At 41.3% G+C, this 72,089-nt stretch overlaps 2 protein-coding genes across 3 annotated transcripts; one reads left to right on the top strand and one right to left on the bottom strand.

Moving 5' to 3' along the window:
* Positions 1-23,284: 23,284 nt before the first annotated feature.
* On the top strand, positions 23,285-38,322 carry cracr2aa (calcium release activated channel regulator 2Aa). 2 transcript variants are annotated; one of them, XM_061676864.1, is made up of 18 exons: positions 23,285-23,397; positions 25,613-26,000; positions 28,540-28,651; positions 28,728-28,914; positions 30,344-30,490; positions 30,797-30,887; positions 32,656-32,751; positions 33,915-34,102; positions 34,216-34,287; positions 34,658-34,703; positions 34,827-34,906; positions 35,199-35,526; positions 35,623-35,755; positions 36,309-36,390; positions 36,626-36,740; positions 36,850-36,951; positions 37,082-37,158; positions 37,429-38,322. In XM_061676864.1, exons 2-18 carry the CDS (start codon positions 25,797-25,799, stop codon positions 37,514-37,516), a joined length of 2,148 nt encoding a protein of 715 aa, XP_061532848.1. In that variant the 5' UTR covers positions 23,285-23,397; positions 25,613-25,796; the 3' UTR covers positions 37,517-38,322. The 2 variants fall into 2 exon arrangements, with proteins under 2 accessions (XP_061532848.1, XP_061532849.1); XM_061676865.1 differs by lacking the exon at positions 30,344-30,490.
* Positions 38,323-38,381: 59 nt separating this feature from the next.
* On the bottom strand, positions 38,382-63,372 carry LOC133402761 (protein arginine N-methyltransferase 8-B). The gene is made up of 10 exons (XM_061676867.1): positions 63,030-63,372; positions 57,570-57,800; positions 52,828-52,983; positions 50,280-50,343; positions 48,281-48,423; positions 47,481-47,568; positions 44,941-45,056; positions 41,953-42,103; positions 40,327-40,448; positions 38,382-40,102 (listed from the first exon to the last, which is right to left on the bottom strand). The coding sequence occupies exons 1-10, from the start codon at positions 63,096-63,098 to the stop codon at positions 40,019-40,021; spliced, it is 1,224 nt and encodes a 407-aa protein (XP_061532851.1). The 5' UTR covers positions 63,099-63,372; the 3' UTR covers positions 38,382-40,018.
* Positions 63,373-72,089: the final 8,717 nt, after the last annotated feature.

Below are 72,089 nucleotides of genomic sequence, written 5' to 3'. Positions count from 1 at the left end.
CTGTGAGAGCGAATGGTTGTTTGTTTGTATGTGCCCTGCGATTGGCTGGCAACCAGTTCAGGGTGTACCCTGCCTCTTGCCCGATGATAGCTGGGTTAGGCTAGTGAGGAGAAGCGGCTCAGAGAATGGATGGATGGATGGGTTCAGATTGTGACAGAAACAGTGCCCCCCACAGGAGAGATTGAGTACACTCAACTTGTTGTGCTACAATGTGTTGTCATTGGTCAATACCACTTTTTTATCCTTGACACTTGACCTTTAAAGCTTACGAAAACACTGTAAACCAACATACCTTTATGGCCATGGATAATGTAGAGTAGGTCGAACACAATACATTCCAGGACACTGGTTTCTAATTTCAAAACTATTGATTTATGAAATCATGGAAACTGTGATCTACAACTGTTTGCTATTATAAAACCTTTAAGAAATGTTTGGTAGGTAATGTTTTAAATTAACATTTTAACACTATTAACGGCTATACAGGTGTTAACCACTGTTAATACAGTAACAAACAAAAACATAAAACAGATGACAGTTAACTTTCATAACTATTGACAAAGTGTGTAGTAAAGAGGAATACTTGTTGTTCTGAAAGGGAGTCTTCATAATTTGTCCAAGTCTCTGTTTTGTTAAGAATGGATCAGATAAATTTTCTTTTCATATGTCTCTTCTCATAGTAACAGATTGTTGAGGAGGTCAATCTTTCTTTTGGAATAAGTGTTGCAAAATATATCCAAAGATTAACTCTATGTAAGTGGGTTTCGTTAGTATAGAGATTCTATCTTAATTGAGGGACAAAAATGGAACCCTTCCGTACCCTTACTGTTCTTTTCGGAAGAACACATCACGTCTTGCACTTGAAGCACTAGTTCCCAGTGACAGTAAAATTTGCATGCAAAGGCTATAGAACACAAGGATTTACTTTTTAGCAGAATCGTAACCATGGCTAGAAGTGTTTCTTTTCCTCTTCCCAGCAAACCAGAAAAAGAGTTTAAGGATATCAAAAGGCCTCCCAGGCAGATCATATGTGGAGAAGGTCTCATCGCAGTGTAGAATCTGCACTGAGGTTCCAGCAACCCATCCCACACGTTCCCATTACAAAGACACTGTTCATCCATAAATTCCACCATGCAGCCATCTGGAGCCCATCTTTACAATCTCACACCCATAGCTTGAAGGAGTTCACAGGGCCAATGCACAGAAGGTATTGGGCCAATTTGAGCATACAGTACTCACATGTCTGTTTATATTTAATTTTTTCCTCAAAAAACAAATGCTATGGTCACCTCTGTTTCTGTAAATCAAAATCCTGCCCATGCCCTCAAGAAGAGTTTAGTCAACGAGTTCAATCCAATTTTAACTGATGGCTTTGGTTAAAGTCAATTTCAACATTCACTATCTCAAAGCAGCAGTCGTGGCTGGTCACTGTGCACCTTAAAATGAATATACTTCCAACCTGCACGTGAACTTGCTGTAAGCCTCGAGTGTCTGTGTTTCCTGACAGCTGCTTTGACCTTTCACAGCTGTGTCTCTTTTTGCTGATTTGTTCTGTTTATCTGTTTAGTTCATCTGTGTCTGTTTAGCCTTTGTCTCCTTTGTCATCTACGTTTGGTCTTTCTTCTGCTCCCGGTTCCATGTTCGGGGCTGCTGCATTCTGCTTTATTTTTGTATTTGATTTGGATAAGTAATGATATGCATTAATAATTTAATAAAAGACCAGTTACAAATATACAATTTGGTCTACATTGTTGAATTTGTGGCGGTGGTGTGCATAACCAATATTATGTTAAACCAAAAACCAAAAGATAAACATGCCACAGATCATGATATCTTTCGCATATGAGTGTTTTTTGTCGATAATGGACATACAGAACACTATTATAAGAGCTGAGTCAAAAGATAGACTCAGATAGATAGATTAGTACACAGCCAACAAATGTACCACATAACAGTCACTCGCAACATTTATCTTTCAGTAGTGTAACTTACTCATAAGTCTTCATATCATGAACTTTTGTCCACAAATAGCATAAAGCGTGAATTAACTTTCCACATGGCTCTGAATTAAAGTGTGGCAGATCAAATACATTTAAAATAATACATTGTCTTGTGTTTTTGTCTCTCATGAAATATTTAATTGGCATGATTAACAAGAACATAAAGAAAAAGTAACTAAAAACGCTAATCAATTAAAGAACCTTGCTGTCCGGATGCGATAAATCAACCAAAAACATGTTTTGATCTTGGATTGTATCTTCCTCAAACATCTCTGCTCAAACTAAATACATGGGATTGGTTCACTGACACTGAAATGATCCCTGCTATTCCAAAGATCAGATGGTAATTGTAACTTGGTTGTTGGAGCTCTGCATTCCAGAGAAGCCGCTTTTCCAAAATGCTTTGCATTTGGTTGCCTTCAACAAAGGTGAAATTACGGTCAATTGCTAATTTGATATGTTGAAAATTCGCTAATTTATTAGCGTGTCATCTATTAAAATATAAACACAGCGGACGAGTGCCACATCCTTGCATCCCTCATGAACCCAAGCAATCATACACGTTGCATAATGTCCCAAAACTGGCACCAATCATCACCAAAAATTATGTGGATATCTCCACTCATGGCAGCTTAAACTTCTGAAAATATTACAACGTTCAACCTTGTAGTTTGGATTTTAAGGACGTTCCGTGCGTTCCTTTTTCTCTAATGCTCATCTATAGAGAGGAAATCTCTTAGGTCCATAAAATAGAGGCCTAAATAGAGATGTCCACATACATTTTGGTGGTGATAGGTCACAGTTTTGCAACAAATAGCGACGTAATGCTTTTGTCCGGGAAACCCTTGTCATCCGACATACAGTAAAGACAGCCAGACAAAGTCTGCATGTCACATAATGCCACCTACAGAAACCCCTTTGTCAACCGTAGGAATTCTCTTCAACGTCTTAGTTTTGGTGGAATCACTACAAAAGTGAGCTGACAAAACCCGTTTATATATGTGGAAATGAATTTGCAATAATTACCGTACATCATGTGGGATGACGTGGCTGTCTTCATTCCTCAAGGAGGCATTTCAACCATAGATAGATAGATACCCAACTAGCAATTATATTCGTATTGAGAAGGTATAGCCGATCTGTCTGTTTTCGCTGCAGTAGCATTGCCGGCTATCCAATATTGAATCCAAATTTAGAAGAGCCCTGATTCGGATCTGAAGATGATGATTTATGCTGCCATGACACAAATCCAAATTATGCCACATGAAAGCAAAAAATGGAATTGTGTGAAATGAACCCTGTAGTGTATATCCGATCTTAGATTGTCTTGCCTACCAGATGTTTTAAGGAAATAATTACTCGCCTTGACGTGTTTTACATGTTATTGTTCTTTGAGAACAGCATCCCATATGGACATCACATTTTCCGGAAAAAAAAGCCATCCAGAGGCAACAGGGAGCCTGGAACAAATCATATGTGATAATTTGTGTGCAGCAGAACAAACTGGGAACGTGCCTTTAAATACTGATCCAAGCATTGGAGAATTTTCGTATGCTATAATTTCATTCTACTGCAGCATCTTCTTGACCTCTTCAATAGAGAATGAGACATTGCACGTAGAAAGCATAGAATTTTATAACTCAGGTACCGGTACAATCTAAAAAAATTTATGGACCATGTGGGTTGCACATTCATGTATATTTCATCACACACTGGAAGAGAGGACTTCTGATTGATGGTTTCATGCTCAACCCGATTCTTCTTATCTTCTTTTGACAATGGTCTCTGCATTTCAAAACCAAAACAGCAAAAACCTGAAACATATGTCAAGATGGAACCAAAAACACTTGCTGCACTTTCCTCTCACAGTTACAAAAGTGGGTTTGTTTTCAGATGCCTGAATTTGTTTCTTCAACAACTTCATCCGAGAGTGTATCGAGTGAGCTACTCGTCTACGCATCAGAATCAGATTCAGAATCATCTTTATTTGACGTGTCAAAAACACACAAGGAATTTGTCTCCGGTAGTTGGAGCCGCGCTAGTACGACCACAGATATTTAATCGACAGAGAATACTTTCGAGACATATAGACATAAAAAAAAAAACACAGTCATTGAGCAATAAAAGGTTACCAGTAATGTGGTATTGCCGGTATTTAAAATTTTTTTTTTTTATTTGGCAATTGTGCAAAATGATGCAGAACCCTCTAGCCATCAGAGCATTTTGAAATGACTCATAGAAAAGTAGTCCAGTGCAGTGACCATTGTGCAAAGGGCGCAGAGTTCAAGAAATTGATGCAGTTTAAAGTGACTAGCAGTGCGATAATCTGGGACAATACCAATTGTGCAAATGGTGCAGATGCCACCCAAGCACATGAGTGGCCAGTATTGGTCAACAACAGATATGCAAATAGTGCAGAGTGGCGAGACTACTACAGTGAGTGCGCGAGTAATGTATAATTGGCCCGACAGAGATGTGACAACAATCTCAAGACAAAATTGGCAGCATGTTACAATGGAATTGTAAGTTAACTGTTTAAAAAGTTAATGGCAAGAGAGAAGAAGCTCGTGGAATGTCTGCTTGTTTTTGTTTGCATTGTTCGATTAGCGCCTATCTGAGGGAAGGAGCTGGAAGAGGTGGTGACCAGGATGTGGAGGGTCCAAGAGGGTTTTGCATGCTCTTGTCTTAGTTCTGGCAGCGTGCAGGTCCTCAAGAGTGGGTAGGGGGGTACCGACAATTTGTTTCAGCAGTTTTGATTGTTGCAGTTGGAGTTTGTCCTTTTTTGTAGCAGCACCAAACCAGACTATGATGGAAGAACACAGGACTGATTTGCTTACTGCTGTGTAGATCTGCCTCAACAGCTCTGGTGGCAGCTCATGCCGCAGGAAGTAAATTCTCCGGTGGGCCTTTTTGAGGATGGAGTTGATGTTGATCTCCCTCTTCAGGTCCTGAGATACTGTAATTCCTAGGAACTTGAAGATCTCGACGGTTGACACAGGGCAGTTGGACAGCGTGAGGGGCAGCTGTGGCGAAGGATGCCTCCTAAAGTCCACGATCATCTCTACAGTCTTGAGCGTGTTCGGCCACAACAGCTCCAGCCGCTACACTGCCTGTCGATACGTAGACGCGTCACCGTCTTTGATGAGGCGGATGACTGTGGTGTCATATGCAAACTTCAGGAGTTTGACAGCCGGGTGTGTTGAGGTGCAGTCTTTCATGGAGAGAGAGAAGAGCAGCGGAGAGAGGACACAACCTTGGGGTGCCCCAGTGCTGGTGGTGCATGTAAATGAGGTGGTGTCCCCCAGCCTCACCTGCTGTGTCCTGCCCGTCAGGCAGCTGTAAATGGCAGATGGCAGGCGAGACGCTGAGCTGGAGAAGATTTGAGGGGAGCAGTTCGGGGATGATGGTGTTGAACGCAGAGCTGAAGTCCACGAACAGGATCCTCGTGTCGAGGTGTTCTAGGATGAAGTGCAGTCCCGTGTTGACTGTGTCATCCGCAGACCTGTTTGCTCGGCAGACCTGCTTTTCTACCTTTACTGCATAATTTCTCTTTGCAAGGTTAATTTCCTCAGTCAGCTCGTTTCTAGCGCAATTATACAGGGCTCTATCCCCACTTCCATAGGTGTCCTCTTTAGCCTGGCGAAGTTGCTTAAGTTTGGCAGTGAACCACGGTTTGTTGTTATTGAACATGCGAAATGACTTTGTTGGCACACACATCTTCACAGAAGCTGATATAGGATGACACAGTGTCCGTACATTCATCCAGGCTGCCAGGCGAATTTTCAAAGACACTCCAGTCTGTGCCGCCTAAACAGCTTTGCTTCGTTGGTGAACTTCTTCACTGTTTTCACCGTAGGCTTTGCACATTTAAGTTTTTCCTGTATGTTGCTATTAAGTGAACTAAGCAGTGATCAGACGAGCCAAGAGCTGCACGAGGTATGGCACAGTATGCGTTATTTAGCGTAGTATAGCGGTGGTCTAAAATGTTATTTTCCATGGTAGGACAGTCGATGTGCTGCTTGTATTTAGGGAGTTTGTGGTTGAGTTTAGCTTTGTTAAAGTCCCCAACAAGAATGAGGGGTGAGTCTGGGTGCTTTTTCCAAAATCACTTTGTGTGCTTTTTGTATGCGGTGTACTCGAGATGACCAATGTCACAATCACAGAGTCTGTGGCTCGGCTGAACTCAAGTGTTGACCACACACATATGCATTTGCGATCAGTAACATTTAACAGGTTTAACATTTAATGGCATAAGCTCGAACATTTTCTGAGCAGATAAGGCAGGAAAAAGTATTATTGCAAACTCTGTACCACAGGATAATTGCTGAGGATAATCTGATATCCGAGATTCGACCCTTCGCTGACTTTGATCGCAAGGGAGGGATACTCAAATTTGCTCCCATCGTCAGTATGTGTGTAAGGAAAACATTACATGAACTTCTATACTAAAGTGTTTTTTTGTGAAGAATTACCTCACTATAACAAAATCACAATACCACCATCTATCCCTTTTTTTGTACTGCTTGTCCCTCACTTGTCATGGGTGGCGACTCCTGGCTCCAGCAGGGTACATGTGAGTCATTTTCATATAAATTGATCAATAATGGTATAGACACTTGAAAAAAACAAAATCTTCTAATTTAGCAATTTTTTTATGTTGCCTTGATTTTATATGGATCAATGTCTCCCATACTGCAAGTCCTAAGTTATTGATGATTTAAAATTTTAGGCAGCCGTGAATGCAAAATGGCTGCCTCATTCTGGCACTTCAGCTCACAAATCCCTCTAATGTCGTGCAATTATATAATGAATCTCTCGCTAGTGGCATTAACGGTAAAGATAGCGTGAGTAAAAAAGAAGGACTGTTTGTAAAAAATAAATAAAAAGGAACTCTGAAGACACTTAGATGCATTTGTGTTTATTTTCATGGAAAATGAATACTGGTAATAAGCAGTAAGACAACAATCCTATATATCCATCCATCCATCCATCCATTTTCTGAGCCGCTTCTCCTCACTAGGGTCGCGGGCGTGCTGGAGCCTATCCCAGCTGTCATCGGGCACGAGGCGGGGTACACCCTGAACTGGTCGCCAGCCGATCGCAGTGCACATACAGACAAACAGCCATTCGTACTCACATTCACGCCTACGGGTAATTTAGAGTCTCCAATTTATGCATGTTTTTTGGGATGTGGGAGGAAACCGGAGTGCCCGGAGAAAACCCACGCAGGCACGGGGAGAACATGCAAGCTCCACACAGTCGGTGCCGGGGATTGAACCCGGGTCCTCAGAACTGTGAGGCTGACGCTCTAACCAGTCGTTCACCGTGCCGCCAATCCTATATATATATTTAAATTTAAATAGCAGCTTTAGAAAACATGTTGCAAATCATGAAACTTCATTTCGGGCACCTACCAGTACAAACATTTTGGCATTAAAAGTTTGAAAAGTACTACGTGAGAATATTTTTTTCTTACAAACAATTATGACCTTTTGATGGATAACAATTGCCAGTCATCCAAATTTTCATATTAGTAAAATTAATTTTTGGCCAATGTTTTTACCAATATAGATAAAATCAAAATCATGCCAACAATCATTCACACTCACATTCACTTATGGACAAGAGTTTTCCCCCAAAAACTTGCATCTTTTGAGAATGTGGGAGATTTGAACGACAAACCTCACGACTGTGAGGCAGATGTGCTAACCACTAACTCCTCCATGTTGCCTCACAGTAACACAAAAGAAATCATCACATCCCGTATGCTATTATTATGACGTCACAAATATGACTTCAATTCAACAGTGTTCTTCCACATGACTTCTCTTACCAAAATCCACAGCAGCATGAATGAATGTCTTTTGTACTGTCTTTAATGCTGAAGGTTTTGAATAGTTTTGAACGCATTTGTTCCACTGTGTGACTGAGAAGCAGGGGTTCTTACCTGGATTTCACTCCATCAAATCAAGTAAAACAAAAGGGATCATTTAGAACATTTTCAAAAAATGTACTCGACCTCATCTTTCAGATAACCCTTTTTTAACCTAATTAGCGACATCCAAACCAAGCGAAACCCTCGCTTTTAATTACATTTGCGGTTCCATTTTTGCCAGATGTCTTTGTCCCTTATTGCACTGCAAATCGTTCGAGTCAAGTCTTACATAAAAAAGCGTGCCTTACCTCGATATTATGATGCAATAGTCTTGCGAGCTGCACTTATGGCACAGCCCAGCAAGTTGATCAACTACATACTAAACCAGACACAGCTGTTCATCTGGACTGGGACAGGATCAAGGTGGATCCTCAGGCACTGCCAGATTCCACTGAAACAGATGATTTCTTCAGATTTAAGTCATAACAGACTTCTGGGCAGCCGTTGGATAGTAATTCCATTTCAGTTGATCTCCTCACACACTTGGCGTTGCCCTCTGCCAAACCAGATTTGGTCTGAAGCCAGTTCCAAAGTGTTCCCTGGACTACAACTCTCCAAAAGGATTAAGTGTAGTGGGGCCAGCACAACAGCACTATGAACAAAACCTCAGCAGAATCTAAGGTCAAGAACATCCTGTTCATTGGAATGAAATATACTAAAAGTATATTTAGTGATTATTTCAAAGTGTGTTACGCATAGGCTTGTCCGCTGTACAGTGTGTTTAGACTGTAATTTGAAATGATGTTCCACAACGAAACACACACTGTTGCACATTTCCCATGACAATAAAATGCCCTGCATGGAAAATTGTGAAAGTCGAATAAGCGAGCAGTTGATTTCTGAAAGGAGACTTGCCAAAGTAACTACAGGGCGAAATTGTTCTGAATGGGATTAGTGGTTTTGTTATCAGGACGCAAAGTACAGTCCAATATGAGCTACTAAAACAACTGTATCATCTTGGGATGTGCTGACTGCGCCTTTTAGTAACAATCACGGATTGTAACATCCAAGATACGGCCCAGTTGCTGACCTACAAAGCTTCTCATCTTCAATCTGTTCTCACAACATTGAAAGAACTACATTTAAGTCCTCGTGCCTGCAAATAAATACTACACCAATATGGCTCTTTCAAATAATCATTCAAATGAAACCATCTGAGGCAGGGGGGTCAGACGTACGGCTCACGGGCCAGAACCAGCCCGTCAGGGGGTCCAATACAGCCCGCGGGCATTGTTCTGCCCGCTACGCAAGTTTTAGTTCAATAAACATATGGACTCTTATTTTGAAATTCATCTTTATATTTTGAGATAAGCACTGTAGCACCGGAAGTGCTGTGAGTGCGTGTCGTGATATGCACGAAGCTGAGAGAGAGAGAGAAAAGATCGGCGCGGCAGAGCACTCCTCTACGGTGTAACACTTTTTTTTTCCTGAAGCCATACCTATATGCGTATCATATCATGTATTGTTTGTTCAATAATTTCATGTGCAAATGTGCACGTGCAGTTAAAAACGAGTTTGTGAAGTACATTGGGACATGGGTTTATTAAAACCCGGATAAAAACGTCAGACAAATAAATCATGCGAGTGACTCGCTGTGGCGGTGACCCCTGACGAAAAAGATGAACGTCACTTATTGAGGGTCGCGCGCGTGCTGGAGCCTACCCCAGCTGACACTGGGCGAGAGGCGGGGTACACCCTGAACTGGTCGCCAGCCAATCGCAGGTCACATATAAACAAACAACAATTCGCACTCACATTCACACCTACGGGCAATTTGGAGTCTTCAATTAACCTATCATGCATGTTTTTGGGATGTGGGAGGAAACCGGAGTACCCGGGGAAAACCCACACAGGCGAGGCCGGGATTTGAACACCGGTCCTCGGAAATCTGAGGCAGATGTGTTAACCATTGCCGCTGTCAATTTAAAAAGATTTTTAAATTAGTTGCTTTATAAAAGTATACTTATACAGTTTATAGAAGTATATAAGTTGCATGTGTAAATGAAAACACTGATTATGAATATTGCTGAAATTGCACAATTTGTATGACATTTTGAGATCACTCAGATGATTTGAAACAATATTTGCAACAAGATGATAATCAAAAAAAGTGAATATTTTCTCAAATGTACTGTAGTTGTCATTATGTGCTCCCAAGAAATGGTAACAAAAAATGAAATTGTCTTTATTTATAGCGTCTAAGGCCACTGATGTACTGGTTGAGATCAAATTGGGGTGAATGAGTCTGACAATCCCGATCTAAGGAGTTATTCAATGTCATGGAGTTCTCTCTGGGCAAATCTTTACTGCATACCTACTTTTTAAAAGTAACACTGTATCCCTTATACAGTTCTTCTAAATTCTATTAGGGGGACACACACAAAATAAACCGAAATTTCCCCACAAAATAAAACCAATAAGTGAAATTACTCAAAAACCAGGACGACTGTGAACAGCTATTTTGCACTTGTCTGTATTACTGTAAATATGAAATGAATCGGGAATCAAAATGCAGATTGGAAACATTGACTTGCTCTTACAAATAGAGCATATTTGTATACATTCCATTTTTTGGTGGTATAATGTAGTCTTTTGGTACATATGCATTATTTGTGGAATACAGTACAGTTAGTTGTACCAAGACTTGACTTAGTCCAGTTCAGACATTATGTACTGTTGTACTTGCTGGGTCATCGGGGGCTGGATCTTAATTTCCATCTGATTTACGGGGAGAGGTTGAGCACACCCTGGACAGATTACCGAGTTATTATTATTTCTATGTAATTTCCTACTGCAGTCAAGTTACTTCATTGACACCGTTGCTTTTCTACCTTTGTGAGAATTTCTCTATAATTGTGCGCAGAACACTTTGAGTAAAAATACCTAGACGGACAATTGCGTAAACAATTCCAGCCGCACTACACCATTGCCTTCCCATGAGGGAAACGCAAGTAGCGAGAGCCACTATGAATCTGTGTGGACATGGCAATCTGCTCAAACAATCCAAAACAACTACCAGAGTTCCATAAGCATGCAGGAACAGTATGCATATCTATTCATATGAACATCTGTAACAACTCCAGGATGCGGGTTCAAGAAAGGCACTACAGTTCGATTTATTTCAAATCCGACCACGATTACTTTGAAGTGACTTTTCTTTTGAGATAGTTATGCTTCATCCTACTTCATGTGTTGTTTGGAAAGAACTGCAGGTTAATGTCTAAAATACATTATTCACTCTGAATATGATACGCATGGAGTCTATAGTAAACTGACTGAGTGATGCTTGCAGGGAGAGCTTTCCCTCTTCAAGCATAGGGAGGGAGGTTTTCAGGGAGGTCTTGTAGTAGGTTTGTAGATTTCAAAATGTTTTAGGATGGCGCATTAAACGACATCCTGAATCATGAGCTATGACAAGCATCTGGCCTGTTTGTACCCCTCCCATTAGACTAAAGGCTAAATAACACTCTGTCAGTTTGAAACCACCAGACTCAAAAAGAGGAATAAACTTGACACCATGCAGTCTTACTGACCTATGACTAGTGATCACTAAATACTGTATTTAACTAATTATCACCTTGAATTGCTGCTCCTGCTAGTGTTTACCGACTGGACGACACCTTGCAAGGCGGATGCACATTTTTTCTCTCTTTTATTATGATTTAATTTGCAACGGACGTTTTTTTGGCGTGCGACAAATAGAACACAGATAGATAGAAAGACAGACAGACAGACATCAAAATAAAGAGGCACCACAATCACTGAAACTAAAAGCTCCTTGGTAAAACCTGGAATTGACAAAAAAAAAAATATAACATTTAAAGAAATTATATATATATATATATATATATATATATATGATAAGGAGAGCATGGAAAACAAGAATATACTTTGACCAGGATGAAAAGCAGCGCTCCTTTACCTATAAAATATAGTTGTCAGTGCTCAGCTTATCCAACTTATGTCGATCAATGAGTCTTGACAAACTGATTGAGTTTTAGAACAATCATCTTGAGCTACATTGTATATCAAATAGTTTCACATATGTTTGGGTCTACCTTGAACCAAATGGCATTGTAAAACATGACTTGTGATCATAATAGTTACTTTTGGTTGTAATATAAAAAGCTTAAAAAGTTAACCAATTTTGTTACCTGATTCATATTAAATTAAGAAGAAAAATTGCTTTTAGTTTTAAAATAGTATTGATAATGATGATACTGTAAGTCATCCAGTGAAATAGTGGAAACTATTCCGGGAAAGTGAAACCTCAAAGATCGTTGTAGTATGCTGGTTGTTGCTGTGATACTAAAACTTAGAAATATGTTAACCACTATTGACTAAATATGTAAAAACAACAAAACACACAGTTATAACCAAGTGCCTCAGTTATAACCAAGTGCCTCTCTCTCAGCGTAGTATAAAAAGAAGGTACAGCGGCGTGCAAAGAGCCCTCGATGCCTGGGGCTCAGTGAAAGGGTATATGCCCCCAAAACTAAATCGGCAACGGGGGGGGGGATCCGATCGATCCTCAGCCGATTTAGGATGCCCCCAAAGCCGTTCGTTATGCCCCCAAGGCCGTCACCGATGCCCCCTACAGCCGATCGTCAGCGGTGCAATCGATGCTCCTCCGACTTGGATACCCCCTAAAACCGATCAAGGATGCCCGCAAGGCCGATCGCCACTGAGATGGTAACCAACAAAAATAAAAGCCAAAGAAAAAGCAATAGGAAAAGGAAAAGAAGAGTTGAAACGTGAAAGTAAAAAATAACAAGTCACCCATACCTATAAGTATATCACAACACTGTTTTGATGATTTTCCTTATTTTTTTTTATTTTTATTTTTTTTAAATTTAAATTGCTAGCTATTTCCAAATCTACACACATTCAAAGCTTCCGTCACTGGCTTGGAATCAATCTGATGCTAGCTGCGCAAAAGCAATCCGTTTGTGCCACCATTCTATCAGTGACCCCAAACATTATGTATAAGGTACCCATCCTGATAACGAATGACTTCTGACGAACCAGGGAAAATCATCTTGTCCGAAGCGATGACTAAAAAAATAACTTGCTGTACAGTAAGCATTCCGCTCGTCCTTGGGTGAGGTTATGAAACTTTGGCTCTCTTGCTTCCCACACAGTTTGACTCATACTTTGGTCTTCTTCAGGACTGGCTCAACTCTTGGCTGGTACCACTGTGGTGTCTGGATTCTGGTCAGAGTTAGACGTTTGCATCAGTGCCACCCATTGAGAAAGCGGTCATTCCAGCACATTGAGGTATCAGCTTTCCTTTTTTCTTTCTCCTTCAGTGGATGGCTTATCCTCATACATTCAGTCTGGTCTTTTTGTGAAAAGACACAAGATGACACCATTCATCCAATATCCAGAATAACCCATTCCCACCTTTTGAAGTCATTCCTATCTCGCCCCCTGCGGTCAAATCCCTCTCTGAATCTGCTGAGCTGTGTGTGTGCTTGTCACACACATTTACACACTCTCACAATGTGAAATCACTTTTTGGAAGAGGTCTGGGATGGAAAGTATCACAAATAGACTGGGCAGGGAATGAAGTTATACCTCTAATCCCAAGATCCTTGATCCCTTAAAGAAGATCCACTTCTCACCGCAGTCTAACGCTGGTGGGCACAACTGTTGCGAGAGCAAAACTAGTTACCATCCGACATTCCTCATAGGAGAAAACACAGCATGTCGAGTTTTGTTTTTTTTTGCAACTGGAAAAGGTAATTCTTCACATTTTCCAGTTGCAAAAAAAAAATTCTGAGAATTCACTCAATTGTCTAATTTGAATTTGTATATGCAAATGGGAAGGAACAATTAAAAACTCATTTTCAGGAAATAAACAAAAAAATGACTGAGTAATCAACATTTAAAAGTGACAGCTCACAGCTTGATACCATCTGATTGAAAGATCACGTGTCTCTGCACATCTGACAAAGGCCAACTGCTGACTGTACTGGAACTCAAAACCATTTCAAGATGGGCAAGGCAGGATATCAACATTGCTATATTGGCACAGCCTTTACTTTAAATCGAGATTTTGACCATTTTATCCTAAAGCCCAAATCAAACAAAGTCAACATTTGCTCTCCATTGACACTACCTTTCAGTCTATTAAAATATGATTGTTCTTCAGTCTATAGACCACATTGAGCTTGAATATGGTAACAGATGTTTGATCTATATTGCTATTACATTCTTAACGTGTCATAACATTCATTCATTCGTTTTCCATACTGTTTATCCTCACCAGTGTCGCGGGCGTGCTGGAGCCTATCCCAGGTAACCCTGAGCGAGAGGCGGAGTACACCCGAACTGGTCGCCAGCCAATCGCAGGGCGCATATAAACAAACAACCATTCGCACTCACGTTCACAAGAGAGAGCTCTACCATCCCAGAAAAATACTATTAAAAGTAATAAACTATTATAATAAATTGATCATTAATATCCCCCATATTTTAAACATCAATGGGGTATGCTGTTCTGATGAGAAAAACACCTGCACCATAGTTCTCCAAGCTGTATTTATGTTGAAGCTGTGTAAGCCAAGTAATTGCCTTTTTAGCCTCCTTTGAATTCCAACTTCAGCCCTTGGGTGCTGTTAAAGAGGAAGGTAACATAAAAGATCAAAGTAATTGAAAATAAAGCATAAATTAAGGCTGTAACACACATTTCTCAAGTGCATAAGGTTAGAATCAATGTTGTCTATTTCGCTTAAAGGACAGAAAGAATACGCTGATAAAATAGTTTTGTCATAATCCTCTTCTGTTCCTGACACTGCATTTTTCCACGTTAAGGCCTGCCGACACTCAGTATTTTTCCATTCCCCGCCCATGGTGGATGGGCGGACACTCCGGCACACACCTGCCTGGCATCATGATTAGTTAGGTTCTTAAGCGCCGGAAAGATAGGAGCTAGTTGCCGGAATATTGTTGATCCTAGTCGTTGCCTCGTCGATCGTGTGTTTTACGTCCACGTTTTGTTTCGCACTTGGTTTCTCTCGTAATTATTTCCAGTTTTCCTTAGTCCTTGTGTCATCTTTTCTTGTGTAGAATAGCCTTTGCTATCTTGTTTGTGCCCAGTTCTCTGTATTTGTGTGGACCGGGAACTGCACCCTAAGTTGTTTTGTGACTCCTTTGTTTTAGCAGCGCCGAACCTCCGTCGCCTCCCGCCTATCCACCAATTTTGTTATTGTAGTTTGCGTCAGCCTTTTGCTACATGGTTTTCATTTCTTTATTATTCTCGGTCACGTTGTTTGTGCACCCTTGGTTACAGTAAATAAAGGAATTATTTGCTCTTATTACTATGTTGGCTCTGCTTTGGTGTTCAAAATACTGTACACGCGGTCGTGACAAGTTTGGCATCACACACATTTCATAGTAAAACTTGTTGTTTACATACCTGCCGACCTATTTATATTCCTCATACATGCCTGTTATGTTTCGTTAGTTTTCAGTTTTAAATCTTAAATACTGAAGTGTCTCTGACAGAAGAAGGTTTCAATTGTATTTGCAAAAAGAAGTACCTGAAATATTTTCAACCCTTTGGGAACAAAATACATCTTATTGGCTTTCAACACCCAAGATTCACATATTGAGGGACATGCTGTTTTTTTTTTCTTCTTCATATTTCAATTTTGTCATTTGACATTGGGTGATTACCCTTTGCTTCGTCACTGCATCATCTTCAGGTTATATGATCAAGAGGGATGTCAGCACACAGACAGAAGACTGTTTGAGCTCAATTCGACATGGGAAAGTCCGTGTGGCCAGTGTGTCCATAAGTAGAAACTAAGGGCCAATGAGAAACACATGTTCCCATATTCCTGTGAGGTTAAGGCATATACGGCAAGTGGAACTGTAATCACGTCTACTGGCATGAATGCAGTTTTTTAAAAAAGGAATGACATTTCTGATGCATACACGCGCTAATATTGAGTGCGTACAGGTCAACTATCCCATTCAGGTTGCCAGGAGCGCTCCAGTAATCTAATGAAGTTTACTAGTGTGTTCATAGAAGGAATTCGGGTGGGCTGTGAAGCAACAATTCAAAGTAGATTTCCGTGATGTCACACACGAGACTAAACCGTGGTTAACGCTGGTTAGAACTGTAACCCTCCTGTTAAATGAACTTATAAGTACTTTCCTTGTGCTATAATACAGTCTGTCACCATGCTTGCTTTGCATGAAATCTGGGAATGAGATTTAGAAACCATACGGAGCCAGGCTAATGCATGACTTCAGAACCATACCACTTCCTTTTATAGTATTCAAATTGAGCAGTTCGTCCATCAAAGTAATGCAAAATACTTCTGGAGAGGGATCGCATAAAGGATGGAGAAATCTATGACTCACCAAGTCGGCCACCAACATGGTTAGGCGTTGAGGCTTTTTCGTTGAATTTCGGTTAAGATGTTGCATGAATGATATCGGGACAGCTGCCAATGCTGATTTACCATTCAATACTGATGGCCCATGTCATTTATAAGTGGAAAAATGGTGAGGCGCCAGGCCTACCTTAGACTAATAAGATATTTGAACAGCTCATGATGTTGGTAAATCAATGTTCCCAGTCCTGATTGTAAGATTGTGAGGCCATGCATTTACAGCCCACTTCAAGTCACCTTAGAGACAAGCACAGCTTAAGTAGACAATTTTCTCCTTCAATTCCTATTTTAAAAAGGCATGTTTGTTTTATTCCCATTGTATTCACCACACAATGGCCGGGTGGGATCCAGACATCTACTAAGTGTCTAAAAAAGAGAAATGTTGAAATTTCTATACTGTACATTTTTAGATGCTATTCAGACAGCTATCCAAAGTGGGATGTAAAATGACTCACAAAAAAAAAAAAGAGGATGCATTCAAGCCTAAGAACACCATCCACACTGTCAACCATGGTAGTGGGAACCTAATGCTTTGGGGGTGTTTTTTCAGCCAATGGACCAGAAAACCTAATCACAGAAAAAAGAGCAAGACATTAAGATTGTCAACAACAACATCGGGCAGTCTGCAGAGAAACTTGGTCTTGTGCACCAGTGGACATTTCGGCAAAACAACAACCCAAAACACTGCAAAAGGGATGAAGAAATGGGTAGCGGGCAAAAACATTGTTTTGCAGTGGCCCAAGCAGAGTTCTGACTTGAGACCAATTGAGAATCTGTGGAGGGAGCTACAGATCACGGTGATGTCTAGGAGACCCTCCAATCTGAAAGTGTTGGAGCTCATTGCTAAAGATGAATGGGCAAAAATATCAGAAAAATACTCAGAAATATCGGAAGCGTTTGATTGCTGTAAGAGCCGATAAATTATTTTCTATTGATTTTTTGAGAAGGGTATGAATAATTTTGGACATGCTACTTTTTGTTCGAATGTATATTAAAGTTGATTTATATTTTTGTTCCACAGAGACTTGTGCATTGTCTTATTATCTTCTGGGAGACGCCTGAGTTATTTGCAAGCTAGCCAAAACTTTCTGGTTGAATAAAAGTAACTTGAATTCAAACTTTGCCAGGGGTGTGAATAATTTCAGGCTTGACTGAAAGTGTTCAGCCCAATGAAATGACAACAAACACCTTCCATTGTCAAAAAGTTGAAAGTTGCAGGAAATACTTTTTTTTTTTTTTTTTTATGTCATCATGAAACATTCCCAAGGTCTCTGAATTGGCACAACCCAGAGACGTTGAGGGTGCTTCATAATGACCAATATGTCTTATCATGAAAAACACAATCAATCAAAAACACAATCTTCTTTTTGAAGAGAAAAACTGTGCACTACTGTGACATTGTTTGAAAAGGACAACTTCAAATGTTTCTTGTTTTCCCTATCTGCAAACACTGAAAACAGAGTTTTTGACAGCCTTCACCCCGACGAGAGTTTTCTTAAAGCTTTGGTTTCACCTGCTAAAAATGTGGACAAAAGGCCAAAATAAACAGAAAAACAAACGTTTCTCAAAGTAGCTTCGCTGGTGTGGACACGAACTAAGACTGTGGACAGGAGCAAACATGTTAAATAAGATCTTCTTTCCCGTTTAGAGACAACGAAAGCCTAAACTCATAATTACAAAGGCACACAAGTGATACAGCACACACACGTGGCTTTGAATGGGAAGACTCCAAAGTGTCCCCAGACGGATCCAGAGGCATTAACTTGATTAGAGCCGCATCGCGTGATGCGCTCGGCTAGCAAAGACCTCTAAATCAGCGGCACAGATGACTTTAAACCCCCAACCACACAGCCTGCCATCTCTGAGATTGCAGAACAGAATGAATGTCTCCAAGTCTGATGTCAGTCCTTCCAAGGCCTGAAACCAGAACAGTGTGGTGAGACTTGCTCCTCTGCTTATTTATTCCCACTGAGCCGTGTTTCTTGCTTCACTGCCCTGTTTCCCCTGTACAAGTGTGACTCCGACAGATTTTATTGTCAGTCTTAAGTTCCCCCTGGGCTTCATGAATGATAGGGTTGATAGAAGTGGCTGTTAACTCAAAACACTCACAGTCCCTCTATGGGAGCAAAACTGTTTCTTTTAAACTTTGACATTCGAACACATATGGTTAAATGACACAACATTCCATCTTTGACAGATGGAATGTTTTTTTTTTCTCTTTAAACATGCATGGTCTTAAATCCTTTTTGTTTTGTTTTTTGTTTTTGTTATTGAAGATCCTCATTAATTCATCTCATCCATCCATATATTGTCTATATCGCTTATTCTGATTGGGGTTGAGGGTGAGCTGGAGCCTATCCCAGATGACTTTGGGCAAGAGGCGGGGTACACCCTGGACTGGTTGCCAGCCAATTCATTCACCTCATGTAAAGCAAATTGTGATCTGCAGTTTACAATCATATTACTATAGTGAAGCACGCATTTCGCTTCAGTCTCTCGCAAAAATAAAATATTGTTTTGTATTTTTTGTAAGATAATGAACATACATTTTCAACAGTTTCACGAGAATCACATAATGGGACATTAGCATTTTTATATTTAAAAGATTGTGGCACCCTTTCATTTTTTTGCATAACCTGTATAATATCTTCATAAATACATGGAAATGTACCAAACTTATATAATCAGGATCTTTTCAGTATAGGTCCAAAGTAATTTAACATTTTTTTCCCAAGTTAGATATTGTAATTTCAAAGAAAAAACCCCCCAAAGAAACAGCATGTGCAGCAATATTGGCACTCCTCCTTAATATTTGTTTGCACGCCGCGATGATAGCTTCCAAGTATTTCTTGTATCCCTCTCTAAGCTTTTTGCAACTCTCAGGTGGTATTTCCTCCCACAATTGTTCAAGCTCTTGAAATTTTGCAGGGTTCTTTTCCCCAATGGCAGATTTCAGCTCCCCGCAAATATTTTCAATTGTTTTGAGATCAGGACTCATTGTTGGCCATTTTAAAACAGTCCATTTTTTCCTTTTCAACCATTCCCATGTGCTTTTGGATGCATGCTTTGGGTCTTTGTCTTGCTGGAGGACCCATGATCTTCGCCTCAAACCAAGTTAATCTGGGTAAGACATTTTGCTCAAAAATCTCTTGATAATTTTCTTATTTAATTATACTTGTGATACAGTCAAGGCCTCCAGTAGAAGATGTTACTAAGCAGCCCCACAGCATTATAGATCCTCCACCATGCTTGACTGTTGGCAGAGTGTTTTTTTCCTTTAAAGGCTTTATTGTGCCCTCTGTAAACATACTGTTTGTGGGCATTGCTCAAAAGCTCTATGTTTGCTTCATCAGTCCAGAAATATTGTTTGTAATTTGCTCTTTTGTATCAAACACAAGTTCTGTGTAGAAAAATGTTGTTTCACTTGATTCATTTTCTTCAGGAGATATTTCGTACTTCAACTTCATGGATGCCAATAATGGCGAGCACGCCTGTAAGTATAATGAATAGATCCAATATAGGCTACATGATATCTGACCATTGTCTCTTGAAAGTGTGTGAGCACTGGGCAAGTTTATCTCCTGGCAGAAGCAGAAATAAGTCATGTAGCCTTTGTGGCCCCAAAACATTTTATTTTCATTTTTTTTCTTCAAATGCAAACAACTAATGGTCTACCTGATTTGCTAAACTGAAACACAATTTTACTCCCACCTGGTGAAGGCGTACACTTATGCCTCCGACAGGATTTGAGTGGAACATTACTGGCCATAATTGTGTTCAAATGTATATCCAAGCTCTGTCTTTCTTTCCTTCTATTTTTATTTTCAGGACATCCGTCCATCCATTTTCCATACCGCTTATACTCACAAGAGTCGCGGATGTGCTGAAGCCTATCCCATCTATCTTCGGGGCAGAGGCGGGGTACACCCTGAACTGGTCGCCAGCCAATGGCAGGGCACATATAAACAAACAATCATTCGCACTCACATTCACACTTCAGGCAATTTAGAGTTTTCAATTAACCTACCGTGCATTTTTTGGGGATGTGGGAGGAAACCGGAGTACCAGAGAAAACTCACACACACCCATGCATACCTGTAGTTGGATATCTGTCGTACCTGGCCTCCCATCTGTACATCCATTCCTTTTCAATACACTGCTTATCCTCATTATGTTCGCTGGTAAGCTGCGGACACCTAACCCAGCTGACCTTTGGTCGAGAAGCGGGGTGCACTCGGGCCAATCGCAGGTGAACATGGGGCATAGGCGGAAGGGGCGATACATCACAGTATGTACATCACAGTATGCATCACAGTATGAACAGTATTGCTCAGTCATTCACGAGCAAAGATGCAATGAGGTTCGCCTTTTTGTGAACAAGTGTGTGAGAAAATAGTCGAACAGTTTAAGGACAATGTTACTCAATGTACAATTGCAAGGAATTGAGGGATTTCGTCATCTACGGTCCATAATATCATCAAAAGGTTGAGTGAATCTGGAGAAAACACAGCATGTAAGCGGCAAGGCCGAAAACCAACATTGAATACCCGTGACCTTCGATTTCTCAGGCGGCACTGCATCAAAATATTAATATCAATGTGTAAAGAATATCACCACATGGGCTCAGGAACACTTCAGAAAACCAATGTCAGTAAATACAGTTTGGCGCTAGATCCGTAAGTGCAACTTGAAACTCTACTACGCAAAGCAAAAGCCATTTATCAACAACACCCAGAAACGCCGCCGGCTTCTCTGGGCCCGAGCTCATCTAAGATGGACTGATGAAAAGTGGAAAAGTGTTCTGTGGTCCGACGAGTCCACATTTCAAATTGTTTTTGGAAATTGTGAACGTCGTGTTCAAAGAGGAAAAGAACCATCTGGACTGTTATCGATGCAAAGTTCAAAAGCCAGCACCTGTGATGGTATGGGGCTGTGTTAGTGCCAATGGCATGGGTAACTTACACATCTGTGAAGGCATCATTAACGCAGAAAGGCACATACAGGTTTTGGAGAAACATATGCTGCCATCCAAGCAACGTCTTTTTCATGGACGCCCCTGCTAATTTCAGCAAGACAATGCCAAACCACATTCTGCACGTGTTACAACAGAGACCCCGGACTGTTGAACAGCTGAAGCTGTACATCAAGCAAGAATGCGAAACAATTCCACCTACAAAGCTTCAACAATTAGTGCCCTCAGTTCCCAAACGTTTATGGAATGTTGTTAAAAGAAAAGATGATGTAACACAGTGGTAAACATGACCCTGTCCTAGCTTTTTGGCAACGTGTTGCAGCCATAAAATTCTAAGTTCATGATTATTTGCTAAAAACAATAAAGTTTATCAGTTTGAACATTAAATATCTTATCATTGTAGTGTCCATTCATCCATCCATTTTCTGAGCTGCTTCTCCTCACTAGGGTCACGGGCGTGCTGGAGCCTATCCCAGGTATCACCGGGCACTAGGCGGGGTACACCCTGAACTCGTTGCCAGCCAATCGCAGGGCACATATATAGAAACAACCATTCACACTCACATTCACACCTACGGGCAATTTAGAGTCTTCAATCAACCTACCATGCATGTTTTTGGGATGTGGGAGGAAACCGGAGTGCCCGGAGAAAACCCACACAGACACGGGGAGAACATGCAAACTCCACACAGGCGGGGCCGGGGACCAGTCGACCACCATGCCGCACTGTAATAAATTGTTAAAAAAAATAAATAAAATTAAAGTAATTTTAACAATGCATCGTAAGTTTCATTTAACAACAGAAGTTACTTCACAAATGTTTTTTTAAGTACAATATTACATCCATCCATTTTCTGTACCGCTTATCCTTCTCTTGGAAGTAAGGGGGAAGGAGCAATTTCCTGCTACAATATCTGCTGTAAACGTGTTATCATCATTCCATAGATTCTTGAGATGCGGAAAACTCATTTAAATCGAAAATGTAAATGTAAAAAATGTAGTGGAGGTTCGCTCACATAGTGTCAGTGAGCAATGCATCTCCAGCACTTCGCAAAATCTCATTATTTCAGAAAGTGAAAAAGTCACAAAGTAAAAAAAAAATAAAATACACACACACACACACAATGAATTATGTTAAGGGTCTTTTCCAACATTCAGAAGCTGAGGCTAGGATCTGAGTAAATAAAGCTCCTCCCCTCATTTAAACCAAGTTCCTTGGCTCAAGATGCCAAAAGATGGTAGCAAAGCAATATTATTACATTAGAAATGGCATAAAACACAATTTCCCCAATGCCGAACTGCAAACATTCAGGGGTTCACTGTATTACTGTCAAGAGACAAATGTATTGATACCAATTCTGGCTTTTTAATCAGTACCATCCATCCATTTTCTAGATTGCTTGTCTTCATGGCCACGGTTGAGCTGACTTGGGGCAAGAGGTGGGCCCCACCCTGACCTGGTCCCCAGCCAATTGCAGACCACATACTCTATGCTGTACTCCCTGCAACCACCCGGCCAATACTCTCACTTTGTGAGCATGACACATCAGAAATAAAGGTAAACACTGCCATCTGCAGGATGTTATTGGTACTGCTGCCTGGACTGCAGTCGCCACTGAGCACATAAAAAACAACAATTATGACGCAGTCAGAGTTTCTGCCTGAGGCGAAACAATAATCAGTGTTGCATCGATAAAGTTTTAAATGTCGACAGAGCCCTTGTGTTTGAATTATGCAGACTTTGATGCTGTTCCAAATGAAAGTGTCCACTGAATAACAGGAGATTTATTTTGCATACGTAGTTCATAACAACAGTGTTCACACGTTGTCTTCACGCACAGAACTATGAATGACTTGTTTTTATTTCAATGTATTATTATTATTATTATTTTTTTTTTTTGGTGACGGGTCAGGTAACTGGAGTTCCCCGTCGATAGGTGCCGCCCGCCTCTTTTGTTGTTTGCGCATCCGGCGCGCAGTCAGTCAAAATTCCACCACTGGCGCAGCTGTCACACTTTTGACGCTTTTCTGTGCTCAAATGCGACAGGAATGAATCCAAAGAGGGTCGACTGTTTCCATGATCTGGTACGTACGTACTTGTGAGTTGTTGATGATCTTAAACACACCGAATTTGAGTTTGTGACTGCTACCATAGAAAGCTGTTTATCGACGCTAGCGTGCAGTGTAAAAAATGTATGCACGCGCGACTGCAATGCCAACGAGACCTGCTGCCAGGAGGTTTTGCGCGACGAGGAAGTGACTTTTAACAAAATGCTGACATCTTTTAGCTTTTATATACACGTTTTTAATTCGTCATGTTAAAAAAAAAAAAAAGATAAGGCGTCTGGTTCCTGTTTACTTGCTAATCCAATGCACCGTGGGAGCTTTTTTTTTTTTTTTTTTTTTTTTAAATTATAGTTGCAAAAAATTACTAGACAAAAACGTGCTATTTTTAGTGGCATGAACAAAGATAATAATAACATACAAACAATGGATGCCAAAGGCCATATTAATACTGTTGTGACAACTTGCTCAGCCACAAACTCATGGCGTCCCCAGCGCTCTTGTAAAATGCGGTGATATTTTGGGGACAACAACGAGGACAAAACATCATATTCTTGTAAAATGCACATGGAGTTGATACTCTCTGTGTTCTGAACTTTTTTTTCACTATGCAACAATTATCCGTGCCAAACAAGAACGTTCAAGCCTAGAGCTAGTTTTTAAATGTGATTTCTCCCTAATAAAAAAAAAAAAAAAAAAAAAAAAAAGAGACTCTAAATAATCCTTAATGTTATGATGCTCAGGCTGAGTTAAGATTCAGCAAATCAGATTAGTTTGTGTCTGCCCCTTATCACCTTTCATTTCAGGAATTGTGGAAAGAATTTGAGTCAGTGGTTAAATAGTCCAGCGAGTTTTTATCCTATTCAATAAAAACTGCAGGCTTCTGGCACAGCCCATCTGAAGTGTTAGCGTTTTAGAAGCCGCTGGTCATATGTCAACACCCTGAAAAACCTCTTATGAATTCAACCTTTCCTCCAGATAATAGAACACCCTATTCAAAATGAGACAATGTGGTCTAGCGAAGAAGCGAACGTGCACTTCCCCTTCTTGTTTCCTCTTGTAGACTCGAGCTGCGGGTCCGTCGCATGTGGTGACTTTGCAACTTTTCTTTTGGGAGCGCTCGTGAAGAAGCTGCACAATGTTAAAGCTTGAGCGCCTTGCTGATGTGGACCAGTTGTCGAATTAGCACGGACACTGAGTAACAGTGATATGAAGTGCTACGTAAAATAAAATCTCACTTGTCACGTGAATAATGTTAACGTGATCATTTAAAGGGCCTATTTATGTATGTTACTTATGTATTTTTTGAAATTCTTATTATTGCGGTAGTGTTATGTATCATACTGAAGCAATTTCTATTACTAATATCCAGTCAATACAACGTTAAGGCAATACCTCTCTGAGAGTATCAATGACGACGCATTATCTTGATAAAGGCCGAATTTTGGACATAGCTGATGTGTTTTTTCATATTAGTTTGTGCAGGCGTGCCTAATGTCGGTGATCCGTGCGTGTCTACGTTGCCGTGCAATGTTTATGAATTGACGTGCAGGCAGTCTTCCGAACTAGTGCACTTTTGATTTTGATTTTTGTTTATTTATTTATTTATTTATGTTATATATGTATTTATTTTCAGCCAGCATGAAACTCGGACAGACAGGACCCTCCCCATTTTACCTACCCCCAGTTTCTTACAGTTTTGGGATTACTTGTCAAATTAGCCTCAGAAATCGAGATGAGATGAAAGCATAGACTTTGACCCTTTTCATTTACCGTTCATGGTTTCGTGATTTTATGCAGACTACCTCCATGCTCAGGATGCCATAGCATTTGACAAAGTAACATGATTGGATGAAGGGCCATCACTGTAGCCACTTTTAGTTGGTGCTTGTTTGCGGGTGTTGCTGCTATTAATGAACGATGTGACCTCTGACAGAAGCGACACGATGAATTGTGCTGAGGTGAATCGATCTTTACTCTCTGCTTGTATTGAGCCAAATGCTACAAAGGTTTCAAAATAGGACCGTGGTTCACAGTGGCGATGAATAATGACCCTAAACATATTTTGAAAGCAAGCAAACAACTTTATGAGCAAACATTGTGAGGCTATATTTAATGTTTTCATAGAATTCAACCTCTTTGTTGAACCTACTTTATTTCGGAAATAATAATTATTTTGCAGGTAAGTACAATACATGCGATTAAATTAAATATTCTCTTTGTGTTTCTTTTCTAGCTTTCAGTGTCAAATTAACGAGGAGGGTGGCTAAGACATGGTGCGTTACATCACTGAAAGCCTCTGATGCTCTGGAGCCCGGAAGCGCGACTTCTTCTGAGCTCTTGTCTCCTTGCGCACCTGGCTCATGTGAAGTGCGACTGAGGTGCTCACATCACGGCAACCGACTTGTAGCGCATCGACCATGGCGGCGTTAATTGTCCCCTCCGCTCTCGCCGACACCAATGCCGGGTCCAGGAAAGCACAGCGAGGGCACGGAAGCAGCCGCGAGCCCCTCAAATGTGAGAGTGAGCATGTTGGTCAAAACACTGTTCTGGAGAAAACGCGTGAGTTCTTCCAGGTCTGTGACATCGAGAGAAAAGGCTTCATCACCCAACGTGACATGCAGGTGAGGTGCTCCAAATTATGATTTCTTTTTGTGGTACCAGTATTACATTTGAAAACTATCATTTCTGAATCTATCTTGGGCAACCTTAAGTGTAATTACTTATTTTTTCCCCACATCTGAATAAAGTATCAATGCTCTGTCAGTTTTTTTGTTTGTTTGTTTTTTTTGGGCATGTTTTATTTAATCTGAATTTACAATGCAAGGACAATCTATTCTCTCATCAATGATTCTGAATTAGACATGAAGGGAACACGTGCACTTTATTCAAAGCTGCATATTAAAGAATGAAAGGGGAAGGAGAGAATAAAGACAGCAACATGGATGCTTTGTGATCCAAGCTCTCCACTCACATTATTGTGCAGATTTACTTGGCCCTCGGATGTTGCCAATCCATTGATGACGCACTCGGGAACCCAAACACACACAGTGGAGCTTTGATATCACGGCCTGTCGAGGCTTTTGAGCACCACTTGGTTCTGTTAGTTAGAATACATGCATGTATTAGAAAAAAACATGACCAGAAAAAACACTTCCGCCGCTTCTGCTGTTAAGAAGTGACGGTACTTTTACTCCATTACAATGTCACTCGCTACTTTTATTGATCAATTATTGCTTATTTATCAACTATTTTGTGTGCAGGACTACTACTTCAACTTCCGCATCGGGCGCCGTTTCCGCCAATCCAGTTTAAGTGCGAGTGACGTTTAAGTCTCGTTCACCAATCAAACGACACACGAAAGTGACATGACCTGTGACAAACGCGGATATTTCAGCTCACTTATGACTTGAGAAAACACCGTGCAGTAACTTGCACATTTTGTTTTGATTGCACACACACACACACATGATGTCAGGGATCATGTCACAACACACAATGAACTAACTTCAAATTCAGAAATGGCAAATAAAATCAGAAGAATATTGCACTTAATGTTTTCCTGGAGGAGGCATTTGGGTTTAGCCTTTGAAGTTGGTAATAGTGAACATTGAAGTGAAACAGACAAAGATTTTAGTCTTTTCCAGAATGAGAGTGCTTCAAGAGGAGGATGCTATTCATGTGGCACAGCTTGAAGCAGGCATCAAGTGCAGCTGGAGATGGGCCTGGCTCAAGTTGGAGGCCTGAACAAAATTGTCATTTTAATCTTAAATCTGTACATCGACATGTACTTGAGCGGTGTAGATAAGTTTTTCTGCATGAAGAATTATTTTTTTACCTTATTCTTTTTGCCTTATTGTACTCTTCAGAGTCTTCCAGACTGGTTCGTTCATGTTAAAATCAAAAACATTCTAACCCCCCACACGTCTTTTTTTGGGTGTTTTTTTTGGTCACACTTTTCATGCCTTTGGTGTTTGCATGTCTAATCGTATTGTGTGTTCGTTATACTTTCCGACTTTCTTTCAGACACTCATTGTCGCTGCATCAAATTATGGCATAGATGCCAATTGTCTGGCGTAATGGATGTGTTCTTCCCTATAAGAGAGCAGCTGAGAGTGTGATATTCATCCTACATTTATTTACCTTATCCCCACCCTGGATAAAATGGGTGGCCTCTGCCAACAGTTGCAGCAATGTAAACATATCGTAACACCACACTGCCTACAGAGGTGTGGCTGTGTTTTCTCTCCTTCTATAAATGGTCCGGCATTACTGTCACTGTGAGCTATTGTTTGCATGACCTCAACTGGATTTGACCTTTAGTCCCCTCTCCCTCCCATGTCAAGTAGTCTGTTTTGCACTACTTTTTTTCTACTTTTCCCCCACATTAAAATAGCATGCATATCAGGTTAATTGGATACCCTAAATTTCCCTATCGGCGTGACTGTCAATGGTTATTTGTCTATAGTATGTGCCCAGCGATTGAATGACGACCAGTCCAGGGTGTATCCTGCCTTTAAATGGCATACAAAATAGTTGGTTTCATAGAGGGCACTCTTTTAAAAACGTCTTATACTTTTTTATTAACTTCTTCAAAAGTCAACACATTAGTCATCAATTATTCATGCTAATGGTATATCAACATTTGTTTTTCCTCCATTGTATATAATCCTAATGTCAAAGGTTATGAACTATTTATTCTTTTCCATGCCTTTATAATTTCTTCTCCCTCAGATTAAAACCATCAATCTATTTTAATATGATAAAGTGCAGTAATTGTTGGAGTATGCATTTGCCACACTTGTAAAGTGTTGGAATAGCTTTGATTTGAGCTAAAACGGGTATATTAGCCCTGTTTCCGGTCAGCTGCTCTGGTCAATCATTGAGGACCCTACTGTCTCGCTTCTGGGAAGATTCCAGCTGGTTCACAGTGTGAGGTTGCCTCATACACGTGCATGCAACTATGGTTAATCACACATCACAAACACTGCTGTGCTTAAAACTAATTCAACTGTGTTTAAGTGCCATTGTGTTCCTTGAAAGGCGTTATATAAATCCATTCGCATTATTATTATTATTATAGTTGTTGAAGCTACCCTGTTGTCATTGTCCTTGAGGCTGTGTCCATGTCACTAACAGCTGGTTTGTGTGGATGTAAAACAGAGGCTGCTTGGCGAGCTCCCTCTCACTGCGGACGAGTTGGAGAAAGTCTTTGACACCCTTGATTCTGACAGCAATGGATTTCTTACCCTTGATGAGTTCTCCACTGGCTTTAGTATGTTCACTCGTATGTTCGTATTGAAGACGACACTGCGACGTGGCTTCCATTTCGTAACTCAACTGTTTTCTAGGTGAATTTTTGTACGGCAGGAATATTTCTTTAAAGGAAGGCATGGGGGATAACCGCCCCTGTACGAAGCCTCCAGAGGTTCTCTACCACAGCCGGTGGGACGAGAGCTTGCCAACTTCAGAGGATGAAGAGGAGAAGCATTTTTCCATGCTGATGGAGAGCCTTGGAGCCAACAATGTCTTTGAAGAGTGAGTATTGTGTGAGTCACGTATTTGGGCAATCCCAAATTGTTGAACACTTTGCCTGGTCCTCATTTCTGCGCCTTTGTTCTCATTGGTGTGCTCATCAAAATTAGCATATGTTCGATGTCAGCGACCCTGTAGTTTTCTCGTGATTCCCAAAGGCTTTTCTACTCTACATATTGTAAAAATGCCCACAGGTCGCTGTTCATCAGTTGAACACACTTCCCATTCCAGTCAAAGCAACTAAAATAAAGTCTCTGCAGTGGAAAACCATCATTTATGTAACTCTGTTTTAGTTTCCATTACAATGACACATGGCTTTTCATAAGAAAAACATGTAGTGTGGTGCACCAACTAGAACCCCATTTGTTCTGCAAACCCAAGTTTACTTGCAGTTTTTGTATGATTTTATTATTCACAGTATCGGTGCATTTTAGATTTTGTGCTCTAGATCTCCAACTAGAGGCCCAAAAGTTTGGACCGCAGTGAGCTGTGCATCAAGAGTTCAATGTTTCCGTTCTTTATGAATGCCGTGGCATGCATATTTCCTCTTCCAATGTGTTCCTCATAAAATGTAGGCAGGAAGTCACACCAACGATTAATCACGATATTGCATTCATAACAGGTCTAATTTCCAGGAACATAGGAAGAAGCTGCGCCTGTTTTCTTCCAACTACAGTACATTAGTTTTTGAGTCTTACCGCAACAACTGTGGTAAAATCTTACTAAAACTAACCCTCCTTGAAATCTATTTTGGGATATCTGTTTTCAATATCAGAACTTTAGTGTTGTATTTGTCAGTGGTAAATACTTTAGTTGTCTGTTTCGACTTGAACTACACTGTCCTGTGATCCAGACTGGGACTGCAATATTTTCGATTCACTTTTCACGGGCAGGCGGCTCAAAAAAACAGATTCCTAAATCAGGTGATGCCAGGTGATGCACATCTTGCCCACCAGATTTGAGGTTAGAGATGTGACGTGACATTTCATATACTATCCTTTTGGGCAGCACTAACCTTTATTGATCCTGACCAAACATTTGACATTTATTACGATAACAAGGAAGAAAAAGATGCTTCAGAGGAATGTTTTATTGTTTCAGCTATTTATGCCCTCCCTTTGTCCATTGACCAATTTCCTGCTATGTCTACATGATTGTGGCTATTAATTGTTAATGATGCCACAAAGACTATTTCTTCAATTATGAATAATTATGTGATTTGTTCCAGTTTCTCAAGGCTAAGATCATTGTAGCCTCCCAAAGTTGGAACTGCGAATTAACTAGGCGACTATAATTTGTCTGAGTTGCTTCAATGTAAGTTATTGCATCTGATGAAAACTCCATGTCATACATAAGTAATGTACATTTCTATCCCAGAAATGGTGCACTTCCTTTACGATGCACGTTTACATGTGACCCTCTGTGTCGTTAGTCCTGCGGCGGTACGCAGTTTGTGGGCCCAGCTTCGCCAAGATGAACCACATCTTTTATCCAATTTTGAGGACTTCCTGGCAAGGGTAACATCCCAGATAATTGTGGCCAACCAGGAAAAGAGAGAAATGGAGAGTGCGCTGAAACGGTCAGGCGATATCATATTCCTGTGGATTTTATTGATCTTTTTAAAGCTTTTGTTACACAAGAAACAACATTCGGCGAATGAATTGTTTCAATTAAAAAAAAAAACCAACTAAATAAATAATAACAATAATCCTTTGCTAAAACATTTCCTTGGCTGTACAGCTAAATCCTGCCAAAATCAAGACGTATTCTGAAAAGCAACAAATATTAACATCCAGATAAATTGTGCATAAAACAACTTTAATGTGTAAATTTAACTAACTTTATTTGTGTTGCAAACAGGGCACTAACTATGTATGTCCTATAGAAAAGCAGCAACACATGATGATGAGATCCATCGCCTCTATGAGGAAATGGAGCAGCAAATAAAGAATGAAAGGGAACAGCTTGTGCTGCAGGTAAAACAAAAAACAATTGCAATGAAGTTGGGATGTTGTATAAAACGGAAATGAAAACAGAATACGATGATTTACAAATCCTTTTCAACCTATACTCAATTGAATACACTGCAAAGATAAGATATTTAATGTTCAAACTGATATACTCAACTGACACAATTGCTGCGCACAAAGTCTCACTCGCTTACTGCATATGATTGGAGGCAAGCTCCGCCATGTCGATTGTTATAATTATTTAAATTATTCATTTTTAACTCTCAACTTCAAGCACCTTACGTCACGCGACTCACAGCACTTCCGCTTTTACGGTGCGCGTGTCAGAATAAAAGCACGAGTTTTCAAATAAGTGTCTATACATACGAATGAAAGGTGGCACGGAAGCCGACTAGTTAGCACATCTGCCTCACAGCTTCGAGGTCGTGGGTTCAAATTCCGGCCTCCCTGTGTGGAGTTTGCATGTTCTTTCCGTGCCTGCATGCGTTTTCTCCAGGTACTCCGGTCTCCTCCCACATTCCAACAACATGCATGCATGGTAGGTAGATTGAAGGCTCTAAATTGTCTGTATGTGTGAATGTGAGTGCGAATGGTTGGTTGTTTACGTGTGCCCTGTGATTGACTGGCGACCAGTTCAGGGTGTACCCCGCCTCTCGCCCAAAGTCAGCTTGGATAGGCGCCAGCACACCCGCGACCCTAGTGAGGATAAGCAGGGTAGAAAGTGGATGGATGGATATATAAATGAACTAAAACTTGTCTGACAGGCAGAATAATGGCGAGGGCCAGATTGGCCCCCCTGATGTGCCGTATGTTTTAGAACACTGCACTAGCACAGCCCCATCCCATCACAGATGATGGCTTTTGAACTTTGCGCTGATAGCAATCTGGATGATCCTTTTCCTCTTTGGCCCGGCGTTGCACGACTTCCATGACTTCCAAAAACAATTTGCAATTGACTCGTCAGACCACAGCGCAGTTTCCCATTTTGCGCCAGTCAATCTCAGATGGGCTTGGGCCCAGAGAAGCCGGTGGTGTTTCTGGGTGTTGTTGTTGTGTGGCTTTCGCTTTGCATGGTAGCAACAAAATGTGTTACCTAACCGTGGTATTCTGAAGGGTTCCTGAGCCCACGAGCCAATATTCTTGACACGTTTTTTGAATGCAGTGCCACTTGCGGGATAGAAGGAGAGGAGCATTCAGTGTTGGTTTTCTGCCTAGCCGCTTACATGCAGAGATTTCTCCAGATTCACTGAATCTTTTGATGATATTATGGACCGCAGATGATGAAATACCTAAATTCCTTGCAATTGTACGTTGAGAAACGTTCTTAAACTGTAGGATCATTTGCTCACGCAGTTGTTCAAAAAGTGGTGAACCTCAACCCATCCTTACTTGTGAACAACTGAGCCTTCCGTGGTTGCCCCTTCTATAACAAATCATGACACTCACCTGTTTTGAATTGACCTGTTCCCCTGTGGAATGTTCCAAACAGGTGTTTTTTGAGCATTCCTCAACTTTCCCAGTCTTTTGTTGCGCCTGTTCCAGCTTTTTCGGAATGTGTTGCAGGCATCGAATTCAAAATGAGTGAGCATTAAATATTTCGTCCTTGTAGTGTATTCATTTGAATATAGATTGAAAAGTATTTGCAACTCATTGTATTCTGTCTTTATTTAACTTGGGGGTTAATTGGGGGTTTTACTATCAAACATTGCATCTCATTCCTCGGTTGTCCTTGAACTTTGCGATTGTAACGTAACTTCTTCTCTCATCTCTGAAGGACTATAAGAGGTTTGTGTCTCGTAGTCAAGACCTTGAAAGACAGCTTATCATCAAGGAGAAAGAGTTGGAGCAGCTCTTTCTAAAGCAAAGGAGGGTGAGTGAGGAGTTGGCAGAGTGTACAGTTAATTTTGCAAATTTTATCCACATGTTCAAAGGCTAACCAATGGCTTTAATTTGAAAAACCTTAATATAATTTCCTAGGCAGTTATTAAGTTATGTTGTGTCAGTTTTGTTTCTATGTGAGGCAATACACATAAACATTAACAAAAGTAACCAATGCGGCTGCTACTATTCTAGAGTCACGCAACATAAGCTCCCTGCTGAAAATGTATACAGGAAATACTGTAATTTCTCGTGTATAATGTGCACCTATGTATAATGCGCACCCCCAAAGTTGACCTCAAAATTCTGGAAAACCCTTCAACCAGGTTTAATAAATGATAAAAAAATAACTGAAACACATTTAAATTTATGTCAATGGGATTCAAATTAAACTGTCAATTATTTCAGAAAAGCATTATCATTAAACAAAACATAACCATGAAGTAATGATGCTTGTTGTTCAGTCATCAGTCATAAACGTTTCACAAATTCTGCCTGGGTATGTAAACTTATGTACCCCTGTCATATTGGAATGAAAGTGTAGGCTACACCTTTTTCATAACCTCTACGTGGCATACTAGAATGGAAGTGTACAACTATTTCATAACCTCTAGGGGATGGTAGCACATTGGAATGAAAATGTAAAGTTTTTCATAACCTCGAGATAGCGGCATACATTTATAATGTCTATAATGGGAAAGTCTTTCTCCATCTTCTCCTATACCCGTATATAATGTGCACTATTGACTTTTGACAATTTTTGGGGGAGGAAAATGCGCATTATACATGAGAAATTACGGTAATTTGTCATCTTTCTATAACTGTGATGTCATCAAGTTGTTTTGTATGAAAAGCAGTCATGCACACTAAGAAGTACAGGTACTCAGAATGATTATGATGTTGATTGACAAACTTGCATCTTATTGCCATCAAGCTGTCAGTTATTTGGTTCTGCTCTTGTATGTTGTGTATTTTAGGAAGCGGAACTAGCTTGAGGACCTTCTGGAGAAGAAAGCTTTTCTATTGTTACTAATACTGGATAATTATTTGCAATAGTCAGTGATGTAGTGGGTGTCAAATACATGAATGATACACATAAAATCCTCGCTCATTCAACTAAAATTGATTCTTCTGCCACAACCGGTCCGTTCGCAGTTGGAAGATCAGTGTCAGGAGCTTCATAGTGAGCAACATGTGACCAAAGTGGAGAACGTGAAGTTGAAGAAGACGAATGATGAACTAGTGAAGGATCTGGATCACACTAGTCAAGAGCTGCTCTTGGCACAGGAGCAGCTGAGTCTGCTCCATGAGCAGTCCACACAACTCAATGAGGAGAAGGAGATGTGAGTGACAAGAGTCCAGCCCTTTCACTACAGCGTTTTTGCACCTTGGGTTTAGCATCCTGGTTTTTGCAGTTGCACTAGTGAGACAATGCATGCAATGTTGTTTGTAACAGGGAAATATACAGACTGACCGAGGGACTGCAGCGTGAGCGAGCAAGCCTTCTTAAACAATTGGACCTGATGAGGTGTGTATATTTGCCTCAGCAACACTGAAGACCTTTGAAAACTTAGTTTGGGAAAACAAACTTTTTGCCTTGCAAATTCAACTGGATACAAAATAATATATTATAATATTTTCTGTAATTTCTTTTTGTTGACAGTTTTATTTTCCTTTATCAAATACACTCTTTGCTGAGTCACTGATTCAAGCTGTAGGCCAGTTCTCCAACTTTTTTCCACTGTCATTTCTCCAACAAATTTTGGCTCTGCTTTCGTGAGTTCGGCTTGGATGTGCAGGTTTCTTTTTTTTCTTTTTTTTAATCACTGATTACAAATGTGCAGTATTCACAAAAACATGTGATTCATAACTGTATACATTTGTTTTGTTTCTTTCAGGGAAGTGAATAAACATTTACGAGATGAAAAAGACATTTTCTTTCAGGTTTGTGACATGTATGAAAGAAGAATTTAGCTTGTGTGCCAAATTTCTTTAAAGTACCGTATGTCTTTAAAGGTGAAGAAAAACAAATAATGAATTTGATCACTCATATGTTTGGAATTACAGAAACCTAAAAATTGTAAGAATACAGGATTACAGCCAAGGCCCTTATATAATACTGGGACACATACTTACTTCCCAAAAAGGTAAAAGCTTATCATGCTGTATGTGCATTGGAAACTCTAAAGACCAACACAGATCTGTTCCACAATACTTGATTGACTTCCAGTTGCTGTTGTTTATATATATATATAAAACACTACTATGTAATGGATTTTTTTTTTGTTCCAGAAAATGTATATTGAACTCCAAATCTGACCAATTTTCTGGTGTTTGACTTCAGAGGTTCCACTATGCATGTCATTTTTAATAGGAACATTTTGGCAAAACGAAGTCTTATTTGGCTTTAATGGAACCATCTTTAAAATGTATCTGCAGTGAAGAGGAGGAAGCGGATGTAAGGCAGAACCCTGCCCATGTGTCAAGCAACTCTTGTGGTTCAGAGGTGACCAGAGCTTACCTACAGAGGATCATCTCGATCGAGGAGGATCACCTCCCACATTTGCTCCAAAATGGTAGCCAGACCCAAATCCCTCTTCAGCCATTTAACGAAGGCGAGGAAGCGTCAGCTCACGAAGAGAATATAGACTTGTTGATGAGCGATATTTACCCTGCTCAGCCCCAACTGTCAGAGGAAGCGAGGGAAATAAGTCCAGGTCCCATGTCTCCAAGGGGTCAACCTGTTGGCAAGGAGACCAGCATAAATGTAAGCTTATCAGCATCTTTCTATTGCCTCCCTTTTTCAGTGAGGAGTCAGCAATCCCATTCTTTTATTTGATGAACATTGCTTCTGCGTATGTAGGAGGAAAGCAGTCCGTCACTGCCAGACTGCCTCTTTAAAATCGTTCTGGTGGGGAACTCCAGTGTCGGAAAGACGTCCCTCCTTCGACGCTTTTGTGATGACTGTTTCAACCCCGACACTTCCGCCACTGTTGGTATGAATCCTTGCGCTAAATCAGCCCATGAAGGTTATAATTGTGAAGCTGGGTAGGACATACTGTTATCTAATATGCAGAGATAAATAAATGAATATGTTTGCTATTGGTCTTTCTTTTGTTTTTGTTTTAAGTCCCCATAAAAAAAATACAAATTATGTTGATGATGAAAAAAGACAAATAATTGCTATTGGATAATGAATGGGGCAGTAAGGTGAAAGAGTGGTTAGCTCACAGTTCTGACGTTTAGGGTTCCTATCTCAGCTGCAGCCTTCCGGTGTTTGAGTTGACTCTGGCTTCTTCGCGGACACATGCTTCTAGGTTAATTGAAAACTCGAAATCAGTGATTCTCTTTTTACACCTAGTACCACCTTGTTTCTCCAAGTATTACATAATGACCAGCATTAACATTCAGTAGTGGAGTAGGCACGTAAGCCAGTGTAACATTATGCACAGTTTGAACATTCAATTCAGTGATCATTTTGTGTAAAATTGCTTTGCTTTGCTATTAGAAAGTTAGAAATGCACCAAATATAATGCAAGACCTTTGCAGGTATTGACTACAGTGTGAAAACAATAGTGGTGGACAAGACCCGGGTGGCGCTGCAGGTCTGGGATACAGCGGGACAGGAAAGGTAATTCAGCCACTAGTCACAAAATGGACTTTCCTTCTTTTCATGTTTTATGGTGACAGAGGTTTGACTTAGTTTTTAATCAAAAAGCTAGGCTTGTCATTTTGTGATTTTGGCGCTGCTTTGAAGTTGTTTTTTTTTCTTTTTTTCTTTTTTTCCCCCCCTCTTCCTTTCTCTCCTGCAAAACACCCACCAACATTTTAAATCGATTGTCTCCTCCGGCTTCTTGTCTGTTCAGGTATCGAAGCATCACCAAGCAATTTTTCCGCAAAGCTGACGGTGTGGTTGTGATGTACGACATAACAGTTGAGCAGAGCTTCACAGCTGTCAGACAGTGGCTGACAAGTGTGAAGGTAAAACTTAATGTTTGCCCGTTTTCCCTCATGGTATACCGTAAAAGCCACAATACGTTGATGTACTCTTATTGTCTGTCTACATTCCCCCTCCTTCTTTTGTTCGTAGGAGGGCTCAGGCGAAGACGTAACTTTAATGCTGTTGGGAAACAAAACAGACTTAGAAATTGAAAGACAAGTGCATATAGCAATGGGCGATAGGCTAGCTAAGGTCTGTCTTGCCTTTCTATTTCTGAAATAGCAGAATTCTCACCTATGTAGACACTTCTGTTACCACCTATAGTTTTATTGTATTTTTCACTACCATTGAGAAAAACGCATAATTTTTTGTGTTTTTTAAGGACTGTCAGATGACTTTCTTTGAGTGCAGTGCATGCTCAGGTCATAATGTAATGGAGGCCATGCTTCATCTGGCTAGGTAAGCAAGAGCTCTTTTTCTTTGTTGCAACAACACTAAAACACATTTACAAAGTGTGACATGTGGAGGTACTGAAATGAAGTGGGAATTTTGCTGTGGAGATCATCAAACATTTTCGTTTTCTTGTCCCCTTTCGCTATGCTTGAGGTTAACTACTCCCTTAGATTTATACACAAATATGACGCCAACAGGGAACAAGTGACGCAGTTGTGGTCAGAACATGTCTGCATGTACTGAACAGGTTCTGACATCTTGGGTGGTATTTCTCAGAACCCTGAAAGAGCAAGAGGACCGAGAAAAAGAGAAGACTGTCCAGCTGGTCAGCGGCTCTTTGGAGAAGAAGAAATCCTGCTGCTAACAGATAACGCACACAATACAGATTTGCACACTATCACTCGCCCTTATTCTTCAAGTCAACAAAACTATCTCTCCTTGGAGCACACCAAATTATTATCCAGGAGTATTATAATGAAAGAAGAACGACACACAGAGTTAAATCGGAACCTTTTAAATATTGACTTTTCACGGGTAGGCTTTTAATTGTGTATTTATGTGTTAATCCAAAGTGGATTTTTCACACAATTCCATTATCATTTGCAATACAACATGACATAAACATCTGTCAAGTTTGAAGTAGCGTTGAGTTGTCTTGAGGTCACGTGTGTTTTTAAGTTATTGGTGTCTCGTGACAGTTCTGTCCACTGCATAGTTAAATGTGTTGTTCACTGGGTTCATTTGAATGTGTTATCATGTGAAAGCGTAATATTTGCTGCTAATCCATTATATAATTTGATACCACAATTGTTGTTGTGCTTCCCATCTTATGTTGTACTTTATAGTTTCTAATCTGTAAAGTGTTTTGGAGGGATACATGTCACTTTTCCTCAGTGGACCAAATTTGTTTAATTGTAAAGAAAATGTGTATTTACATCAGATGCGCCTAATCTACTTGCCAAGTATTTTATACACATTATACCACTCATTCTTGAATGTAATACCAAGTATGAAGTTCGTAAGTGATTTTGGAGTTCAGATACTATTGTTCATCTAATTTACTTACTATTAGTGCTTCGCTACCGCCACTGTCTTGCAAATCACTTTTATGAACACACAAGGAGATATAATTAATGTAACAAAAATAAACAGTTGGGTGTTATTTGTAAAGGTTGACAGTTCTTTCAATACATTTTCACAGGATCAACCAGTGGATTATTTTACACATAGCAGTTTATTCCCTTTTTAAGACATCATCATAAGATATGAAACATCATATTTGAATGAAACATAAATAAATAAATAGAAGATGCGTTAAAAACATGCTTGCTATAATATTTGTGTATTGGGGGGTTGCGAGGGGTTTGGACACATTTTCCGAAGTGTTCCAAAGAGATTTGTTTTTACCTGAAAATGATTATAAACCTTAAGGGATTACTTTTAACAACGTATACTACGGTTTGTGCGTATTGGTAACAGTCTGTGAAATATACACAGAGTTAAAGAGCTTTTCACATTCATAAAAGAGCTAATTAATTATTGTCAGTATCATTAGTCACATGCCTTCTAGATTATGTATTTTATTTTCATCAGGGCTTTTGAGGCTTCCATTAAAAGGTCTTCAGATGGTACATCTGATCTACATTGCGCTCTTACCAATTAAAAGCACAAGTCCTACTCTTTTGTCTCCAATGTGTACAATTAAATTGTTATAATTGTCAGGTTCACATTTTGTGAAAGCAGTAGTATAACTCTAAAATGTTATTCATGGCTTACTAAAGTGTACCATTATAAATTAATTCAACGCACACGTGAAAAAAATTGAATTTTTTTTTTTTTTTTTTTTTTTACAGGTAAAATGTAACAAATTTAAATGCAGCATTGACAAATAGAATCAGGAACACTTGGGAACTTGGTCAAGGCATTAAGCAAGGGGGGAAAAAAGACTTAAGTCACTGTAATAGGCATTTCAGTACAAGAGCAGTATTAAGGCCTTTACAATGATTGTAGCTGATTTTGTGATATGTTTATTACTGTAGTTGTAGTTTGCAGTGGTGTAGAACTGCTCTGCATCATACAGCTCTTGTGCTGAATCACATTACATTCTACACTCGTAGTTACTGAAGTAGCAGGTCAAACAATATCAAACACTGCCTGTTCAAACTTACAACATAGGGAACATATTATGGACTTCTGCAACACTTTCACCTTTGACACTGTCCATCATGTGAGGTATTAGTACACCAACTGTTTAACACATTACCTTTCACAAAATGCACACATACAAAGTAGTCCTGCTATTTGTATAGTTCCTGCAGCAGGTTTGTCCTTGGCTGTGGTGGTCAGAAGAATATATATATTATTATTATTTTTTTTTATTTTTTTTTTTTACTATTACTGAACATTAACTGATACAACTACAAACTAAATGGCTTATGTGATTGCCCGCACAAGGTCAAACACAACCAAATGAAAATATGTCACAAGAAAACGTGGACAATACATCATTAAATGGACGTATAGCCCCCTACCCACTGAGGTCCAAGTTATGGTGAAAAACAAACGACACAGATACAGCACTCCATTTCACCAACATGTACAGCAAGAATCGAACTCAGAACAAGTTAGAATAATTTTTTTTTCTTTTTTTTTTCCCCCAATTTTACATTCAAAGTTGTTTAACAGTCTGTGCCCATGGCTTCCTTGCTGACAGCATCCCTACCGAGTTGTGAATGGGGCCACCTCTGTCCTCTGTCCCATCCTTCTGTCCTCGTCGCACCTTCTTCTGTGTGTCTGTGGTCCAGGAAGGGTATTTTGGCTTCCTCTACTCCTCACAGGTGTCCATATCCGCAATTCCTGCAAAAACTTAACGCATTTTGTAGTCGTGGACTATGGCTGCCTCGCACAGTTGTCCTTTAAAATCCAGCTCAAAGGTGAAGTCCAAGTCCCGCTGCAGGCAGAGAGAAAAAAAGACAAGCAAATGTTTTACGTGAGAATACTGAAGTGAATGTGTGGTCACAATTTCAATTTGGTGGGGCTCGCTCGGTGGGAGGGTGGAGGCGTGCCCCCCCCCCCCCCAATCCACAAATAATAACACGATTTGACTGTTCTAATGTTACATGTGTTCAAATATCTAGACTGTCTCACTATTGTTCTGCTGTGGTTCTTACTTACTATATTTTTGTCATTCGGCTTCAGTGCAATGCTGCCAGTGATTTCCTCTCCTCTTCGCACAGTCAAGTAGTCCTCCAGGTAGAACACTGTCTGCTTCCAGTGGGTGTACGCAGCATCGGGAGCTGGGACAAAGTCGCACGCGCGTGCGTGCACACAAAATTAGATCTTGCTAAGGTTTTCTTTCACCAAACTCACCCAATTGTGCCAAGGGTGGATTTCAAGGCGGCATCGGCATAGTGGTTAGCATGTCTGCCTCACAGTCAGAAGATCTGAGTTCAAATCTTCACTGGAACATCTTTGTATGGCACGGAGAAGAAGACTCATTGCCATTGACATATACACTTATTGAGCACTGCTCTTGCTTCTTTTCGATGACTGTGTTGATTTTATTATTATTATTTTTTTAAATGTGAGTGCGTGCGTTTGTTTTGTTTGTATCACAGTGCCAAAACAATTCAGAACATGGTCTAGTGCGCTGACCACCCCTGACAAGAGCTTGGCTGACATTCAAAATACGAGGTGCACTCGAATCAGAATGTTCAGCCTGCTGTGTTGTGCGAATATATATTTTCTCTGGACTGTAAAAACAGTTATTTGTTTGTGATATTTGCCAATTGGGTCTTTGGTCAGCTCTTTCTCTCCTGTAAATCAGCAACTGAGCTTGCATTTCTTCCTCTCAGCTTCTCCTTGGTCAGGGGAGGGTGTGTGCTTTCCATCTACTGCATAGCAAGTTGTGAGTTGAGATGCTTATGTCGTGAAGGACACTTCAAAACGTGCACTGGAAAAGTTCACTTTTTTCTTTTTAGAAATAGAGAGCCACTATTGCGTTATAGTTATGATGAGTAATTTGCATTGGTGCAATATTTTTCGTCAACGTAAAATGAACAGTAGCTGCAGTTTCTACCAGCTGCATGTTATCCTATCGCCACTAGGGGTCAGTCTCATACCACACGACCAGGCAAGCCTTTATCACGCAGCGACAATTTGATTCAAAGAGCTTAGCAAGAAACTTTACAAAGCTTATTATTGCGGTTGTAGTTTTTAGTGATGTATAGTTGCAGTGCACAATACTAAAAAGCAGTCTGTCTCTCCTGTGAAGCTAAATGAGGTGAACTAATATTAGAAACACTTCTCAGTTTCAATATAGTGTAGTGCAGTTGGATACTACTACTGCAAACTACAAATGAAACAACACAAAGATTTAAACTCAACCCTTTTTTGCCAGGGTCAGTCAAAGCTTATTGGTATTACCTTTGCAAAAAAAAATAAAGAAAATAATGAAATAAAGCGCTTGAATTGGATATAACTGTAATTGTGCGAGTGGCGGGTCGGTATAATTGCGCCCATGTTCTTCTAAAGATTAGATCAAATCCAATGAGTCTGAGAAACGACCTAAAAATGTCTGGGGTCTCATAATTAAATTGTAGTTCAGGCTAGAGTGCTGCAGATGGGAGACATTTATTGCATCCACCCTGCAAGTGTTACCTTTTTGTTTGGGGGGGAGGAAACCGTCTTCTATTATTGTGCACTGGCAAACTGACCGACATTGATGAATTTATTTTTATTTTCAACAATGTCATTCCGACAATCAATGTCATTAAATTAGGTAAGGCTGAGCGACATTACCTGTGGAGAAACCGGTCTTTTTGTGACATTTGGTGAATTCAATGTTGAAATAGGTGACCAGTGCATGAATGTAGTCGTTTCTCTGGATCTGCAGGCAGAACGCTGATGTGAAAGAGAGGTCTTCAGTTTTCACCGTGTAGATGTCCACCTCCTGTGAGCAGAAAGAGACGGATCTCTCACATACACGCTAAACTCACACCCAATTCATCATACATCCCTATACCCATCCACTATTTGTTATAAGCGTGTAAGGGGCCAACTGGTCTGCTTATTCTGGTAAAAAAAAAAAAAAAAAATCAAGTTAGCAACATATTTGTTCTAATATATAGTATATACTATATTATATTGAAAAGTGATTATACCACTGTACCCTTAAGATTCGTATATAAACAACAGTTCGTAGCTCATCGAGCCATTGTCTACACTGCTTATCCTGTTCAGGGTCAACAGGAACCGGAGACTGCGCCCTGGACGGCTCACCAGTCAATCGCAGGGCACAATAGAGACAGACAAACATTGGCACTGTCGCTGAGTTGTACATGAACCACTACACCCGTAGTGACTGCATTGCACTGACAAGGTCCCATATGTGTATGCTTTTAGCAATATTAGTGTAGATTGTATATTGAGGGACACAAATGGACTGCTACTTATACAACTATTTTCTCACAGTTCTTGCTAAAAGCCCAATAGTCATTGAAAATAATGTCAGTGATCCTGGCAGGGTCAGGGATCTGTTGGCCATCAGACTCTCCAGTTAACCAGCATGAGCCTCGTACGTATTCCAAATTCAACGTGCTAGTGTGATTTACTGTTATTTGTAAAACTGGTCGACTTCCAGAGAGGACTGCAGTTCCTCCCAAACTTTGACGCCAGTATCATGTCAGCAAGTGTCAAACTTTGGTTTGTTGCACTTACATTACTAAGATATATTGACTGCAAGCCTGCTATTGGTTTTGGTGCCAGATGATGTGTGCTGTAATGAATTGTATTTACTGCTACTAAAAACAAAGCAATATTAGCGTCGAATCTTCCTGATGTTTGTGATAAGTAGCAGCGCATGCATTGTTTTCTCCTTCAACCCCAATGCCAATGAAGTTGGGACAATGTGTTAAACAGCAATGAAAACAGAATACAATGATTTGCAAATCATGTTCGACCTATATTTAATTGAATACACGACAAAGACAAGATATCTAATGTTCCAACTGATCCACTTGATTGTTCTTAGCAAATAATCATGAACTGCAGTATAACGTGGGTGCACGTAACAATTTTGGTCTGGTTCTCAAAGGAGCACCAGAGGTGTTCACTTTTTTCATGACCCATCAAGCTCATTGGATGAACTTAGGTCCATTTAAAGACATATGTTAGTCTTGGTCTGAGCCAGTTAACAGCTGGTCAACAGCCTGTACAGCTTTTCTACCAGATTCTAATTTGTTGAGATGTACCTGTCAATATTTGACAAAACTGCACTTTATAATCTTTGGAAAGCCAGAACTGTTGGTGTGACAAGGTTTATCAAATTTTATTTTCTAGCTGTATCAGTGTAAAACCATACTGTTGCTTGCAAATACTCACTTCTATCCTGAGTCTAGCCTCCACTACTCTTTCCTATGACTTCATTGTGTGGCTCATCAAACCTTTATTCTTCGATAGTTCCCACAGCTCTGCACATCACCCTTGTTCATAAAAATGGGCACCGGCACACTTTTCCTCCATTCCTCAGGCTTCTTCTCACGCACGAGAATTCTATTGAACAAGCTGGTCAAAAAAACTCCACAGCCACCTCTCCTAGATGCTTCCATACCTCCACATGAATGTCATCAGGACCAACTGCCTTTCCATTTTTCATCCTCTTTAATGCCTTTCTAACGTCCCCCTTACTAATCATTGCCACTTCCTGGTCCGCCACTCTTGCCTCTTCTACTCTCCCTTCTCTCTCATTTTCCTCAGTCATCAACTCGTCAATACTTTCTTTCCATCTATCAAGCACACGACTGGCACCAGTCAACATATTTCCATCTCTATCCTTAAGCACCCTAACCTGCTGCACATCCTTCCCATCTCTGTCTGGCCAACCTGTATAGATCCCTTTCTCCTTCTTTAGTGTCCAACCTGGCATACATGTCATCATATGCCTCTTGTTTGGCCTTTGCCACCTCTACCTTTGCCTTATGTCGCATCTCAGTGTATTCCTTTCGCCTCTCCTCGGTCCTCTCAGTGTCCCACTTCTTCTTAGCTAACCTTTTTCCTGTACTGTGAGGTTCCACCACTAATTCTCCTCCTCTCCTTTCCTGCCAGAAGATACACCAAGTACTCACCTGCCTGCCTCTCTGATCACCTTGGAATCATTATGTCAACCAACTCCCGAGATTTTCCTGTCATCGTCCCAACATTCAAAGTCCCCACATTCAGTTCTAGGCTCTGTGCGTTCCTCTTCTCTTTCTGCCGAAGAACCCGCTTTCCACCTCTTCTTTTTCTTCGACTTCGACCCACGGTAGCTGAATTTCCACCGGCGCCCTGCAGGTGGACGTTGTTAACCCGGGCCACGACCGATCCGGTATGGAATTCTTTGGATGAACGCTCATATTTGTTTGGCAAAGTTTTAAGCCGGATGCCCTTCCTGACGCAAGCCTCTGCATTTATCCGGGCTCGGGACCGGCCGACAGTTTGCACTGGCTTGCGCCCCCCATAGGGCTGTGCCGCTATGTACTATGCATCAATACATTGGGTTTAATAAGTATGCCAAAATAACATCGCTCCTTATTTTGGTAGGTACATTTGGTCATTTTCAGTGTCCCATTAACAAAGTGGGGGCCAATTGAGAGCACAGTTCACCTTTTGCTAAGTCAGCTGGGATAGACTCCAGCCCCTACCTCGGTGACCATGAAACGGCTGAATATAAAATGGATGAATGAATGGATAATTCATTAGATTGATAGCTACAAGCCATTTTTATTGGTAGTACATCAGAATTTTACCTACCTTGACCAGGCAGGAGTTGGTCACCACCTGTTTGGGGTCCACTATATCAACCAGAGGCTCCTTCATTGCCACATTACGGATACAAGTCATGTCGAAGCCATACACATTCTCCCACCCTTGAAAACAGTATAATTACTCAAGGATGTTAAACATTAAAACATGTCAAAATTATGCAAATAGATACTTGGCGATTCTTTTATTGTGTGTTGAAAAGCCAAGGGATATAAACATTGTTGAGCGATAGAGTGCAGCGAGAAAACCACAACAGGCTGGATTGCTCATCACTGAGTTTCTCAGAATGTAGCGCTCCCAATTCCTTGAGTTGGATCTCAGGGTTTGGAAGCAATTTGGTATAATTTGACACATAAAAGTCAACCACTTTGTCAACATTAGCCTGTTGGAAAACTGATTTCACAATCCTTACATGAATGCAAAATACACTTATATATATTAATCATCGTAACAAACAACTGTAACTAATGAGCGGACATTATTTTGAGTAGGTGAAAATTTGCAGGTCACAGAACCTACAATGGTCTATATCAAAATTAATGATACTCTATTCCGTATAATAAGACAGTGCTTTCCTCAGAGTAGCAATAAATGAGCGCAGCATCTTGATCGAGTGCTGCATAAGGCCCCTTCTACCTCAGTGCAAAGGTCAAATGAGGCCATCTGCTCGCAGACGAAGACGAGTGCAGTTTGTGCACCACTCGTTTCAGTTCGCCCACGTGTGAAATTCACATTTACACGACTCCACTGCACTAAATAAATAAATAGTATCCAAAGAGTAAAAATATTCTGATGTCCCAGCAAAGCTCCGGGCGGGCTTAACACAGTGACACTTCCACGCAACGAGCCGCACGCTGCAAATTGCATGGAATAAAATTAGCACGTATCATAGCCGTTACATAAAACGATACAGAAATAGTAAAAGTCAACATGCTAGCGTGTTATCTTCCTTGAAGAGGCGGCTATATTGTAATTCCATCCGTTTTTGTGCTACCTCCTGTCCCAAGTTCGAAATATATTGAGCTGGAATTATATTTTATTATAGAAATTCTCCAAGGATGTTACGATTAAATTGTGTTGGAAATACAAACAGGACATCATATGAAATTTGCTTGTTTAAAAAAAAAAAAAAAATCTAAGGAATTTGTTTGACTGCGACTGGCTGGCAACCAGTTGAGGGCGTACCCCGCCTCCTGCCCGATGACAGCCGGGACAGGCTCCGGCACGGCCGCGACCCGCGTGAGGAGAAGCGGCTCAGAAAATGGATGGACGGATGGATGGATGAATGGATGAATTTGTCTCAATCGTGAATTTAAAAAAAGGCTATCTTAACATAACAAAAACAATACAAATCCTTGCGTTAAGAATTTTTACAGCGTAAGTCTTCTCTCCCTCGTGAATGCCAAGGGTCGGCTGCATTTTGCTTTACTAATTTTAGCGACATAATTCTTTTTTTATTGGATGATATTAGAGAGTTAGTAAAAGAACATTTGTTTTCAATTTATTTGTTTGTTGATGGTTATTGAGCAGGGGAAAGATGGATACCATCTGAAACATCCCAGACACTACTGAACTCATTTTGCTGAGATGATTAAATCAAGATAAACATCATCACCTAGCATATTACATGAATTTTGACTGGCAGTTGAATAAAGGATCCTCCATGGAGCTTGGAGTTTTACAGCTGTTGTCGTTTAGTTGCAGAAGGTCTTAATTAGAACTTCAAATTATTTATGGTAAGTGATCTGCTTGTATGATGTATGGATCAGTATAACAAAGGCTTTGGCAATATTCTATTGCTTTGTATCCAGAAGCAAACTTAACCCTCAGCGCTCTTTGTGATTCTGGACTCAGATGATACAGGACTGAGAGACTTGTTGACCGGTTAAAAAAAAATAATAAAACAAATCATTCATCGGACTGGAATAGCTGCACCCAGTTGACATTATGGGGATGTGCAAAGTTTTTTTCTTTGTATCCACTCACTTACTTGGTAGTATGCTAGCTATGGCGATAAGTACATTTTGAATCAGCTGAATTATATACACATAGATTAAAGTCCAGACGTATTTGGACAGTGGCAGAGGTTTTTTCTTCTTCTTCTGTACACCACACAATTGATTTGAAAGAAAAAAAAAAAGCAAGATGTGGCAGTATGGTGGTATAATTGGCTAGCACATTTGCCTTGTAAATGGGTTTTCTTCAGCTACACACGCTTTCTTCCACATTACAAAAACATGCATGTTAGGTTAATTGAATATGTATTCTAAATTTTCCACAGACATATTTGCGAATAGTTGTATGTCTATACTGTATGTGCCCTGAAACCGACTGGCGACGAGTCCGTTCAGGTTGTACCCCGTCTCTTGCCCAAAGTAAATAAATTGGGCATATTGCATATAAAACATCTGTAATATCACTAATTCACAGTCAACACTTCAGTCAGACTTTATTTGTTTCTGAAAACGTCATGAAAACTGTTACTGTCTACATAAAGTTTTACCAAATTGTAACACACGCATACTTACAATGTATTTTGAAGTCTTTATACTGCCTGTCCTCGATGGCCAACACATACAAAGAGGCACGGTCAGGAAACATCAATCCACCCGGTTTCTTTTCGACAAATGGAGAAAAAGCACAGAAACGCTCACTTATAGCTGCAATTTGGAATACTTGTCCCTGGATTCACAGTCATTCATCATCTGGTGCAGAGAGTTTTCCCGCACAGAACACAGTTAAAAATTTTCTTTGGATAAAATTGAAATGTACAGTATGTTAGTAACAGGCGGCACGGTGGACGACGAGCTAGGATATCCGCCTCACATTTCTGAGGACCGCGGTGCAAATTCGACCTTGCCTGCGTGGAGTTTGCATGTTCTCTTGACATAGTCGGGCTTGCCTCCACACACGGCTTGGGCTCTGGTACCAGTCCTCTTGAAGGGGGTTGGACTCTCTTGCAGAGTGGACGAGGGTCCCACTGTGAGAGGCGCTGAGCAGGTGTGGGTATACTCATTGCCCCCCCCGGCTCAGCGCCTGTACATCGGGGTTCACCCCGGCGGACGAGAGGCAAGCCTCCCTCCGCCTTCGGGTTGTGGGGGGACGGGTCCTGACTGTTGTTTGTGCCTATGCACCAAACAGCAGTTCAGAGTACCCGCTGGGGACTCCATTGTTCTGCTGGGGGACTTCAATGCTCACATGGGCAATGACAGTGAGACCTGGAAGGGCGTGTGCGAGTGTACCACTACACCATCAGTGACCCATACGCCAACTGATATATCCAAAAATTAAATATTTCAGTGAAATTGATGTCATGAAGAGTGTGTACCAGCCACTTGTCCCTGGCAAAGATGACCGTGTTCAGCATGGATTCGTAGAAGAGACAATAGCCCATCCACTCTGATATAATAATGTCAACCTTGTCCACCGGGAGCTCCACCTCTTCCACTTTTCCATTGATGATGGTGATCACTAAAACACACATTATAAAATCTCGTCAACATGCTAATTCTCTTTTTTTCCTTTATCTAAAAATCTTGAAACCATTATTATATTCATGGAAAATATTATATATACTATTCTGAAAGGAATGCATGCAGTTGTCAGCACAGGAGATATATAGGACTTCATGTGGAAACGTTTGCATATTCATGTGAGAAGGGGAAAAATGAAACCACAAAGATAGAGAGCGCTTATATGAAATGTGTACCAGTGTGGTGTTCTTGTGCAAATGTGTGGCCCAGCTGGAATTTCACCAACGATCTTGTGAAGCTCTGGTCTGGTCGAGAGTAGCTGACTATATAGCTTTTGGTTGTTATGCTTGAACTTTTGGCGTCTCGATACAAAGGCGCATATTAATGACAGATGAACCCCACTACGCTTCAAGGTGATTGCTTTCTTTGTCTGGGATGTTCTCTTTTTCTATTACCAAGAATCCGTGTGCATGTCCATACTGTGGAAATATGATTTGGGATTGAATTCAGCCAAAATGCTGAGCAGTGAGATTCTATGACTACGCTTGGCTCCATCCTTCTTGTGCTTCACTTTCTCCCATCTCTATGGGCTGCAACCATAACAACACAGTCATCAAAGAGCTCTTTTTCTAAAACACTATTAATTTATTTTGATGATACTAAAGATTATGATTCACCCAGACCTGCCCATTTTAAAAAAGATTATTTTGTCCTGATAAAACTATTCATTGGCTCAATATACAATTAAAAGTCTGTGTGCCATAGAATTGCCATTCAGCATGTTTTGTGCTCTTTAGTTTTCCAAGCATGCACCTTGTTGTTGTTGTTGTTGTTGTGACTTTTGGTTTGTCCCATTAAGGGATATTATATATATCTTAGAGCGATATTAAAAGATTCTGCTCTTAAAAATAGAATATTGCTAGGTTCTCAGCATGACATGCACACTGTCAGAGAAGTAACTCGTTTAACATTCATTAAATGCATCTATTTTTTAGGTCGTCAAATAGTTTAGTGATTGCAGTGATGTAGAACTGCATTGCATCATGCTGAGATACATCCTACTGGGATAAATTGGATTCCGTAGGTACTGGATTTTTTTTTTCATGTGTATGTGGTAAACACGGGTCACAGTACTTGAGATATCAGTATGGTCCAAAGAATGTACATCTTTCTTCAACATTGATGAATGTGTGACATGTACCAATTTCACCACTAACTACAACACATGCAACCACTTCCCTTTTTTTATCTAACTGCATATCGCATGACAAAACCAATGAACTACACTGTGGTTGTCTACAGCAGTGTTTCCCAGTTTTGAGACAGGGTACACATTTTACATTAGAAAAATCTCATGGTTTACCGCCAAATAAAAATGTCACAAAAAGTATGAATGCCGAAATAATGATGATCTTGTCTCAACCTAATCACAAGCTGACTTACTCAGTGTGAAATCTGGGCCTGTTTAATTCAACACAAAGCTGGTATACTCGAAGGAAGGCATGACTTATTCTGTCGAAGGAATTGCAAAATGTGGATACACGTTTCTCTTACCTTCTGCCATCTAATGGAAGAGCATTTATTTGTTTTGCCTCTAAATGTACATTGCTGCCTGGTATAGATACTGTAGATAATTACTGGGAAAATGACATGAATTGGATCATTTTCTAATGATCCAATTCATTCACCTAATGATCTCCCACAGCACCCTGGTTGGGAATCAACATCTATTCTACACAGCCGTACAACCATTTAACTCTTGTATTGAAGTTTCAGTTATACACCGGTACCAATTAAGCTGTCTGACATAGACATAGATTGTCCATTATCATCGTAATGGAGAGTAGCTTTTACCGCTGTCAAGGTGGTTGGACTTGATGATCCTTTCTGAGTATTCCGAAATACTGGAACATTCAACCTGGGGGAGACAAGAAAAGAAGAAGAAAAAAAAAGACTTTTTCAAAGATGCCTGTCTGTCATTTAGAAAAGAGACATTATTTCAATTCACAGTTCTTGCAGGATTAGGAAGCATGAAGTTACATACTCAACTGTTCACTAAAAAAAAAAAAAAAAAAAAAAAAAATGTAACTGCACATTATCTTTCATCTCTCCGGGGTAATTTGGGAAGTGCTGCCATCATACGACAGGAGAGCCATCTGGTTGACATGAAGAAGACATCAGAAGAGGAAATAGATGTATGAAGTCTTGATATATTGTATCGAAAGCCATCGAGCTTGGACTCAATGAAAGCCTTTTGGAATGAATACATGGAAGAATTAGGTCTTTTGTTGGAAGGGAAGAAACTGATAAGCGTAAGTATCTGTGACGCAGACCGCAATAGCGATGTCCTCTTAGATAGTTTATTTAGAAAGAAAGAGCAAACCTCCGCTTTGAAGTGTTCCCAAATGTGATTTTCCGCAATAATTCAAGACAGACAATCAACGTAAAGCAGAAATTTTACATTTTTTTTTTTTTTTTACTGAATTCTAAAATTGCAACATTTATCTGTTAACAACAGAGATTTGAATCAGTGCTTTTGTGGCATATTTATAATACAATTGACTGATCAGCTTCTTAACAGCTTCGTGAATCAGTGCAGTTTTTGATGGCAGATTTTGGATTGACACTGCCAAAGATATACTGTATTTTTATTACCTCAGCTTAAAAGGATGTTTTGATTTACTCAGTGTATACACGATTTTAAGACATTTTGTGTACAAATTAATTTATATTTTATTTTTACATGGCCTGTGTTTGGCTGGCGACCAATTCAGGGTGTGCCCCACCTCTCGCCCAGAATCTGCGAACCCAGTGAGGATAAGCGGTACGGAAAATGAATCGATGGATTTTATTTTTACAGAGTAGTTAAATCTAGTAGTAAACAACCACACTGTACAAGGAGTGTCCAATATTTCGTTTGGATTGTTTTGGTCTTTTCATATTGTGATATACAATCATATTAAGTATCACAGCAACACATACATACTGTAGTATATTGATTATTAGAAAATAAAGATGAAATATTTGATACATATTAGAAACACCTTTCAGTGCAGTGTTACACCACTGCCAACACCCATCACATAATACATATTAGATTAATACCGCTCTGACAGTGACAGAAAAAACTGAACAATTTTTGGTTTGCTAGGAGCATTGTACAAAAACTACAACTTAACGGATTTCCATTTAACCTTACAGAAGGGCAGCACATGTGCATGCCAAGCATTACATTTGGGTGCATATCTGGAGATAATGCTGGTTGAACAATGCATTTCCCTTTTTCTTGTTTGAGTCAGTTCCTTTTTGGTAGATCCTTGTCCATCTATTCTTAATTTCTTATGTCATTCTCAATGAAACAGAACTGGCCTGCTACTATCATGACACATTTGTTCCGCAATGCACCCAGTCGATGCCACCATATACGGATTTAGCCCTATCCCGAAACAAGTTTGTTTCTGCTTTGGTTTCCTCGACTAATCGTTGGCTAAAAGTTGAAAAGTAAATAATATTTTATCATTTCACGACAAGATTCAAATGTAAAGCACATGTGACCTTATGGGATCAGAGTTATATTGTGCGTCTCGTGGACATATGGACTCCACAAGTGATTTATTTGCACTCCTGAATATCAATGTCTTTCTTCTTTTAAAAGGTGCACATGATAGGATATGGTTCTGTTGGCCATTAGCCCAGCTTTTTCACCTCAATGGCCCGTCTTTCATACAATGCTTCATTAATGTTTGAGTGGAGCGGTATGGGCCTTGTCTTTTGTGCAGACTGTCGTCTTCAAAAGTGGATGCAATCCCTCAATCATAGTTCCATTTTTGGGTGTGTTTGAGTGCAGCCAGATGGGCGTCAGTGACACACTCGTGACCTGAAGCAGAAACGTACAGTAAATGCTGCTCGACGGAGAGCGAGAGAGAGAAAACAAGAGACAAGGCAGAAGGAGAAAGGCAAATACATAATGTCAACCAGTACCTTACAACGCTCTTGACAATTCTAAGTTAATCATTCCTCCCCTAAAGCAAATATATACTCTCTGGCCCGGTCCCAAAATCGGATCCATGTGGTTATCCTGAGCGAGTGGTGTGTATCCTCAGACATGACCTGACTAACAATTACTTGTGCCCGTGGTTTGCGGTGACAGAGAGGGCTCTTAAATCGTGACTCCACGGCATGTGTACAGCCCTGAGAGGCCATAACACTTTTATTACCTTCCTGTGATACATCAGATTCCTCTAAGATTATAGCAAGCCTGACCCATGGTGCAGTGGTTCAAATATATGTCCAGAGATACAAGGGACATGTCACGCACAGAGCCACATACCGTACATGGATTTAGAGCCTGATGCTTTGCCACTATAAAGCGCCATTGTATATAGAAATATGCGGGACCTACCCCATACACATGCTTTGCTCCGGCTTTGGCTGCAAACATGGATAAGATCCCAGTGCCGCTTCCAACATCCAGAACTATTTTGTCCTTGAACACGTGCTTGTTGTGGTTCATGGAATTACGGTAGGTAAGCGTCCTTACTTCATCCTTCAGCATCTCCTGGTTTAAATGTACAACAAAACATGGTCGGAAAGATGCTGTTGAGGATAATAACCTCTTGGGAAAGTGGCAATTTGTTTCCCTGAATTAAAAATATACAGTCTGACAACTGTGTTTGTGGATTTGCTGTGATACAGTGAGAACGGAAAGTTTTCAGACTCCCTTAAATGTTTCACTCTTTATTTTATTGCAGCCATTTGTTTAAATCATTTAAGTTCGTTTTTTCCCTCATTAATTTACACACAGCACCCCATATTGACAGAAAAAAAACGTAGTTGTTGAAATGTTTGCTGATTTATTAAAAAAGAAAAACTGAAATATCACACAGCCATAAGTATTGAGACCCTTTCCTGTGACACTCATATATTTAACTCGGGTGCTGTCCATTTCTTCTGATCATCCTTAAAATGGTTCTACACCTTCATTGGAGTCCAGCTGTATTTGAGTATACTGATTGGACTTGATTAGGAAAGCCACACCACTGTCTATCTAAGACCTTACAGCTCACAGTGCATCCATCCATCCATCCATCCATTTTCTACCGCTTATCCGAGGTCGGGTCGCGGGGGCAGTAGCTTTAGCAGGGACGCCGAGACTTCCCTCTCCACAGCCACTTCATCCAGCTCTTCAGGGGGGATGCCGAGGCGTTATCAGGCCAGCCGAGAGACCTAGTCTCTCCAGCGTTTCCATCTGGCTCCTCTCAATGCGGAGGAGCAGCGGCTCTACTCTGAGATCCTCCCGGATGACCGAGCTTCTCACCCTATCTCTAAGGGAGAGCCCGGACACCCTGCGGAGGAAACTCATTTCGGCCGCTCGTATCCGGGATCTTGTTCTTTCGGTCATGGGGTTCTGTACCCCATACTCCCGAAGCACCCTCCACAGGACTCCCCGAGGGACACGGTCGAACGCCTTCTCCAAGTCCACAAAACACATGTAGACTGGTTGGGCAAACTCCCATGCACCCTCGAGGACCCTGCCGAGGGTGTAGAGCTGGTCCACTGTTCCACGGCCAGAACGAAAACCACACTGCTCCTCCTGAATCTGAGATTCGACTTCCCGACAGACCCTCCTCTCCAGCGCCCCTGAATAGACCTTACCAATGAGGCTGAGCAGTGTGATCCCCCTGTAGTTGGAACACACCCTCCGGTCCCCCTTCTTAAAAAGGCACCCTCCGGTCCCCCTTCTTAAAAAGGGGGACCACCACCCCAGTCTGCCAATCCAGAGGCACTGTCCTGATGTCCACGCGATGTTGTAGAGACGTGTCAACCAGGACAGCCCCACAACATCCAGAGCCTTTATGAACTTCGGGCGAATCTCATCCACCCCCGGGGCCCTGCCACCGAGGAGCCTCAAACCCAGAGATAGGAGAGCCCGCCTCAGAGAACCCACACTCTGCTTCCTCATGGGAAGGCGTGTCGGTGGAATTGAGGAGGTCTTCAAAATATTCTCCCCACCGACTCACAACGTCCCGAGTCGAGGTCAGCAGCGCCCCATGCCCACTATACACAGTGTTGGTGGTGCAGTGCTTTCCTCTCCGGAGACGTCGGATGGTGGACCAGAATTTCCTCGAAGCCGTCCGGAAGTCTTTCTCCATCGCCTCACCGAACTCCTCCCATGCCCGAGTTTTTGCTTCAGCGACCACCAAAGCTGCATTCTGCTTGGCCAGCCGGTACCCATCAGCTGCCTCAGGTGTCCCACAGGCCAAAAAGGCCCGATAGGACTCCTTCTTCAGCTTGACGGTATCCCTCACCGTTGGTGTCCACCAACGGGTTCGGGGATTGCCGCCACGACAGGCACCGACCACCTTACGGCCACAGCTCCGGTCGCCCGCCTCAGCAATGGAGGCGCGGAACATGGTCCACTCGGACTCGATGTCCCCCACCTCTCCCGGAACATGAGCAAAGTTCTGTCGGAGGTGGCAGTTGAAACTCCTTCTGACAGGGGATTCTGCCAGACGTTCCCAGCAGACCCTCCCAATACGTTTGGGCCTGCCACGTCGGACCGGCATCTTCCCCCACCATCGGAGCCAACTCACCACCAGGTGGTGATCAGTTGACAGCTCCGCCCCTCTCTTCACCCGAGTGTTCAAGACATGCGCCCGCAAGTCCGATGACACGACCACAAAGTCGATCATCGAACTGCGACCTAGGGTGTCCTGTTGCCAAGTGCACGTGTGGACACCCTTATGCTTGAACATCGTGTTCGTTATGGACAATCCATGACGAGCACAGAAGTCCAATAACAGAACACCGCTCGGGTTCTGATCGGGGGGGGGGGGGGAGTTCCTCCCAGTCACGCCCTTCCAGGTCTCACTGTCATTGCCCACGTGAGCATTGAAGTCCCCCAACAGAACAATGGAGTGGGAGCGCTCTCCAGCACCGGTGACCCGCGTCCGGGCAAGGGAAAACGAAGTCCATTGTTTGTCGTCATCATTAGGGTCTTTGAGCCGTGCTTTGTCTGGTCCCTCACCTCGGACCTGTTTGTCATGGGTGACCCTGCCAGGGGCATAAAGCCCCAGACAATTTAGCTCCTAGGATCACTGGGACACACAAACCCCTCCACCACGACAAGGTGACGGCTCAAGGAGGGGCTCACAGTGCATGTCAGAGCAAATGAGAATCTGACCAAGGTAACAAAAAAAATTCTGCTAAACTTAAGGTTCCTAAGAGCAAAGTGGCCTCCATAATCCTGAAATGGAAGACGTTTGGGACGACCAGAACCCTTCCTAGAGCTGGCCGTCTTGCCAAACTGAGCAATCGGGGGAGAAGAGCCTTGGTGAGAGAGGTAAAGAGGAATCCAGAGATCACTGTGGCTGAGGTCCAGAGATACAGTCGAGAGATGGGAGAAGGTTCTAGAAAGTCAACCATCACTGGACCTCCACCAGTCGGGGCTTTATGGCAGAGTAGCTCGACGGAAGCCTCTCCTCAGTGCAAGACATATGAAAGCCGGCATGGAGTTTGCTAAAAAACACCTGAAGGACTCCAAGATGGTGAGAAATAAGATTCTCTGGTCTGATGAGACCAAGATAGACATTGTTGGCCTTAATTCTAAGTGGCATGTGTGGAGAAAACCAGGCACTGCTCATCACCTGTCCAATAGACTCCCAACAGTGAAGCATGGTGGTGGCAGGATCATACTGTGGGTGTGTTTTTCAGCTGCAGGGACAGGACGACTGGTTGCAAAAGAAGAAAAGATGAATGCGGCCAAGTACAGGGATATCCTGGACGAAAACCTTCAAAAAGACAATGACCCTAAGCAAAAAGCTAAAATACCGAATGAGTGGCTTCAGAACAACTTCGTGACTGTTCTTGAATGGCCCAGCCAGAGCCCGTATTTAAACCCAATTGAGCATCTCTGGAAAGCCCTAAAAATGGCTGCCCCCAATGTTCAACATGCAACCTGACAGAACTGGAGAGGATCTGCAAGGAGGAATGGCAGACGAATCCCCAAATCCAGGTGTGAAAAACTTGTTGCATCATTCCCAAAATGACTCATGGCTGTATTAGCTCAAAGGGGTGCTTCTATTAAATACTGAGCAAAGGGTCTGAATACTTATGGCTATGTGATATATATTTTTTTATTTTAATAAATCTGCAAAAAATTCAACAGTTCCGTTTTTTTCCCTGTCAATACAGGGTGCTGTGTGTACATTAATGTGGAAAAAAATAATTTATTTTAGCAAATGGCTGCAATCTAACAAAGAGTGAAATTTTTAAGGAGGTCTGAATACTTTCCATACCCACTGTATATGCACTTTGTGTTTTTGTATTGTATCTAAGGTTTTACAATACAAATCAATACAAATGAGTTTCAGGGAAACTCCCATGAGCCTTTGGGCTCAATCTACCCATTTCTGCCTTTTTTCCTCATCTCATATTGTGAGGTGTGGTCAGAAAGGACATAGATGTATTTGACTTTGCTCCTAAATCATTAGGAAAAAAAAGAAGTGACATCACAGGTCAGACTAAGTTCACATCCACTTTTAGTACCGCCTTTAATAATTTCTGAAGTCTCTTCTAATGAATTCCACTGATCGCTGCAGGAAAAGGTTAGCATTTATTTCCATTAGAAGGAAAACAAGGATTTTGATAGGCGTAACAATGATGTGATATCAAGTGGGATATTTTGTTTGAGTAATGTGAGTTACAGCTGGATGAAATGGATGTTCTGAGTCATTTGTAATTGTTTGTATTGGTTCTGTTACATGTCATTTACATTTGTCATTTTACATTTTTGTTAGGTTTATGTTCATGCTTTTCTGCAGTGGCTTCTCACGACCATTTGTTTGAAGATCGGATGCATTTATGGCGTTACATTTTAAAGTTAAGCGGTCAGTGCCGTGGTAGATTCTGAATAGTGTTCACTATCAATAGTGGTGGCAGTGCTGTAGTGGTAACGCGGTAGTGACCGATAAGCAAACTGAGTTTTCAATATGCATAACTACAACCTACAGAACTAGAGTGAAAAAGTATTGCCCTGCAAATCAAAACAGAAGTTTAGGGTGCGTTTGCCTTAACAGAGGTCACACTGCAGCAGAGGGACAACTGACAAGCTATTGTGTGCTACAGTAGGATGTATCAACGTACCTCGTGGATACCAAAGTGGGCATAAGAGTCAAAGTAGTAGTCTTTTGAGGTCATCTCTTCAGGATTACACAGCTTTCCCATCTTGCCCCGTCCAGGGCAGCTGGGAAGGCTAGCAGCATGTGGTGTGTGTGGTGGGAGAAGAGGTCTTGGGGCGGGCTGGACGGAAGGCACAGGCTTTGGCAAAGAGGTTGGCTGAGCCGACTGTGATGCAATGATGCGGACTGGCTGTTGCTGTTATAGAAACAGTAGATCAAAATTACTCCCAAAAGATGACGCTTTACGATTTTAGGAATGCACTTTAAAATACTTACAAAATACTTATAACATTAAAATAAACAGTGTGGATCTTTTAAGCATTGACTTTTATTGTTTTAGATTAATCATGTCATATCCTTTCCTAAGCTCAACTGACAGTTGGCTGCTCCATGTGGCAGTTGAGTTCGTCCAAACAGTTCGACAGTTCTGGGGCATACTCTGATCTCCACCTGGAAGTCAGCCTGTCTGCACAAGGCAATACATTGTTGTTCTATACAGAAGGTATACTCATAATGCCCTCATTATCTTCTCTAAGGCCTGCTGGGAAGGCTGTATCTGACTGTGCATTTGTAAGTGAGTGCAACAGAGCCAATGATGAAGATACGGATTCAGTGAATAGGTAAGTCATTCTAGTATTGACACCTCTTCTGACCTTAATTGATACCAGTAACATAAGCAGTACATTTTCAGCACAAAAGGGTCCAGAGACAAAACCCCAAAATTAAAGATAAGGGATTGCTTTCATTCAACATGGTGAAATTGTGGTTTGCATGTCTATTGGTTACCTCAAAGCTGGAAGAAACGTGTTTGAATCTCTTTTGGCATCTTTATGTTTTCCTTCCACATCTCATTCACAGTTTTCTTAGGTTAACTGAAACATCTACCTAGTGCATACTGTAGGTGTGAATGTGACTCAATGGGCTGAATTGAATGGTTGTTTGTCTTTATGTGCCCTGAACTTGAATGGCAACCTGCCTCATGCCTGAGCTGGGATAGGCTCCAGTTACCTGCAACGCCAATGAAGACAAGTGCTGTAGGAACTGGATGAATGGGTTGCTCATTATATATGTGGTTTGTTGACGTTCATACTGCACCATCAATGTTTAGTCATGCCAAGCTTGCCAATTTGAAATGTATTCAATTCAATAAGGTCCCAGCAACTCCAAATTTAAAGGGTACAGATAGGAAGACAGACAACAATTTATGAAAAGGTTGACCTTAGTAAGATAAATATGAGGGGTTCATAAATCATGCAAAATCATTACGTGAATAGTAGCTGCTTATTACATGTGTGCCAATTTATCCTACTGCCACGACATGGAAGTACTTGCCTCTCAGCACTTGTACTGCCCATTATCTGTTTCTCTTATCCTCTGAAGGATGGCAGGATTGCGCTCCTCTTGCAATGTAAAAATCAATCAATCATCCATCCATTTTCTACACCGCTTATCCTCACTAGGGTCGCGGGTATGCTGGAGCCTATCCCAGCTAACTGCGGGCAGGAGGCGGGCTACACCCTGAACTGGTTGGCAGCCAATCGCAGCATATATAAACAAACAACCATTCGCACTCACATTCATACCTACGGACAATTTAGGACAATTAACCTACTGTGCATGTTTTTTGGGATGTGGGAGGAAACCAGAGTACGTGGGAAAAACCCACGCAGGCACGGGGAGAACATGCAAACTCCACACGAGCGTCCTCAAGCACGTAAGTGGCGAGTAATGATGAACAACAGTTATGCAAATAATGCAGAGTGACGAAGCTACAACAATGAGTATGGAAATAATGTAAAAATGTCCCAACAAAGATTGGCAAAATTGGCAACATTGTCACGATATATAATCGTATGGTATTGGACTGGACCCAAAAGCAGACTGAGGCGGAAGGGATAGAGGAGAATGGTTTATTTAGGAGTAGCTGGAGGTGAGTATGTCCAACGCATGAGGGTAATCCGAAGGAGCAAGGAACTGACAGGAGGTGGGAGCGTGGGCAGGTGGACGAGCTTGACGGCGTGGTTGGAGTGGGCAGCGAAGCGGGAGACACGGGAGGAATGCTGGAAGCGGAGAAGGACACAAGAAAATAAGTACGAGTGCGGATAGCCAGGTAATCAACTTACAAACAGGAAGAGTAGTCTCAAGAGTCAGCCTGTGTACCACGAACGAGTCGGAAAACTCTGCCACCGGATCTCTGGGTCAGGCAGGTTTAAATGCAGGCAGAGACGAGTACTTATTAGGAACAGGTGAGTACTTATTAGGAACAAACGAACAAATCTCTTGAATGAACATGCTGATTTGTTCCTTTCTCAATTCAGTTGCGCTCAGCCATGAACATGTACCCCACCAACGGCAACACTCGCAGGGCAGCGACGGTGGCTGCCTCGGTGGGGCCGGTGCACCACCCTGGGTCCCTCGGTGTGGGTGGTGTCCCATCCACTCTCTGGTGGGCTCCTAGGCCTGACTCCGCCTCTCGACTGGGTGGGCTGGGGTCCTTAGCCCCGGCAGCGCAGGTGCAGCAATTTCAGGTCACTTCTGAACGTTCTTGTGCATGCGAGACAATGTCAATTCACTTGTCCTGTCTTTTGCTGTCTTCTCTTTGTCTCTTTTCACTCTCTCTCCACTTTGTTTATTTCTGTCACTCCCCTTTAAACTTTGTTCTGTCCGACTGAAATTTTCAATAAAAATCCATCAGAATACAAAGAACCACAGGGGCAGCTTAAAAACTCCACTCTGCCACAGGGGGGTAGTTGCTAGAATGGTCAGAAAAGTTACTAAATACGGCAACAATATCTAATGTGGGAACACTTAAGACAAGTCATTGCTCTTGTTTGCTTGCACTGCAGACACACGTGCACATAAAAAAAAAAGCAGCGCATACTTTGTTTTATTTTGACTTCATAAAGGCTGCGAGGTCAGAGACTGTGGATGGGCTCTTTTTTTCGTGACTGGCATAAATCCGGCACAGCAGGGAGGTGGGTTAGACCAGGTTTTGGTAATTTCGCAGACGCGCACAAGTCAGTGTGTTGAGAAAAAGGGCGGTCTATGCCACTGTGGGAGGGAAAACAGCCGACTTGATTTGCCGCTTATTAAAGCGGTTCCTCTCATTCCCTTTAAATGCGGCACAATGACAGCCTCGCATGGAGACATCTCTGCGAAGAAGGCGCACTGTTCCATGAGTGACTGGAGCATTGTCACTGTCCTTTACTGGTGTGGCAACAAACAACGTGAGCGAGTACCCTTATTAAAGACAGAATGAGCAAGTGATAACCGCTGGCAACTGAAATATGTCAATGAACCTCATGTATCTATCCCCACCACGATTGTTTCTGTCAGTCAAGATATGTATGCCAGTTTTTGCGCTCTGTCGCAGATGTCCAAACTTCACTATTCACATCCATTTTCTACACAGCTCGTCGTTATTGGGGTTGCAGGTGAGTTGGAACCTATGTCAGCTGACTTTAAGAAGAGAGGCGGGATAAACCCTGTTCTGGTCAACCACAGGGCACCACCGTTTACAGATACACTGAATTGTATTCACCGTTCAACTTACGAGGTTCCACTGTATCAAATATTATAAATATAAATAAATAAATATAAATACTATAGCAAATAATCAAGTACTTAGAATTTTATGGCTGCAACACGTTAAACAGTAAATACAGTTCGGCGCTACATCCGTAAGTGCAACTTGAAACTCTACTATGCAAAGCAAAGATAAATGATCAACAACACCCAGAAACGCCGCTGGCTTCTCTGGGCCCGGGCTCATCCAAGATGGACTGATGCAAAGTGTTCTGTGGTCTGACGAGTCCACATTTCAAATTGGTTTTGGAAATTGTGGACGTCGTGTCCTCCAGGCCAAAGAGGAAAAGAACCATCCGGACTGTTATGGACGCGAAGTTCAAAAGCCAGCCTCTGTGATGGTGTGGGGCTGTGGTAGTGCCAATGGCATGGGTAACTTACACATCTGTGAAGTCACCATTAATGCTGAAAGGTACATACAGGTTTTGAAGAAACATATGCTGCCATCCAAGCAACGTCTTATTCATGGACACTCCTGCTTATTTCAGCAAGACAATGACAAACCACATTCTGCATGTGTTACAACAGCGTTTCTTCCTAGTAAAAGAGTGCGGGTCGTAGACTGGCCTGCCTGCAGTCCAGACCTGTCTCCCATTGAAAATGTGTGGCGCATTATGAAGCGTACAATACGACAACGGAGACCCCGGACTGTTGAACAGCTGAAGCTGTACATCAAGCAAGAATGGGAAAGAATTCCACCTACAAAGCTTCAACAAATTCTAAGTTAATGATTATTTACTAAAAACAATAACGATCAGTTTGAACATTAAATATCTTGTCTTTGTCGTGTATTCAATTAAATATAGGTTGAAAATGATTTGCAAATGATTGTATTCTGTTTTATTTATGTTTAACACAACTTCCCAACTTCATTGGAATTGGGATTGTATAACCAAAGCAATCATACAAGCATAAGTCAATTTTTAAAAAAAAAAGACATTCCCTCCCCCCACAAAAGAGCCATATATAATTCCTTTTTAAAGCGGTGTAGCGGTTTACAATAACCTGTGCTACATTTATTGACCTTTTGGCTTGCATACGTAGACAGAGGATAGATAGATACTGGATGTTCGAAGCAAGCTCTTTCAAATTATCCAGTGATCCATCTGCAAGGGTACCGCAGTACCTTGGACAGCGCTATAGGAGGTCCATTGAATAGAGGTGCAACATTAAGCAACTGTACAGTAATTGTTATAAATCCCATTAGATATGTGAAGTTTCTAATATCTTGCCCCACACATCTAGCTAAATAATACAGAATATTGGAAACATATCACAGTATGATGCACTCATGTAAACTACAGTAATAATAAAAGAACAGCTCTCTGATAGTGTCAATAAAATCTGATGTATATGATTATTTTTGTAAGGGCTGAATGTCCGATACATTGCATTGGTACATGTGTGTCCAATGGTAAATATTATTTTTAAAGATCCTGCGAGGTGTGGCGTTTTTTTGTTTTTGTTTTTTTAATGACCAGCAGCTCAATGTGTCAAAAAAAAAAAGCGAGAGCAGTGCATTGATGACTTTTTGGAAGCTGTACCATGTTCCTCATGCTGAAACCCCAGTGGACCCCTACAAATCCCAGAGGCTGCAACGTTAACAGCAAGACGAGCACGATCTACACCAGACGATGCAGCTCCTGTGAAGGATGGACAGCACTTGTCTGTTGGAGGTTTTGTTAAAAAAATAAAAATAAATAAATACTAGATACCACATATTGCTCGAGATGCAACTTTCCAGCCGGAGGCAGGACCTCCTGATCAGGACAAATGTGTGCGTCAAGAGTCCTAACACAAGAAAAAGAAATGGGGGGGAAAAAGCCACTTAGTGACTTACCTCAATGCTCTCGGAATCCGCCATTTTTCTCCTGAGGAGCACGCAACGGGACGAGTGCTTAATTCCCATAAGAAAACGTGTTTTTATACTTGACAGGTGAGAAAACGGCTTGCACCTCCCGCGTTCCGTGATTTGTCATTGAAAAGTCGTCATTTCACTCCGACTTGTTGCCACGAAGTCGTGCAGATTCCACGGCGCAAAAGTTTGCCATCCACCGGTGTTCTTTCTCACGGCAAGAGGCGAGAAACCACGAGATGAAATGAAACCACGTCAGCGACACCCAGTCCCATGATGATCAGGTGCGCGCCAGACGTGCGGGAGCCGCGAGGCACTAAAAGCGGCGGCGGCACATGACAGTCAATGCCAAACCCCACTTTGATGGATTTCACCACCGCAACGTTGCTTCTAAAAATAGTAACAGTGCGGTTACCTCACACAGCGCACGTACCCGCACCGCATGCACGGAAATCTGATGAGTGCGCGCTTTGAAGCGTGTGCCGTCGTACGGGTCTGCAGACTCGCCGCTGCATCCTCGGAGACGCCAACATCTCGTCACTGTCTGACTGCTCAAGTTTGACTTCAAGTCGTCACTTCAAGTGACCGCTCCTGTGCCTCTCTGGCTGTTCATACCACTGCATATGAGCTGACGCTTTGTGTGTGTGCGTGAACCAATTTTCAGGAAGCCTTTTAAGCATACCGGTGTCTCTTTTAACGCAAATTGACACAAGCATGCGCGTTATTCTGCAGCTGCAAAAGCACTTTGCTCTTACACTCTCTCTCTATCTATCTATCTATTTATCTGAGTAATTCCAATACAGCCCATGCATCGGCAGTGGTGGCAAGTTCTGCACTTAAGTAGATTTTTCAGCTATCTGTACTTCAGTCGAGTGTCTGTTTAATTGATGACTTTTTACTCTCACTCCCTACATTTGAAAAACAGATAGTCCAAGGCTTAGCTTTGTCGAAATCGACGTGCTACTTTTTTCAACGTCCGTAGATAATGACACGGCATGAAGAAAGGTGTACATAGTGGCTAAGATCTTGATTGTATGAGATCTTGGGGTCATGCATTGTTACTCTGTTCACGATGGGGCGGCCGACTAGTTAGCTAACAGTTCTGAGGTTGGGGGTTGTTGTTGTTGCTTATCCGCACGCCGGTCGCGGGCGTGCTGGAGCCTATCCCAGCAATCTTGGGCGAGAGGCGGGGTACACCCTGAACCGGTCGCCAGCCAATCGCAGGGCGCATAGAAACAAGCAACCATTCGCGCACACATTCACACCTACGGGCAGTTTAGACTCTTTAATCAAACTACCGTGCATGTTTTTGGGATGTGGGAGGAAACCGGAGTGCCCGGAGAAAACCCACGCAGGCACGGGGAGAACATGCGAACTCCACACAGGCAGGGCCGGGATTTGAACCCCGGTCCTCAGAACTGTGAGACAGATGTGCTAACCAGTCGCCCACCGTGCCGCCTTGACGCTGAAAATGGAAAAATGGACAGAAGCTAAAAGCAACGTATTAGATGCACAGTTTTTCATGTGATTAAGTTTGCCCACGCACCACAAATACATGCAAAATGTAACGTTGGGACTAATGCTCGTGGAAACACCTTATGGGGGGTGTCCAGGCTGGTACACCATTGTTATAAGTAGAGGTTAAGGGATCACAAGCATGTATTATCTATTAAAAGCCAATGAATGCACCAGCAAAATGATTTTGCAGATGTTATTTCAAAGTTAAATGATTACATACTTTTGCTTTAACTATCCTTGCACTGCAGCTATTGTGCAGTACGATAGTATTCCTGTCTCTGAAGCACTCTTCTTTTGCAGTGGTCTAGAGTCTATTTTAAGTAGAGGCCATCCCTCTTTCCCACGCACACCACTCACCATTTGTTACATTATTCAGCAGTGAGAGTAGGCAGGCAGAAAGACGCAAAGGGATCAAAACCTACACCACTGCCCTATCTGGCGCCCTTACCATGTGCCATCATACATGCTGTTAAGTATCCTTAATAATGCAAACACATTATATGAACACGAAGGAATATCTTATGTTGATGGCTCATGACTTGGTCAAATAGATCAATTTCAAGCTCCTTCACCTCAGTCTAATAATTTGACTAATGAACTGCTGAATTCCTGCCAATGACAGCCGAGGACTCGTCTTCCTCACGGTGTCACAGCTTCTCAGGAGAGTAAAGGATGCAATGGGATCGTTTCTGTTACTTCTCACTACCTCCCTCCGCTGTATCTCGTTTGCTCTTTTTTTTTTTTTTTTTTTTAATCATTTGACTACCTGCTGTAGCGCAAAATGCCTTGCTACTTATATGCTGTGAATCCTAACAATTTATTGCTTCTGTTAGATTTAGGCCTACAGCAGGAATGCGTTTAAACTGCATGAGTGCGAGTGGACGGCAGGGATTCATTATCACTGAGAGAATAATGCAACTCTGCAAAGCTTAATTAGGCCTACACTGCCCATTTCATTTGAACGTGAACGCTTTTGAGTTGAAGCTATACAAATGCTCACAGATACAGATATAACACAGAGAGAGAATGCGTTGTAGTTCATTAAATCTGTTGTGCTGTGTACTGCGTCAGTGCCATAGCGAAGCAAAGGTTACCTCTTTGACATTTGCTGCTTCACTTCTATTCCGAGGAAATCTCATTTAACACATACTGGAAGCTTTCCATTCACCTAGAATGCCTCTTGCCCTTGTTGGACACTGGCCCAGCATTTTATTCATTCTATGTCTGTACACGGAGTACAGGAGAAGGGGACTGAAGGCTTGTTTGGTCACAGTAGACCAAGGCAACACAATCACTTCATTCATCTAGCAGAAAAGGCTTACCACAAAACATACAGTATTGTGCACCTCTTTAATCACTGCCAGGACAGGACAGGGACGTGCACACCACTTTCCGACGTCACAAAACATACAAAGAAATTGTCAAGCGCATGTAGCATTCATTCTTTAGATCAGTGATTCTCAAAGTGGGGTACTAGTACCACTCGTGGTATTGCGGGCTCCCTCTTGTGTTTTGCAAAATAATTACTGCCCAAGTATAGTTTAGTTGTATTTGACTTTTTAGTACAATACATCCATCCATCCATCCATTTTCTGAGCCGCTTTTCCTCACACGGGTCGCGGGCGTGCTGGAGCCTATCCCAGCTATCATCGGGCAGGAGGCGGGGTACACCCTGAACTGGTCGCCAGACAATCGCAGGGCACATATCAGAATCAGAATCAGAATCAGAATCATCTTTATTTGCCAAGTATGTCCAAAACACACAAGGAATTTGTCTCCGGAATTAGCCGCTCTAGTACAACAGACAGTCAATTTACAGAACACTTTGGAGACAAAGACATTGACAAAAAACAATTGTGCAACAAGATGCAGAGTCCTCTAGAACTTAGAGCAGTTCGAATGACTAATATTGCAATAGACCGGTGCAATGACCATTGTGCAAGGGGCGCTAAACAAACAACCATTCACACTCACAGTCACACCTATGGGCAATTTCTACCATGCCGCCCAGTACAATACGTTCGCATTTAATCTTGAACGACTGTATGTTTTTAACCTTTTAGGTACATTTTTGTATTTAACTTTTATGTGCAATACAGTTTAACTGAATCCTTATTTAAGTACAGTTTTTACTCCAATATTTGAGCACAATGTTGGTGCTCAAATTGTGCATAATGTTAGAGTGGCTTACAATAATTTTAGACATACTTTTTAGGGAAAAAGGCTCTGTCTCATTTCTGATGACCAATTAAGTCTACTACTGTAGAAAATGGATGTTTTTCAATGGATATCAACATCATTTCAACAAATTATTCAGTACGATGAAGGAAATCATTTCTGGGGACTTGGTTTTAGAATTAATGACCACCATTTCCTCAAAATAGCTTTGTCTTCCCAAAGTAAGACTTTACGTGTAGTACAGAACGTTCCAGCATCTGTGATGCAAATCAAACAACATTGCCTCCTGCCCTCTCTTCATTTGGGAGACAAAGCTCATTATCAGCTGCTCCTCAGTCCACTGTGGGTAAACATATTCAGGTCATGTGTTGATTTTGACTTGTGGAAGACTCATAATAAACTCACGCAACTAAAACAGAAAGTTGTGGACATCTTGATATCTAGCTACAGTATCTTCCCTGTTTTCTACCGTTTATCCTGTTTGTGGCGAAGCTGGAGCCGAACCCAGCTGGCACACAACCTAATGCTGCTCATATTGCACTTTTCTTTTGTCTTCAAAAAGGTATTGTTGACATGATTTAGTTTGGCATTTTTGATGGCGCTAAGACACATGACAGAAAGACACATGAAACAAACAATTAGGTACTGTACCCGTTATTGAGACAGAACTGGAAAGGCAGCCAAGCTATGAGGTTGATGAATTCTCTGTCACGTCATCCAAGTATGCTACGGGGTAATTCCTTGCACTTGCTTAACATTCGATGGCCACTTTGTTTTTCCAATGAATTACTTGGATACTATTCAAGACAATTGTTATATTATCTTTCTATTCACAAATTGTGTTACAGGTTTGACTCCTCTCCCCTGTTTGTTTCCCTCCAAGTGGGCTAATTTCATTCCTATGCCTTTTCTTTCTATGTGTAGTGCCTGGCTTTTCCATGTGTTGCCCTTTTGACAACACACATGGCAATATGCACATATAAACTGTTGTTAAAATAAATAAATACATAAATAAATAAACATAAATAAAGCTCTGCTGTGTTGCTGTCTTTCCAACAATCTCAAGGGAAAGAAATTGAAGATGTGCAGTATAATTGTTGGAGCGGGATTTCTGAAATGGAGAAATAATTTATTGAGAAAATAGCTTGTCTTTCATTGTTTTTTTTGGGAGCAAACCAAAAAGAAAACAAAAGCAGTAATAACAGGCTGCCATGCAGCAACTTCTCACGAGTGTGAGGCCCCGCTCAAGTAGAGGTCACATCACTTACTCTCATGTTGTCTCTGTCAAGGCTATGCGTGACGTCTTACAGCAACTATGTGTGTTTGAACTAAAGTTACTTGTCAATATGATGCGTATTTAAAACTATGTGTACCCTTACTTACACACTCATGGAGTCAAAGCAATCACTTTAAAGTTATGTGTTGGCATAACAACTAGAAACCTGGGTAGGCTGCTTTGTCATTCTTGAGTAAGGAAACACAAGACAGTTACTAATACAGCAGCTGAAATAAGTATTTAACACGTCACCATTTTTCTCACTAAATATACTTCTAGGTGCTATTGAACTGAAAATATCACCAGATGTTGGGAACAATCCAAGTACTCCATACATACAAAGAAATTATAACAAATAACCTCAGAAATTAAGTTGTAAATGACACAGGTAAAAAGTAAGAACACATGAAGAAAAGAAGGTGCAAAAAGGCATGGAAAGCCAAGAAAACAGCTAAAATCTATCAAGAAACAAACACCAATCTAGCCCCATTGTCAGTGCAAATTAATAACAGCTGATTCAGTCCTAATTGATGACCAACAAAAAGGTCTCATCGCCAAGGTGTGAGTCAAGACACATTTCATGATGGGTAAGAGGAGAGATCTGTCTCAAGACCATCGCAAACTAATTGTTGCAAAACATAACGATGGCATTGGTTACAGGCGCATATCAAAGCTTCTGAAAGTTCCAGTGAGCACGGTTGGGGCCATAATACGCAAGTGGAAAGCCAATCATACCACCATGAATTTGCCTCGATCAGGTGCTCCTCACAGGATTTCTGATAGAGGAGTGCAAAGAATAATCAGAAGAGTTTTCCAAGAGCCAAGGACCACCTGTGGAGAGCTTCAAAAAGACCTGGAATTAGCAGGTACTGTTGTCACAAGGAAAACAATGAGTAATGCACTCCGCCACCATGGCCTGTACACACGCTCACCACGCAAGACCCCATTGCTGAAAAAAAGGCAGATCAAAACTTGTTAAAAGTTTGCTGAACAACATTGGACAAGCCAGTTGAATAGTGGGAGAATATAATATAAGTGTTTGGATGCCATAATGCACACCATGTTTGGGGGAGAAATGGCACTGCACATCACCCTAAAAACACCACACCAAGAGTAAAGTTCAGAGGTGGGAACGTGATGGTGTGGGGCTGCTTTTCAGAAAATGGTACTGGTAAACTTCACATTATTGAAGGAAGGATGAATGGGGAGATCTACTGAGAGATTCTTGACAAAAAAATCTGCTCTCATCTACGAGGATGATGAAAATGAAACGAGGGTTGACATTTCAGCAGAATAATGATCCAAAACATACTGCCAAGGAAACTCTCAATTGGTTTCAAAGAGAAAAAAAATAAAGCTGCTAGAATGGGCCAACCAATCGCCTGACTTGAATCCAATCAAAAATCTATGGAAAGAACGGAAACTCAAGGTCCATAAAAGAAGCCCACGGAACCTTCAAGATTTAAAGACTGCTAATGTGGCGGAATGGGCCAAAAATCAAAACATAGCAATGCATGCGGCTAGTCTATCCATACAGGAGGAGTCTTGAAGCTGTCATTGTAAACAAAGGCTTTTGTAAAAGGTAACTGATGGTGCAGTGGTATACTCTCCTGACTTTGGTGCAGGCAGCGTGGGTTCAGTTCCCACTCAGTGAATGTGAGTGCGAATGGGTGTCTGTGTCTATATGTTCCCTGACTGACTGGCGACCAGTTCAGGGTGTAGTCCGCTTTTCGCCTGAAGTCAGCTGGGATAGGCTCTAGCGCCCTGCCACCCTAACCAGGATAAGTGGTGTTGAAAATGGATGGATGGACGGCTTTTGTAAACAGTATTAAATAAATACCAGTTGGCGTGTTCAATACTTTTTCCCTGTATCATTTCACATTTTTACACACAACTTATGTTCTGAGTTTATTTTTTCTACTTTCTTTGTATGTATGGATTACTTGGGTTGTTCCCAACATCTGGTGAAATTTTCATGTCAAAAGCACCTTTGGAAATATATTTAATGAGAAAAATGGTGACGTGTTAAATACTTATTTCAGCGACTTTGTATGATCTTGTGAACCATGTTAATTGAAAATCCATGTCATGAATAGAATAATAGAAATATTATACAAAGCTACTGTACCTCAACCAAACTAGATTTTACAGATGTCTCGTGTAGTTTGTACTGAAAGTATCTGTATTTTCTGTATCTTCCCATACAATGACAATGATAATCAACTTTCTATTCTATTCTATTCTCATGATTATGCATATAAGCTGAGTCAGTGGCTATGAGGCCACTACTCGTGTACAGAGGTGGGTACTAACGCGTTACATTTACTCAATTACATTTTCTCAAATAACATTTTCCATAAACTGTACTTGTCAGAGTACTTTAAATTCTTGCATCTATTTTTAGACTCCATCTTCGACTTCCGCATAGAGTACCCGTTGCGCCAATCAGACGACACTCGGCAGTCACATGACCGCGCATGTAACCTTCGCGAGCCAAACAAAATGACTCATTTGGTGGGGGCGGGGAACAGCCGCACGAGTGTGTTGACTTTCCAGACTCTGAAAAACAACAGCTTTGTCATGCAGCTCTTAAATTCTGACTGCCCAAACCATTTCAGCCCACTTGTAACTTGAGAAAACACCTTGCGGTAAATTGCAGATATTTTTATTGCTGTTTTGGCAGTGATATGACAAAACGATCCTTATCATTTAGCATATGGTGTCGCACACGCACACACAATCACTCAGTCTGGTCAGCAAACAGCTTCTTCATGAAGTCAGTTAAGTGAATATAGCAAATAATGTTTCTGTAAGGCCCAATGCATCTGTTGTTGGTTTTTGGGCAGTTTTAAACTGAAATGTCGACTCCCATATATTATTTTTTCATTTATTTTACTTGGTGTTTATGCAGTCACTGAATGGTTGTCCGCATCTATATGTGCCCTGCGACTGACTGGCGACCAGTTCAGGGTGAAGTCCGCCTATCGCCCGAAGTCAGCTGGGATAGGCTCCAGCGCCCCGTGAGCCTAACCAGGATAAGCGGTGTTGAAAATGAATGGATGGATGATGTTTATGCTGTGATTTAAAAAGAAAATCAGAAGTTATTCACAGGTTACTCTTTATTTTTTAATTGACTACTTTCCTACTCTTACTCAAGTAAATTTTGGGATGACAAATTTTTATTTTTACTTGGGTCATATGATTCTAAAGTAATACTGCTCCTATTTGAGTACAATATTTGGCTACTTTACTCACCTCTGCTCGTGTGTAAACATCAGATATTGCAGTTCATGCCGTACTTAAACGTAAATAAATAATGACAACTAGGGTCATTAAAAGGAAATCCAACTGTAGTTTACCAGTAACCAAAAGTTGCAAACAATGGCTTAGAGAGACTTAACCTACTTAATCGTTGCTCTCATTCTTCTTTTCTACTGTTCTCATCTCTCCCACACGTTCCTGCAGCAGCGACACACTCAGGAGAGAGGATCCATATTTAATGGCCCGGCTGCACCAGTATTCTCTGCTTGGAAATGGGCCATCAGAAAACCCAGAAACAGGATGGGACCATTTGCCCATAATATTACCACAATGACATTTTAGGGAGAATTTAAGAATTAAATCTTTCAACAAATCATTGGTAACAATTTTTTATGGTAACTCTACTACTGTACAGAAATATTAACAATGCTGTCTGTCATTTTTTTTTTTTAAATGCGTGACCTGATTCGGCCTGATGCACTAGATCTCTTGGGGTATATATTATTTCAGCTCAAGTTTTGCCGGGATGTCTCCTTCCAGCGAGATCAGATACCAAATAAAGCAGAAGCATTTTACATTCTTCCTAAATAGCTAAGCTCTTGGAACTGATAAGCCACGAAGGGCATGGTCTTATTTCCTAAAAAGTATACAGTATTATTCCATTCAGTACCAAAATATTGTGACGAAATAATAGCTGTTCTATTTTTGTACAAATACCAAAATTCTGATACGTGCACTCCACTTCTTTAGGTACATCCGCACAACCTAATGAGATCCAAATCAAGAGCTGTATTTTAGCTTCGTCTATTTGG

The sequence above is a fragment of the Phycodurus eques genome, chromosome 5 (genome assembly GCF_024500275.1).
Source record: "Phycodurus eques isolate BA_2022a chromosome 5, UOR_Pequ_1.1, whole genome shotgun sequence".
NCBI classification, from domain to species: Eukaryota; Metazoa; Chordata; class Actinopteri; order Syngnathiformes; family Syngnathidae; genus Phycodurus; species Phycodurus eques.
This window is presented reverse-complemented; position numbering and strand designations above follow the sequence as displayed.

Bases quoted from the DNA above. Each gene is read 5' to 3' on its own strand.
- LOC133402761 (XM_061676867.1), bottom strand. From the start codon at position 63,098: ATGGGAATTAAGCACTCGTCCCGTTGCGTGCTCCTCAGGAGAAAAATG. The intron at 57,801-63,029 runs GTAAGTCACTAA...TTTCTATAACAG, and splicing joins CGGATTCCGAGAGCATTGAG to CAACAGCCAGTCCGCATCAT. The intron at 52,984-57,569 runs GTACGTTGATAC...CATTTAAACCAG, and splicing joins CCCACTTTGGTATCCACGAG to GAGATGCTGAAGGATGAAGT.
- cracr2aa (XM_061676864.1), top strand. From the start codon at position 25,797: ATGGCGGCGTTAATTGTCCCCTCCGCTCTCGCCGACACCAATGCCGGG. The intron at 28,915-30,343 runs GTGAGTATTGTG...CTGTGTCGTTAG, and splicing joins GCCAACAATGTCTTTGAAGA to TCCTGCGGCGGTACGCAGTT. The intron at 30,888-32,655 runs GTAAAACAAAAA...TCATCTCTGAAG, and splicing joins GGGAACAGCTTGTGCTGCAG to GACTATAAGAGGTTTGTGTC.